Raw genomic sequence first — 70,886 nt, forward strand, 5'->3', positions numbered from 1 at the left:
CGCTTCCCAACAGCAATGTGGAGCGAGGCTGAGAGACGCAAGGATGATGTAGGCCTAGGAACAGGAACACTGCATTCAAAATTGATCTTTAAATAACAATATGTTGGTGACTGTCACTCGCGCTGTAGTTGGAGGCAGATGTGGTATTTTTGCTTGCAGCTGCTAAGAAAGGGGTTTGGAGGGCTGGGGGATGGGACCTTCCTCTCTCTCTCTCTCTCTCTCTTTTTTCCTGAAGCCTTGAGCTGTTACCTTGGGAGCAAAGGGTGGGGGTGGGGAGAGCCGTCATATTGGAAATCAAATCTAGGTAAACGAGTGCTTTCAGATTGCGCAGCACATCCCAAGGCAGGCCAGGATGTGCTGGTGAGCGAGCTATGGGGAGGCAGAAAATGGAGGACCATATCCTGAGGGGGGGAGTGTGTCCCATTTTAGAGAGTTGAGGAGAAGCCGAATCCTCAATAAACGCACTCCAGTTCTCCAATGTCTGAGGGAGCAGACAAAAGACACCTTTTCAGCTCTTCTGTTTCTGGGGTAAACTAAAGGCTGTGTCCCTTTCATGCCCAGAGAAGGCTAAGCCTCCATGCCTGAACGGGAGGCATGGTGCCGGTGGCCCATGCAGTGCATCCCCAGGCCTCAGTGGAGGTAACTCAACCTGGCATGGCTCGCTTTCTCTAGAGCTTTTCATCCATCTCTGCCTTGTAGCATGGTTGTCATTTCTGTGTGTGTGTTAAGGAACGGGGAGGCGTATTTAGCTTTGGCATTTTCCCCTCTTCTTCCTTCTAATTCTTGATTAATGAAGAGGTAGGAAAGAGTGTAATCTCTGAGGGATTTGCTAGGGGGTGTCTTCCCCCCTCGCCATCGATAGGAGTGTAAGAGTGACCAGAGTGGGAGCACGAAGGGCCCTTTGCTGGCCCTGGCCAGGGAGGATGGGAAGGAGGGTGGACCAGCAAGGAGCTGGAAGCCACCCTGGAGAAGGGCAACACTTTGTTTTCTGTGTGTGTGTGCTCGTGCGAGTCCATCAGTGAGTGGAAATAAGTGCTAGTGAAAGCCTTGGTGGTTTTGATGCTGGGCTGTAAGATGGCCTCTCAGACTTGTGAGCCTGCCTCGTTTGGAGGTGGAGAAATCACAGGGAGGAGTAGATGCGTAGTTATTTCCCTGTATGAAGTTATGTCTTCAAAAATAATATGGTCACTACACTTCAAAACCTCCCCTGGGCGTGGGAGGAATTTGAGGCCTGTGATACAGGGAAAGGCCTGTGTGATGACAAGGACCACGTCCCATTGGGAGAGGGACAGCCTTCCGAGGGCTCCTGGCTCTGCCTGGGGCAATGGAGCCCACAACCGCCCTTTGCTGAGCGCCAGCTCTGTGGAAGGCAGGCCCCAGGGCTGTGAGGGGAGAGGACGGGGTTCCCTGCAGATTTGGGCCTGGGATGGAGGTTACACATTCCAAACCCTCCCTTCCCCACTTTTTCTTCTTCTTTTTTTTTTTTTTTTCCTTAACCCTGCCTGCCTGAGGAATGTAACGAAAAAAAAAAAAAGCACTGGAGGAAAGAAAAAAAAAAAAAAAAAAAAGAAAAAGAGAGGGGGGATTCGGAAGCAAAGGCCCCTTCAGGAGTCTGTATTTGTGCAAGGGAAACCATTTGCATGTGTGTGGAGATGCCAGAGTTTGTCTCCAGTTGGGTCGGAGGGGGAGGGCGCGGGAGGAATGCGGGGAATCAGGTCGGGCTGCGGGGGGAAGGGCTCCGGCAGAGCCTCCATCCTGTTGTTGCATAAACTTGTTAAAAGAACCCCTCCTCTGTGGAGGCAGCACACATAGGGTATTAGTGTGGTGGAGGAGGCCAGACCTGCGCCCCGGCTACACAACCAATTGGAGCGGAAAGTGAAATCAGATGGTTTAAGTTTTCAGAGAGTTTTTTTTTTTTTTCTGGGGGACTTTTTGAGTCATTGCATTGAGTGCTAGATCTGTGTTAAGGTCGCTCCTGCTCTGGCCGCTCTTGGGTGGTTTGGGGAAGGGAGGCGGGTGGTTTGGGGCAGGAGGTGCCGCTTCCCCTGGTGCCGTGGCACTGGCCCCGGCTGTGGAGACTGGGGCTTGGGCGCCGTGCAGAGACCGCAGCCCTGCCCCTGCGGGCATGGGCGGGCTGGGGGCAGCGGGCTGTGCCATGGGGGGAGCCTGGCCCTTGCCGTGGGGGACAGTTCTTTGGGGAGCCTCAGGATCAGCCCCACACCTTCTCTTCTCCAGCCAAGGCAACTACAAGGCCTTTCACTTGCCCTGTACAGGCAGGGCCAACAGTGGGATCGGCACTTGCAGGGTGATAGCATTTAGCCCTATTTTCCTCTTGCATTTAGTACCATAAGTCGTCTTTCCCCCCCCCACCCCCCCACCGTCAGACAGCAGAGCGCTGGTAAACACCATGCAGAAAAGCCGTATTGTGGGGTTACAAAGTCTGGGCTGTTTAAGGAGCTCTGTCATTCCTTTTAATGGAGCTTACTGACGCAGATCTGGGTTCTGCCAGCCGAGGAAATATTGCTGCTGAGAAAAGGGTTATTGAAACCCACAAACTAAATATTATGAACAAGAATCAAATGGCAGGACATTCTGGAGTGTAATCCCTCCTGATTTCAGGAGAAGGGGAATGTATTGGTAAGTGGCTGTGGGTGACAGAATGCCTGAGCTCGGTGGGTGAAACACACTTGGGAAGGTGATGTTTTCAGAGATGATTACCAACCCTTACTCTCTGGAGTCTCACACCTGGACAAGTTGACTCTTGCGTGGAAGCAAGAATCCCCTTTTTCTCTGGACAGATTTGTACAAACTTGCTAGATAGACTTAAGGAGCCAGGACTGGAATGCTAAGAATTTTCTAAAAAAAAAAAAAAAAAAAAAAAAAAAAGCCAACACTTCCCAGTTTTAAAACAATGATAAAATTATTAAATAGGATGGAAAACTCTAAATCAACTTTCAGCCTACAGCTGTTTAAAGTGTTTGCTTTGACCTTTGGTGATAGTGTCAATTCCGCTGCAGAAAATATATTGTAAACTATATAATATATTTAATTGCAAGATGTCGTTTAAATGGTCTCCTTTCCTCAGGCTAAAGAACTGGCTGTGACCAGGGAAACAAGGCTGGACTGTGTCCTTCTATGTTTTGTGAGATTGTAACTGAGATGAAAATTTTAAAAAGCCGCTTACCCCAGTGGCATCTTTAACCACAAGAGAAATAAACAAACAAAACAGCAACAAAGGGAAGGAAAAATGGCTCCCTAAGCCAAACCAGGGAAGGCAAAGTCTGATCTCATGAAGAGCAGAGGCCTCTCAGCTCCAGAGACTCAGCTCACTATTTTATTTATCCCAAGGCTTCATCATAAGGACACTTCAGTCTATTTGTCTCCTAACATCAGAAAAAGGGGACTTAAACACATAGCAAAGGCTCCACTACAGTAAGATTCCCCCACACGCACTGCCAAAAAAAGACCTTCCATTATTGAGCAACATATAAAGTGTTATTTCCATACTAGTCTGGGTGACATTTCCATTTAGTTTCTATAACTGTGATTAAAGGCAAGAGAGGTTTCTAAACATATCTAGAGATGCTGAGCCTCACAGTGTATAAATAGCATGCATTTCATAATCTCGTGTTTAAACGTTTATTTTAAAATAACCCCCATATACATTCCAGAGAGTCTCCCTGCTATAGAACACAGTGCAACCCAGGCTTTGCATATCATTTGCAAACTAGGTAGGACACTATTGGAATACTATAGAAGGCAAATTCAGTCTTTATTTTTCCTGTTTTGTTAAAAAAAAAAAAAAGCAAGCAGCGTGTGGGGAGGCTTGTGCCACTTGGAGATAAGGACATTTTTGAGACACAGCTAGGCTCTGGACACAGATCCAGAAACATAAAGTAACTTAATTGCCTTTGCTTGAAACTTGTGGCTGACCTTTCTAATTACATCCCTTACCCTCCCCTGTCAGTTGTAGCTTCTCCAGCTACTGAAGTATTTAAGTTGTGAGGAAGTCGTCAAATCGTGCTTTCCCCCACACTATCCATGCATCAGTAACATCACTTCTTGTGCAGATTGTGTGTTTCCACTGTAAGCTTGCCAGTAGGTTTGTCTCTTGGGCCCCTGGAAAAGTTAAATTGTGTGCATTATGTCCTAAGTCTTGTTTGAGATAACATCGAGGCTGAAGAGTGGAAAAGACATGGTAAACAATAAACAAAATAGACTGGACGGGAATAGATGGAAAGGTAAGGCTGAGCCTAGTTGCATCTTTTTTTTTGTTCTCAGTTCAACTGCATATCTAGGTTGCAGGGATTGTTGAGAAGCAATGGCAGGATTAAACCTGAGGTTTTGTCAAGGTAACAAGAATACAGAAGTTTGATAAAACTCAATTCTGATATTTCAGTAATCTCTGTGAATGTGGCCTTTTAATTAGTGTGACCAAAGATTTAATATAAATAATGTGGAAAAAAGATCCCTGTTTTCTTCCACAGGCATCACAAAGGATGGGGAGAAGGAGGGGTTGGGACAGATTGGAGATTTTGATTTTTGGGTATTAGAAGAAACCAAGCACTGAATGGAGCTAGTTCCATTTTCTTTGGCAAGTGAGGCAGCATCAAAGACGATGCAAGGCTGCCTCACACCAGCATGCCAAAAGCCAGGCGCCTCTAATGGCAAAGACCAGATCAATATGGCATGGACAAATTAGCCAGGAATCCATGAATTAGGGGATTGTCCCTTCATTACACTCTTATTTAATCCACTGGAAAGCAGACTGAGGAAAGAGAAGCTTAATGTGTCAAAACCATGACCTGGTTTGGGATGGCCTGGGAATGAAATTTTCTTCCCCTTCCTCTGGACTCTCAAGTGTTCCTACGTGACAAATGCACTGGGGCAGGTTAATTGGGAGCCAGAGTGCAGAGGAAGAGTCTAGTTGGCAAAGCACCCCTGAAGCTGGAGGTGTCTCAGCCCTTCCCTGGGAGTAATTTCTGTGGCTGTTAGTGTGTTCAACACTAAGCCAGCCCCAGCTGAAGATTGTGCCTTCCAGCCTTGGACAGAAAAGGTGCAGGGGAAGGGGAAGAGAAGAAAAAGCCAAACAAAACAAGCTAGGGCAAAACACGCGTGCGTCTCCAAACACTGTTTAACCTGTGTGCATAAATGTGAAGTCGGTGCTGGAGAGCCAGCCCTGGAGATCCTGTTTTGCTTTCTAATTTTTGGTGTGTACTTAATCCCGTGATTTCCAATGAAGGGAGGGATATTTAAAACACTGGGCTCCAAGTAGGACAGCCCTAGAAAGGAAGTTCTCTGAGGGCTTGATGCCTGTTACTAAGAGGCTCAAAATACAACTATCAGTTAATCAAATAAATAGCACTTCCCAGCCTCTGACAGCTAGGCAGCTAATTGACTGAGGCTATTAATAAGGAAGAGAAATTTACACAAAAGAAAGTGAGAACCGGGAATGGAGATACAGAAACATGGATAAAATCCATAGTGGAGTTAAATGTGTCCTGGGAGAAAGGGGTAGTGCCAATGCATGGATTCTGTGGGTCAGAGATTTACTCCATTCCTGCTTCCCCACTCTCCCAGGAGCACATGGTGCTGTGATCCATAGGGGCAGTGCACTGCTTTCTAACTTTTTACCCCTTCCCCATTTGCAGGCATGGAATGAAGCTCCCTCCAGTCACCTGCTGCAAGACACATTGTCCAGCTTCCTAACCTTAAGGATGAGACCCTATCAATATTGCCTCTGCTTTTGTGATCAGGGTAGTAGTGCAATATTGCTTATAGGGTCTTTTCTTTTGAGGGTTATTCTACATGGAGAGAAGAAAGCCACAGCAGGAAAAATAATCCCATGTGCCCACCGAGTTAAGGGAAAAGTTGTGAAATGCTGAGTTGTTAGATAGGCGGGTGATTGTACAGAGATGTTATTTGTGACAAATAATCGTGCTATTCTGGTGACTCAGGTTGTGAGTAATGGGCATATTTTTGATGCTATCACACAGGATTCAAAACGGCCTCACTTTTAAAACACCAGCAGTGATTGAAACCGGAGAAACCCATCATGTCTCCTTTTTAAAATAGTACAAGTTCTGAGATGTTTGAAGGGTGTCTATATTACATACCGGTGTAAACACCCACCAAAGGATGGGAGGAGATATATAGCCATACATGCCGTTTCTGTGCCTGATCCCAGCCCAAAAACCAATGTGGTGCAGAGCACAGCACAAAGAGACCGAAGCTTTAGTCCCAATAACCTCTGCGAAACAAAGCTCATGCTTCTGTCCGGCGAGTGCGGCCCGCCGGGCTCCCCCACCGTGCCCCGCACCCGGGGCTATTCCAGGGTCGGGCGGCGCAGCGGGGCCGGGCACTGCCTCCGGCCCTTCCCGAGAGCTGCTCTCTGAGGTACGTGGGAACGGAGCAGGGATGGGGGTGTTAAATCTCCTCTCCGCTTTGTGAGGATCAGCTGGGGGCTGACAGCAGCCGGGATGGCCGAGTGGGTGGCCCTGCCTTCCATTTCAGGTGGTCCCCGCGGTCCCTTTCGGGACCTCAGGGGCCCAGGGAAAGGGGTGGTGGGAGGGGACTGAGGGCCGGATCAGGGCGCGGCGGAGCAGCCGCTGCCGCGCGTCTCCCCGGGGCTGCCGGGCTCGCCTCGCCGGCCCGGCGGGGCCCGGGACACGGCCCGCTGCCTCCCCGTTGTACGGCTGCCGCTGCCCTCGGTTTAAGTCCCCCCCCCACCACCCCGGAGCTGACCCCCAGCATCATTCCAATAGGAGGAGGCAGTTCGGGCACAAAGCCAGGATCTTCCCACCCCACGCGGGTTCTCCCTCCGTACCCCCAGCCCGGCAGCCGCCGCAGCGGCTGTGCCAGCGCTGGGACCACCGGCCGGGCTGCCCCTCTTTCCCTGTTGCACTACTGTCACGGTCGCAGCGAGCAGTGCAATAATGAAAGGGCGTCAGTGCGCCGGGGAGCGGCGAGAGCCGGGGACGACCCGGTGACAGCGCGCAGGGACGGGACGTCCCGCCGCCCCCCGAGAGCCACCTTAACGGGGCGGGGGGGACACACACGACACTGACGGACGGACTTTAGTTGTGCAACTTTCTTTGTTTAAACACGCAGCGGCGGAGAGCGTGCGCGCAGGGGCAGGGCAAGGTGAGCGGCTCCGCGCACCGCCGGCCACGGCCGCGGAGCCTGGGGCAGCCCCTCTGCTGTACCCGGCCAACACCAAATAAATAAAGTGACCCCCGAGTCCCCTGGCCCTGCTTTTTCTTCCTGGGGGGTTTCTTGCAGGACAGCAGCCCCTGGCAGGTAAAAATCCCCTCGACGAGTTTTTGCCCTGCGGTCTGGTGTGCTGCTCACCCATTTGGTCTTGCGGGGAGAAGCCGAAAACGCGAATAGGAAACGAGCATCTTCCTTCGCTGTGGAGCCTGAAAAACTCGACTCGTGCCCTAGTGCTGGGTTCAGCCATAGGGGAACACGGGTAGGGAAGTGAGTGTAGGGTGGGAGGGGAAGGGTTTGCAATAATAATGGAGATGAGAAAACTGCTTTGCATCTGGGAAGTCCAGGAAATAGCCCTTTGATTATTAGTGGCCACGGTGAAATGGATACTTGTATAAAAGAGGGCTGAGGACGGGTATTTCCTTAGCAAAGGACCTTTCTGCTCTAGCCTTTTGAACCTGTGCTTCTCCCTGGCACTATTTCTGCTTCATCATGACTTTTTGCAGAGGAAGGTGAGTACAGAAAGCAGGCTGGCTGTCGGAGAGGGATGCAATCTAATTCTGATGAAAAGGCTTTTACAGTCTATGCTTCATTTCCTATTTCTTTTGGGTTCTCTCTATCTTCCATCCCTCACATGCACAGGCAGATACAAAAGCTGAATCCTTCCCTGCAGTCTTTCTCCCAGAGAAAAGTCAGCCCCCTCCCCAGCTTCACCTTCAGGCTTTGCACACACAAAATGGCTGCAGCAGCCTGTGGGTGGGCATGGAGAGCTCAGGAAGCTGCTTTTCTTTTTCCCACCCTGCCTGCCCAGGAAGCCCTTCTGCTTTTATTTTCTGTGGCATTTTGCTCTTGCATAGCTCTGTGCAAATCCAAGGGGGTCTCCAATGTGTAATCTATGCATGGAATGGGAGCTGGGGAGGGAAATGGCCAGTTTGCATGAGAAGGGGACCTGTCGGGCCCCAGTGTTTATTTTTTTGCTGACCTTCTGGGGATATGGTCAGTGAGAGCTGTGACAGCTGCTGGAAGCGGCAGGGGCTTTGAAGATTGTGAAGGTTGTGACCTCGAGGCCCCTTTCCTCTCTCTGTCCCAGGAGCTGCTGAGTCAATCAGGGAAAAGGGGAGGTGAAATGGGGGCTGCTCTTTAGCCATTTTTCAATCGGTGAATGAAACAGGAAAGGACAAATGCAAGAAGAAAAAAGAGCGATTACTTCCACTTTGGTGCATTACTGAGAAGGGGGAATCTCTCTTTGGCAAAAGATTATAACAATAATGGGAAACCACTGTGCTCCTAAGATCCAGCACCTTGAATAAAGGATTTAACTGGGCAAGGAGCTGATGGCAGATCAATAACAGTAAATTAGGGGGAAAGCCTACAAACTCCTCTTGGTTGAAAGCAAGAGGAAATCCACCTCTTGTTTCCACTAGATATCAGCTCTAGATACAGCAGCAGCAATGTTCCCTGTTGGCCCACTAGCTCCCACCATCTCCTTGACCCTACACTAACACATCTTCATCTTTGCTGAGCTCAGCTGAACCGTGTGGCTGAGATTGCAGAGGCCGCTGACAACGGCTGCGCCACACATGCCAAAATAAAGAGACAAAGTACATTGTACAGGGCTGTATCCTTGATGTGCGTGTGCTTTCAAACTGCACAAGTCCCCTGGCAATAGACACCCCGGGCAGCCCACGAGAGGGCTCTCACTCAGCCCCAGATCCCTCTCTTAAGCCCAGTGAGAGGGGTTTAAGTCTTTTTCAATTTCTGGATAACATGATCCTATGGATCTTTCCTTTTAAAATAGTAATCAGAACAGCAAACAGAGCACCCGGCTTCGGCTGACCAATACACAACAGAGGCAAAGAAAGCAAACAGCAGGCTTTTCACTTAGTTTACACAGGGGGCACTTAAATACTATATTGGTTACATAATACCATTTGGGGGTTGGGGTTTTACACATTCTTCTACTAAATATATCTGTGAGATTTGTTTTAAAGTGATCAACATAAATCCAGCCACAGCTTTGAGGCTATGATTAGATCTAATACCACTAGGTAGCTCATAGCATATTGACTGAAATCTAAGGCAAAATAGAGGTTTCTTTTTTCCCCCTAAACCTGCTGATCTGCACTGTGCTCACTCCACTGCAGCAGAGGGGGTACATTGCCTCTGGAAGGGCTGCCATAGACAGCCACTTCCCAGCATGAAGCACAAATTGCTGGACTTTAGGGCCATATCCTGCCACTGCTCCACATTCAGTCCTCAGAATTAATTTCAGCACAGACTGGACAGGACATGTTCTGGCAGTTACAACAAACTAAGTGCTAAGAAAGAGGATGAAGCATATATATATATATAAAATCTAAATCCTAGCCATAACTGATCACTAAAAATGTATATGCTGTTAACTCCTCCAGAGAAACCCATTCAGATGGGGTACCTGAAAGTACATTCCCTTCCTGAAAAACCCTCCAGTAAATATCCTGTTTCCGTCCAAAGGGAGTAGCAGGTGGCCAAACTGCTCCACTGGAGGTTTGACAATGGCATTATCTATCCAGCTTTTCAGCTGAAGCCTGGCTAAATCTGTACACAACTTCTGAGACTCCAGCTAAACCCTTCCTGGGAATGGAAAGCTTCCCCAGGCAAAGCTTGGATCTAGCAGCCCTGCATTCTTGCAAAGGACGCATCCCTCTGCTCAGAAGTGAACAGATGGGGAGAAAAGTCTCAAAGCATCAGAGCCTTAAAACAGTGCTCTTCTCTTTAGTGTATTGTCACCAGAAGCTCCATGGGCAGGGATCTCTGCCATAAGGAACTAGCAGAACAGCGGGTGGATGGCTAATTAAGAATGGAAGTTCCTTGGGGCAAACCAAAATAGTCTTTGTGGCAGTGCATGAAACTAGGTACAGTTCCTGGGCTCAGCATCAGACACCGACTCTGTAAAATTCCTGCTTACTCACTCACCTAGGAGGAAGTTGAGCCTTTTAAATATCTTGAGACACACAGAGTAATCACATGACAGGGATAAGCCATTGTCACAGCACAAACTCGAATGCATAAATGTAACAAGTCAAATATTTTCAAGTCACCCTGCTACTACTACAACAAATAGCAGAGCCCTGCCTTCCTCAAACACTGATATACTAAGAAGTAACACCTTTGTCAGGAGTTGCTAATCTTTGTAAGCAGTTTGCCCGATTAAAATCTATGGGGAGTTACACTGAGTACAAAAGCCACCATCACACGGTGCTAAAAACAAACTGGTTTGTACCGCGGTGGAGTCTTGTCATATTTTACAACAAGGCTGGAGTGATGACCTCCTGGGTTTACACAGCCCTCCAGCACAAGTGTCTATTACTTGGTTTTCTTTTCACAGCAGATATACCTTTTACACATCTCTATATTATTTTGAAAAGTTCAAACAAAAGGGAGGCTGTGTTCTAAGAGAAGGAGAAAATCAAAACCTTCCCATTCTGAAGGAAAAGGGGATCTCTCATCAACCCTAGAAAAGCATGGAGGTCACCTTCACATGCAAACTGTTGCAGACACCAAGAAGGAGCAAAGCTAAGGATGTCTCGCTGCCTTCCTATCCCCCCAAAAAACAAGTTACTAACTCAGGACACTTATAGCAGTGTTTGGAGAAAATGAAGTAGTAGTTTTGGTTGAATGTCTATCTGACTTCTCTGATCAGATCCCTTCTCCCTCTCATTTCCCTGTTCATGCACAGACACTCTTACTGAAAGGTAAACTTTCACAGGAAGAAAACTTAGACAAAAACCAGCCAATATCCTCCCCATCCCCTGAAATCTCTCGTGCACACACACACACAAAAAGCCCAAAACAACAACAGCAAAAAGCAGGAGATAATTTAATTAGGGGTGGAAGAATCAGGATAATACTTAAATCGGGAAAAGCGGAGCCAAACTGTTTTCCCACTTGCACCCTGTATTACGGAAGCCAGATGGGTAAAGGGTCTTAAAAGCCTGGACTCTGTGTATGAACGGGTCTTGGCACTACAGCGGGTGGGATAAAGCCCCAGCCTGCCTTCCCCCGCCGGCGGCGGAGCTGCTCCCCGGGCCGCGGGGAGGCTCGCCCGGGCTCCCCTCCGCGCCAGCTGCCCCGACGGCTCGGCGAGCACCCGTGCGGCCGGCGAGCGGCACGGCAGCCCCAGCCGCGCCGCCGCCGGCAGGAAGAAAGGGTTTCAGTGCCGGGGACTCATTTTCGGTGCTCGGCAAAGGCCAGCGCACCGCAGCCGGCTGAGTCCGACAGCTGCTGCCGGGTGAAATCGGCCCCGCAAACGGAGCGTTTGGGGGGTACGAGGGCCTCTGGCTCGCAGCTCATGAGAGGATCGCGCTGACCGTCGATCCCACCGCTTTGATCGCAGGCTCTGACCAAAAGGAAGGCTCCAAGCCTGAGGATCTTTCCCCACCGTGACACACGGAGGCAGAGGGTGGCCCCTCTTCCGTGGGGAAGGTGTGCTTGAAGCCACTGCCTTCCCTCCAGTGAAAGGCTGACGCAAAAAGTCACATCCGCCAGTCCCAGCAGAGACGGGGAAGACAGGCTTAGAGTGGGAGCAAAGGGGACACTGGCTAAAGCCACTTCTCGACATAGACGTCTTGAAATTTTTATTAACTTGGGGACACACTAAACATAAACTGGGGGGGGGGGGGGGGGGAACGGGGACACACAGCAGGAGTAAGTATTGCTCAGGCTATTCAGTCACACATTTTCGACTACCTCTGCCCAAGACACCTCTGCCCGAAATCCAAGAACATCCTTCCCCGGCTCTTCTCTATTCAATTTAAATCCACTGCTGCACATAAATGCCTCGGAGACCAGCCTGGAGGAAGCCTGCTACAGCTCTGACCGTGCCGTCGGGAAAGCCCCTCCCGGGCCCTCCGGGGGGGTCAGGGGGTAAACCCCCACACTGTGTTTCGCCGCATTTCCCTCAAAAAAAGTGAGTGAGAGTCTCCCACCTGCAGCCGGTCAGTCCTGGTGGCAAAAGCACCGGGGGTAGAAGGGCTGCAAGGTGTGGGGAGCCCCGGAGTTTCCAACAGGGGCCACAGCACCCCGGGCCAAAGAGGCGCTGGCTCCCGGTGGAGCACCCAGCCTCCCTCAGCCCGGCGGCAGAGGCCGTACCCAGTCACTCCGCAGCCGTGGACAGGCGGACAGGGACAGGCAGAAGTGCCTGCCTTCGAGGTACAGGGTGGCCGTCGCCATTTTAACCTGCTCCGAGCAGGCCCACAGCAGAGAGGCAGCGGGAGAAGGATATTGGGGAGGGCAGGGATGAACCTGGGCAGTCCTAGCCATGTCACCCAGACTTCCTGCTGGCTTCTGGGACACCTGCTCCAGAACCAAAGCACTGCTCACACACAAGACAAAGAAAACCTATAATTTTCTCTTCCAGATGGGATGAAGAAGCACCGACACGTTTTTGGGACCACACAGTTCTGCAGCTACAAGCTGAGTGCTGCTCATCAATCCCAGTTCAGTGCGTTAAGCATAACTTCACCTATTAATTCCAAAAGATCCCCGGACTTTATGAGGATGAAATTTTATTTTACATTAAGTATTGAGGAATTCTTTCAGTATAAACCATAGTGTCTCAGTCTGAACAACAATCATTTTTCCTTCAGTTTCCTAAGGCACCAGATATAAGAAAATATGATCTAGTGTCAAAGTGGTTTTCTGACAAGAACAATCTAGACTGGGCAACTTTCCTAAGCAGGAGAGCACAGAAAGCAGGCTGGAAAGAAAAGCGACATTCAACATTTATCATTATTATTATTTTCCCTTCAAAGCCTTTTTTAATGTAGCATCCCACCCAGCACTAGCCTTTCCAGCGCCGCCCCGCGCAGCATCTCCTCCCCGCTGGGGCCAGTGCCCTGGGAAGCAGCCGGCACAACCTCCGCTGCCGGAGCTCCACCGCGGGGTCCCGGCCAGGAGCGTGCTGTGGGCAGAGCAGGAGCCGCCCCGGCGGCAGGTCAGTGCCGAGGATGCTGAGCCACGCCACCCTCCCCTGGCCAGCTCCCATCGTACGCCCGCTCCACGCCTGCGCCCTGCCGGGCACCGCCGGGCTCGGAAACCCTCATTCCTCGTCCCCGACACGCATATTCACTTGGTTCTGGTGTTCCCCGCATTCGGGACACCACCTCCCCGTCCCGGCAGAGCAAGAGTTGCGGGGCTTACTCGCTCCCCGGCTCGGCTTTCTGGTGTCGCTGTGGAGGAAGCCGAAAAAAGCTGCTATGTCAAATGTCCAGTCTTGGGAGGGTTCTCAGGCTTTTCTCTGCCACCCACCCCTGCTCTCCGAGGGCGCTGTCCCTTCAACTCCAGCTGCCGCTTCCAAAAAAAACCAAAACAAAAAAAAACAAAACAAAACAAAACAAAAAAAAAAAAAAAAACCCAAAAAAACAAAAAAAAAACCACAAGTCCCCCCACCTTTTTGAATAGGGAGGAGGGAAGTTGTGCCCTCCAACTGCGAATTTACCCCTTAAAGAGAAAATCTGTTCCCGCCGGTCAGATCGCCCCTCCCCGCCCCGTGCCGAGCTACATCCCACATGTCCTCAGCTTTAGTTTTCCTAAAGGGCATCACGAAGCACTTTTCCCCCCAGAGCCGAGACCGAGGGGCTCAGAGGCTGCTGAGACTTAAGCAAGATCTCAATTAATTTTTCACAGTAAACAGCCGCCCATATCATGACGGGAAACAGCGCACATAGAGAGACAAATATTTTAACATTTTAAACTATTTTGCCCTTGAGACTGAAGTCTCCAAGCTCGACTGAGACCCAGTCTCACGTGGGTTTCTATTGCTGAGAAAATAAACGTTTTGCTGTGCAGCTTTATAGAAAACTGCCTGCAGCTCGACAATAATCATCTACATATCCGCACCCAGCGAAGGCAGAGGTAATACGTTCAAAAGTATAATATTTGCAAGAGAGAGCAGATGGCGCTCCCTTGGGTGCAATTTCAGGAGCAGCCTCGCATTCTGCACTTCTCGAGGTCTCTTTTACCCGCACAGGTTTAATGCTATAAGAGCTCTATATTTTTTTTTTTCCTGTGGCGATGGAGTCACAAGCACGCTCAACGCTAGCACGCATTCATGACCCTTGCCGTTTCGAACAAGCAGGAAGGATGCAAGCGGAGTAGACAGATAATTAAACGATGCCTATGCGATTATTTCACCGCATCACCTCCCGTGTGCCCCCTGAAGCCGGTTACCGAGCTAGATGGGTTTGTACTAGGATGGGAACTGCTGAGACTGCATTAAGGCGTGTTTCTCTCACAGTGTCAGCAGCCGGACAGGGCCGGAAGCCCTCTCACGAGCCGTCTAAAAGCACGGTTACAACACTCTTAAGCACGAAGGCCTCCGGGCGTCCTTTATGCAGGATAAGCACTCAGGGCCCCTGCGAGCCCCTCGGCTCCCTCTCCCGCGCAGGTACTGACTCACGCGCCGCTGTGTTTTCTCGGCACAAGGAAGCACAAGGATTCGGTTTTGCAGCCTTTCGGGCTCTTGAGCTACTGGGCTTTAAATTTGCCGCCTGGCCAGAGGAAGTCGGGTGAAGGCAGCGGAGGAATCTGGCTCTCCGCCGGCCCATCGGACACAAGCGCTGCCCAGCGCAGCCCCGTCCACGGGCGTCGGCCCAGCGGGCAAGCCTCGGGGCGCCGAGCAGCTCTCCCATGGGAGACGCGCCGCGCTCAGGCTCTGCCGGGGCCCGGGCTCTGCCCGGAGCCCGCGCACACCGTGGGACCTCCCCGCTTCCTCCACGCCCCGCTGCGGCGGACGAGGCTGAATACAGAGACGCCGATCGTGCCCGGAAGGGAGGAGAGGGATGAGGGCAGAGTGAGCCGTGAAAACAATTTCGCTATGACAATGAGGGTCTCCTGCCAGCACTCAAGGATCGCCGTCAGCAGCGGCTGGCACGAAAATACTGGTACCCAGGATCGCGGAAGGCTCCCGTACAAGAGCATCTCTCTGCTAGACATGAAAGAATAGCGGCAGGCGGCGGATGCTGAGAAAACCAAATTGCACTACCGGGCACGCATGCAGAAAAAAAAAAAAACAAAACTACTTTCTTTTGGCACGTGAACAAAGCCCTCGGCAATAACTGCGCTGGCAGGAAGGGGAGCTGGACCCGCTGCTTGCTGCCCCCACTGAGGACGGCTGGTGGGGCGCGACGTGGGTGACCCACGAAACCAACAGGAGCTGCATCCCCGCAGGATGGCTGGGAGAAGTCTCGCAGCGGCTCGCACACCGGCACCGTGGCGTTAAGAGATGGCAGCTCGGCTTCCATCCTCATGCTAAAGGGAAGCCTCCGCGGATGGCACAGCATCTACTCCAGGGGAAGAGGTCCAGCAAGAGCCGAGGAGAGCCAGGTGAGCTACGTTAGGGATAAGAAACGTTCCTGTAACCACGACTGACGTGCAGTCTATTCCAGTTAAGAACAGACCGTTTCGTTTTAGCTTTTACTGTCGAGACCTTGCGAAATGCAATGAGGTTTTTTTGTACATGACAGGACAAGGACGCTCCCTTTTTAAAGATCCTTTTGTGCATTTTCTTCCCTCACCGAGCAGAAACCGGTATTTAATTTTACAATATAGATAATTGCCTTAAATGTATACTGTAAGCAAACAGATTTCATCCTTGGCCGCACTTCAACGATCCTAAAGAAAACTAGTAAACAGAGCTTACGCTAATGTTTTAAACTTCCCTTTCGAATAACCGAGCAGCACATGACTTGGCAGAGCGCACCTAAGGAGGTAGGGCCGCACGGGCGGTCTTGCAGCAGCTGATCGCCTTAGCAGTGTAACGCGGGGGAAGCGGATGTTATTTGTTTCCCCCCGAAGAGTATAAATCTGCGGCGATCAAAGCTACGCTGCAGAAAGCCCGCCGGGCTGCTAAGGCGCAGGGCTCGCAGGCAGGCAGCGCTGGGGAGCGGTGCGGAAGGCGGAGGAGCAGCGCTGACTAGCGGCCGCGGCTCCCGGCTCCAGCGCAAGGAGAACGAGACGCACCCGCCCCTTTCTCCTCAGAACGGCCTTGCTCGCATCCACCCCACGCAAGTTTTGTAGAGCTCACCCACAGGGCTGTTCCCTAGGCAGCACAGAGTAGCCACCAGCGGACGGAAGCGGAAACTCTCGTGTAGGGGCTGTCTGCGGGCACCGGCCAAGCCAGGCAGCCGCGGGAAGGCGGCTGAAGTCAGCCCTACCCTTCCAGGCTGCGGCGGGCAGGCAGAGACGGGGCTGTGGGGGCATCAGCAAAAGAAAAATAACATCGGGCACCTACTGCGTCTTATGTTCCCTGTGGTTTGAGCTGCACTTAGATTTACCCCACCTACTTCGATTTTCAGTACAGCACACACGTGTACGAATAATGAGCACTCTCGTTAAACGAAGCTGAGGTGGATAAAAAAGCCGTAGCCATCGCGAAGATCAAGCAAAGAGCCATAGATCCGAGTCAAAGCTCGACAGTCCTCCAGCCAGCCAAAGCTAGCATCCACACATTATTTTTATAATTTAAAAAAGCACATAGGAAGTAATCACGCAGCTTTTCATCTTGTACACATTCTGATTAATTTGTAATCTGTTTCGTAAGGGTTTAGGACCCTTGAGATGTCATACAGCTTCTAACACTTCTTACCCTAATGAAGCAGGACACCATTTTCCCAAAGGACAGGAGACAGATGAATCCCTCACAGAACAGCAGTTTGAATCAGTATCAGAGCTATCAAAGGATTTCACTGTGAACTTTATGATAATTTAGAATTAGCACATAAAATAGTAAATATAACAAATATAGTAAAAACGTTTTTATAATCAGTTCAATTTGATGCAATTGAAATAAAAAAACCCCACTGAACAGTGCAGCTGCTGAAGCTGACTTTTCAAGGTGCTCACTATATTCCCTCCTTGCTCATACAACCCAAAATAAACCAGTACTGTCCTCAGAGGAATTGGCTAACCATGTCTCAATCAATTCCCACGCATTACTGCAATTACAGCAAGTTTGAGTCAGGAAACAGATGAGAAGGAGCTAATGCTGGGTTTCCATCTTTTGCATAGAAAGTAAAAATAAATTATTAGGTGTAAATACTGCATGCCCTACCAAAAAAATATACCCCTGGAAGGAAAAGGAAGAGCTATGAAATATTAATTCCTTTAGAGCCCTCAGGTTTTTTTTTAAATGTTTAAAGTTTATTAGTGTTTGTGACCTGCATGCATAATAAACCTTAAGGTAATATTCAAATTGCCTTGTGTTTCCTGTGTAACTCCAGGTTGGTAAGGTTGAATGTTTTATTCTTCCTTGAAGAAGAAAACCATCCCCTGTGGTTCCTACCCCAAAGGATAGAACCAAGCACAGTGAAGAGGAAACCACTTCCTTAGCCTCAAGTATTCCTGTTTAGCTTCTTTTTTGTTTGTTTCCTTAGAAAGCTAAATGACACAACCACAAGTATTGGCTTGTAACCCCAAACACATGGGTTCCTGAAAGGCAGCTGATGAAACAGCCATGTTATAAAGCAATTAATTATCAAAGATAATTGATTGGTGGCCCAGGGCTGGATTACAGGAAACATTTTTAAAGAGAAAATTGCAAAACCAAAACTAGGAAAGAGGGGCATTAGCATCAGACACCCTACATACACAGATCTCTGATAAGCTCTCAGCCAGTTCTCAGCTCCATCAGGGAGTTTAACAAAGAGGCAGCAGGGATGCCAAGCAGGGAGTCGGGCACCAGCAGGATGCTGCTGCTGGAAGAAGACACTGCTACAGTTCAGTCTCTGTCTAGGCCAGGTGTGAAAGCTGGTGCATCTACAGCACCAGCTATTGCTTCAGTGCTGGGGAAGGCACCAAAGAGAAGATTCAGCAAAACTAACAGGCTTAAAAATACTGCTGACTAAGAGTCATTGTTACAGGCTTGTTTCAACTGTATTCTCTTTAAAAAGATATGCCAATTTAACCTAATAACAGATATAACCAATTAGTATTCCTAGACACAATAAATTGTTATACCATTTAAATACAAACACTGGTTTATATTTTAGCCTCAACATTCAGAATGAAGAATCAATGAGTACCACATCCCTTCCAGCACATCGAAAGAACCATGTCTCATTCATCCTGACTGAAAAGTCAAAATGTGTGGCAAGTGTTCATATGCTGAGCAGTTGTACAGAGCTTCAAAGAGCTTCCAGAAATAGAGTAAAAATATCTGTAGGCACACATTTGCCTCCAAAATTAACATATCTAAGGAACTCTGTCATTTCATATTGAACTAGATAATATACATATGTGTAAAATGCACTATTCCACAGATTGCCTTCAAGACTGACTAGTCTTTAGCAACTACTCCTGCTGAGAACAATTAGAAATATAGATCGTTCTAATTCCTTCCCCAAAAACCTTTCTGGTTTCTTAAAGGAAGAGTATAAAGCACATTGGTGTACCTTTTCAGAGTTCTTGATGTAGAAAAGCACCTGTCAATTATTTCAAATAATTATTTCTTGCTAGCATCGAGAAGCCAAACAGGTTTCATTTAACCTTGAAACATACAGAGAATTTTGACAGGAGGTATAAAATTTATCACATCAAAATAAAGGAGAATAAAGAAACAAGACACCATTCCCAACTTTTATATCTACATCTCTAGTATTTAACGTTTTACCCTAGAGCTCCAACAGCTTTAGGCAGATGATAAAATCATATGGAAAACAAACACCACCACACAGTAATAGAAAAACAGATTTTCCAATCTCTAGGCATCGCCCATGGGGACAGGATTGAAAAGGTAAATTATGAGCAGAAAAAGCAAAAAAAACCACCTGAATAACACTCTGAAACCTCAGTACTTGCACAGGAGCACAAGCTACCAATTTTCAGAACTATAATTTTTGCACTTCCTTCACTAACATGACTTGTGTAGCCAGAATCCAGCAGTCTAGGAGTACCAATAGTTCTTGAAGTACTATATTAGACCTTTCCAAAGTAAGATGTATTTCAACTGGCCTTATTTGAGAGTCCTTCAGAACAACTTTTACAGTGATAAAAATCGGGGGGGGGGGGGGGGAGGGGACAACCCAGCCAAACAAAACCCCCCTGACTACTGTGACACATGCCCAAGTGAAATTTTTAAGGCTAAGTAACTTTTATACTTTGGTCAGTCAGAAGTGGAGGAAACTCAGTCCACAGAAATATTGGTGAACATGTCTTTAAATAAGCTTTCATGGATATATTTGTGTGGGGCAGCTTGGTTCTTCAGGAACAAAAGGTACAAATATTTTTCAAAACAGAACATATTAGACAGTAAGCAATAAGGACTAAAAATCAGTTTTTTAACAGTCTCACCAAACCAATTTGGCTCAAATCCAGAACAGAAAGCCAAAGGTCCAGTGAGATCCCATTCAAGTGTAATAAATAAGACTGAAAACCACCTTTGCTAGGGACAGAAACATCCAAACACAGACAATCATTGGGTGGGGATAATACCTGGCACACAGACTGAGATGAGCCCACAGTTCTACCCTTTCTCAGCCAGTTTACAATTCCACAGGTGCACAAACACTAAGCCCAAATGGTGTAGGCAACAATGCATTTTAGCTCTTAATGACAAAGAGCTCATTGCCAAGACTATTTCTTCCTCCCATCAAATGCTATCACATTTTTTGTGTTTATGCATATACTACCTTCAAAAGAAAAGCTCTCCTTAATAAAGGAAAAGCTTGTTTATCCAGGTTTGGTTTGTTTTTAAATAGTTATTCTTTTATAGCTATCACCTCAATACCAATTAGTCAGGAGTATCAGTAAACCTGAGATATTAACCACACAGAACTTTACTTCTAATGCAAAACAGCAAAAGCCAGTCTACTTAATCTCCAAAACACCTGCAACCCTTAAATATACACACGTGACTAAAATTACTAGAAAAACATTCTTACCTTTTTCTTTGTAGAAAAATAGTGAGACACACAGAAATGCTGTTACAGAGGCTCCACGTTCCACAGGCTTTGGACAGAGTTTCCTTAGCAGGAAATCCTTAAATAAAACCTGGAGCCAGCCAGGGCAGCACCCCTACATATGAGGTGCACAGAGCAGCTGCTGGATTTGTAAAGCTGAAGTCAACTGCCTGCTGCACCCTCTCAACACAACACCTCCACTACAGCTCCTGACTGGAGCTGTAAGAGCAGCAAATCAATTCCCTGCTTCTTTAACTGACTAATGAGCACCGTAATCAGTCAACAATTTACACATGGAAACAAGAACACCTGAATGTTCTGACTTTTCTCACTCATTTGGTGAACTTTTCAATTTGAAACAAAATCGCATACATATGGTGTTTTGAATTTTAATCAATATGTCCAGTAACACTGTGTAAAAAACCCACTGAAGAAGTAATTTCTCTTTTCACAGAGGAACACAGAAATTCTTCACTTGTTCAGGGACGATTCCTTGCTAGCACTCCAGTGCATACCACTCTGTCCAAACTCCATGACCAAACTATTGTCTCAGATGTTCTTTGTTCTTCTGGATTCACACATAAAAACCCCCACATAGGTGTATGCCCCACTATTTATTCACCTGGATTGTCACATTGATCTTGCAGAGTGACACAGAAGTAAGCCAAATTCAACTGTTCCTTTACACCACATGAAACTTCATAAAATTCTAATATTAATTAAGCAAGCAGCAGTTTTCTGCACCTGTTCATAGAGCAGAGCAGCCTTACAAATGGACAATCAGCTGTACCACCACTACTAGAACATCTGAATTTCTTGGATGAAGTGAAAATATTAAAATTTTGTCTTCTTACTCCAACATACACAATATTTTCAAGTCTTCCAATATAATACAGAGTGAAACTCTCATAAGACATTGAATGCAATTTTCAAATAGATACTTTTTTTTTTTAAACTCAAAGACTGACTAGGTGACTGCAAGTCATCCAAAAAACAATATATTTCAGAACCATTTTTCCATGTCTAGACTCAATCCATCTCCTTAACATTCTTTTACTAGGACATAGAAATCAGTTTCCAAATATTTAATTATAGCTGGGAAAAGATTACAAAATACAAAGTTTTATTGTTCTTGAGACTAGAGAAAAGTATTAGTTTCATTTTTTCATTTCCTTTGAAATCAAGAAAAAGAAACAAGCAAACAAATGACAACAAAACCTAACAGATGTATGGAACTAGTTTCACCAACAAAGCTCGCAAGTTCAGAAAGGATTTCACCAAATAAATGTCAGCGGCTGAACCTGGCAGAAGCCATTCCCCACAGAAGTGCTGCATTCCTAGAATGAACTAATGCCTTTCAGTAATACAGAAAGTCAGTCACTCAGACAAGGCAGGACTTAGAAGAGACCAAGGATTAGAATCTCCACACACTGGAGTCACACGAAGCATTTTGAATCCCGTGTCAATTCAGAGCTCATCATGTTTGGCAGGGTCCAGACTGGGTTTGATGAAGACTCCCTCCATGGCTTTCCAATAGTTGTGGTGGTTGGCAGCAGGCATGCCATGAACTTCCCGCTGGCCTCTAATGGGGTGGCCGTACTGCTCCCCCGTGATGGACAGGAACACCTCAGTCCCCACGTGCTTGAAGCGCACGGCATCCTCCCGCTCCCAGTAAGTCCCACTGCACTGCACAATCCAGAAATCCAGGTCATCTCCTTCGCCATCATCCCCAAAGGCACTTACTTCCTGTTAGAGACACAAGCTTCCTGAAGTGAAAGTGTAAGCAAACACCTCCAGGACACACAGATATCAACCACACACTCAGCAGAGTTCAAAGACAAGCATGGAGAAAGAAGTGGTGTTGTTTTGTTTTGTCAACAGTTACCAAAGCTGGAAGCAGTAAGATTCTACCACTACAGTCTGAACACAAAGTGCCAACAAACTTCAACCTGCAATCTGAGCAAAAAGTACTTTAAAAACCCCAAACAAAACAAAACAAAACCCCACAATGACAGCTGAACGTTCTTACCTTAATGACAATATATGAAGTGTCTACATCAAAAAATTAAACCTGGGGGAAGCTTTTAAAGTCAATCTTTCCCTTAAACAATTCTTTTGAAATGCTATTTTTCCATCACTTCTTTTAATGATCAGGTTATCCAGACATCCTACATAGAACTGGACCTTATTGTTTCAGCCACTTTACTCATGGTGAAAGGAAAACTTTTCCACAAAGAGTCAGATCTTCCAAGCTTGAAAGTAACAACCTATCTACATAGTCTGATGGAAGACTGACATGACTAACAACAGAAACCTTCCAACAACTACACTACTTAAGAGAGATTTTCAATCTTGGAGAAGTACTTGTTCAAGGACAAGACTGGGGCTGAATTACAGTTAGAAATTACGCTCTTCTAGATATGTACAAAATTATAAATAAATACGATTGCAAGAGCAGATTCAGTTTTCCTGTGGAAGGAGGACAGATAAATAAGAACAGTGAATGAAACAGGGATAGCAAGAAGACAACTGACACTAACAGACTAGATCACCAAGGAACATGGATATAGAAATGCCTAATGTTATAACACATGATTAGTTGCCTGGCTCTAGAGCAATCTTCACAATGTTGAGGGAGATACACAATCTCCTGCATCTTGAAAACACCAAACATTTCAGAACAGTCTTCCCAGTAGCAATGGTGCAGACAGAAAAAAAAAAAAAAAAAAAGCATATTTGTTAAAAGTACTGTGAAATACCAATACTGGCACATACTAAATATTACCTCTGTCAAGAACTGAAATATGCAATTTCAAGATGCAGAAAAGCCTATACTTGAATCTGGATATGCACAGACATACTGCAGCTGGTACTCAAGCCTGATTCTCCAAAAACCCAAGTAACTGGAGAGACTATCATCAAGAGCATGCACTACTTATACAAAAGCTAAAGATTTAAACCAACTCACTTGGTTATTGGAGAGTGGTGATGGGAAGTGATGAGTGTGCAGATTTTTCCCAGTGTTAACGTGGGTAAGTCGTATGGCTTGCCCACACTTCACTGGTGTCCCACGCTGGCAACTGCTGTCACTCTTCCCACGGATCCGCCAGTAGCTGTTGGCATCATCTGAAGCTTCAACTCCTGTCACTGACTGCTGCCCACTTCCTGTTTGAATAGAATTAAATGACACAAGACTTATTCTGCTTCCCAGTTCAAAGAGACACTACAGAGGAAACTACAGAAATTTGCTTTAATGTTGTCATGCCCTCATGTTTATGAGATGCTTAATTCTCATAGTCCATTTACTGACTGCAAAAGGAATGCAGGTACCAAATAATCCTTCAGATGGAAGTAGTGAAACACAGCATGTGTTAGCAGATGCAAACTGCCACAGTTCATGGCAAACGCACCAGAAAAAACCCTGATCCATGACAGTGCTATTCACACCATCCCACCTTTATCAAAAATACTATCAAGGTCTTTGTGTTCCCGAACAGAGCAACACCCTCGTTGCCAGAAGAAACACTGGGAAGGCACTGCTGAGGCCCTTGACACTGAGCAGGGACGTGCCCTCAGGGACGAGGGCAAAGCACTGCTGTCACATCCCGACTGCAGGGCCCACAGAGCAGCTGACACATCTTCTTGTCCCACAGGCCTTAGCATCCCTCTGTCCCTGCTCTATCTCCAGCCCACTCCTACACCACATCCCTGGCCTGCTTCCCTCTGCAGTGACACGAACCTTGGGAAGCTTCAACTTCTTCCACCTTCCCCACCACCCTCACTGCCTGCCCAACCCGCCATTTCCCTGCCAGGCACCGCCTGTCCTCCCCCCTCCCCCCCCGCTTCCTCGCTCCCCTCACAGCCCGTGCCCCGCCATTTTCCAGCTCCCCGGCCGGGCCCTGCTCACCGGAGCCGTACTTGACTTCGTGCGAGTGCAGCCGCACGCTGTGGCGGGTGTTGAGCAGTTTCAGCACCGAGCCACAAGTCACGGCGCCCGGCGCCGACTCCCTGCCGTGGCACAGCCCGGGCAGCAGCGCCAGGAGCAGCAGCGGGAAGAGGCGGCGGCCGCCCCGCATCGCGCCGCACCCGGCCGGCCCCGCCGCCCCTCAGCCCAGCCGCCACTGCCGCCCTCAGCGCGACGCTTCCGCTCCCCCGCGCGGGCCCTGCGACCGCCCCGCCCACCGCCGCGCTCAGCCAATCCCCGCCCGCACTCCGCCCCGCCGCGCGCTCTCATTGGACTATGGCGAACCGGCGAGGAGGGGAGTGGCCAATCAAGGCCCGCGGCGTGGCGGTCCCCACGGGAGGACGCGAAGGAGAACTGCGGGTGCCGCTTCCCTCACGGGGCCGGGTCGGGGCTCTGCCGCCGCTCCCGGGCACCTTCGCCTCCGGGCCCGGGGCGGTGTCACCTCCGGCTGCTGGGCACCCTCAGGGCAGCGCTGACACCACTCTGCAGTTTGCCTTTGCTGAGAACGTAGGAGAAGAGGCCAGGTCTGTCACTGCTGCCCTCTTGTCTAACGTGATCTGGGCTGTATGAAAAATTACAGCCAGGTCAGGCTGAGGGGTTGTTAAAAGGCCTTGGCGGAAAACGTGCTGTGGGTTGGAGCGCTCAGTTGTCATCAGAGCCAGGGAATGTCCCCACAGCGAGAGCAGTGTCCGAGACGGAGCGGCCTGAGGTCACAGCCGGGTACGGGCAGTGTTTGGATCCAGCCTCGGGAGCCGCGGTTGGCGCTGTCAGGTCAATCAGCCCCTGCTGCTCCATTCACTTCAGCTCGGAGCTGGCAGGAGGCACGTTTAAGTCTGCTCCTTCCTGCAGTTCTGGCTCTTAGAATGGAGTAAATATCGACCCATTTGGGGGATTTACAGAGAAAAGTAACAATGTTGAAAAACAAGGGGAATTCATGTTTGTGAAGTGACTTGGATGATAATACATCACAGCTCCAGTAATTTCTGGATTATATTAGAGCTTCTAATTATAGGGCATAAACACTACACAAGGAAGAACTAACAATGGTTGCTGTAATATTGAGCTGTAGCAATAATATAACATCTTTGCTTTTGGATCTCAAAATTTACCCATGCTTCAGTCTCTTGCAAAGTTCTCATAACAAAGAGATTATTAAGCTCTATTCTGTAGAAAAAAACTGCATAAATTAACATACATACTCTCCTTTATTGCATAGTTTTGCAAACCGAAGAAATACCCCCCTCAAAAAAAAAAAAAATCTCAGTAAGAGGCAGCCATTGACAAAGGACATTTGAACCCCTACATAGTTCTTTTGCCTCTGAAACTGCTCAGTGGATTGACCCATGTACCACATCACAGTCTTGTGTGAGTCCCACATAAAACTGTGAAAAATTTAAAGTAATTCAAAAGAGCAAAATATTTTGATCTTAGTGCCAAGGAAACAGGTAGAAGGGCTCCTGTCTTGGGACTTAAGTTTTTGTAATAATGGTATTTTGTCCTTCCAACAGCAAAGAACTGAAACACTGCACTTGATATAGGATGATTTAGAAAGCACATTAGTGTTGCTGGGTAGTGCAAACATCATAAGATGCTCAGCTGACTCTCTCTTCCACCAGTCCTGAAGCTGCAAGGTTTTTTTCCTGCCCATGTGATACCACTCAATTGAATGATTAGGGGTTTTTTGTGCTGGCTTTGGCCTGTTTTCCATAGCTATACCTACATTTAAGAAGAATTTCTGACTTAGATGCCAGGCCAGCATTAAAACAAGCCCAAGTACTAAACTCAGTCACATACACGTGTATACACACACACACACACACACACACAGAGTGTGCTTTTCTCAGGGCTAAAAACTCATTTCCTACTGCTGGAGGTATAAATCTTTACTCACAGAAAAGCAAAAGATCCCCTACTGATAGTCAAATGCCATATTTTTATGTCATTCTAAGCAGCCTTGCTGTTCGAACTAAGACAACAGCTCACATTTGCTTCTGTTGTTATAAGTGGGGCAAAACCAGATGTCTGTGGTTGCCATTTTAGCCGTGGAAAATCAATCATATGGGGTTTTAGCTGGCACCTGTCTATCTTTCTGGGAGGTCGCCCAGTCTCAGTGCATTTAGTGCCGTTTACATGGTGCTCCCTACAATGCTTTTCACTCTCACTTTAGAAACATAATTGGGTTAGAACGGTTGCCAACAAAGAGCCCATCAACGCCAAACACCCACGGCAATTAACAACCACCTCATTGCGACAGGGCCCTCTATTGTTTCTGGTAGATTGCTGTAAGCTCCAGGTAAAATTGCCTCAGAAATTATGTGGCTTCATCTTGGTCATGGGAACATCAGCTTTTTGCTTTTTTTATAGGAATCTCTTTACAATTCTTGTTTATGCATAGAAACAAAATAATTCAATCGTGCTGTAAAAGAGGAGAATGTAAAATGTTACTACAAAGCCGAAATCATTTACACTACCCCCACATTCCCCCAATCCTTGTGCACAAAGGATTTTCAATCATTTTGGAGACTCCTACCATTTCCACTCAGGTGCAGCTGCAGGGATAGCCTGTCCCTCCCTGGAAAAATGTTTGAGCAGTGCCAAATGCTTTTAACATGCAGGAATGAAATATCTGTGGCAGAAGAAAATTTCAGAGGGTGAATGCTTCCCCAAAGCAACAGATTATAGAAAAAAATTATAACATTTTTTATGTTGGCCTTTGTTTAAGATGCTTTAAACTTTCTGTTTGCTTTGCATGACTGGAGCAGTTACTGACAACTAAGGTAGCAGAACTGGCAACTCCTGGGCGTGATCTACACCCCAAAAAGCATTAGTGCATCTTTTGGTATAGACTGCCCTTGATTTATGGAGAGCACTGCGGCAACACTTGGGTTCTTTCTCAGACCAACACAAGCCTTAGGCAAAACAGACAGGGACAGTTTGAAGCCGTTAGTACCTGATACAGAAATAAGCCCAGGTGAGCTCTTCCATTGGCTTTTCTCTGCATCTGGTCCCTTCTCTGATGTCAATAAAGATGAACTGTACTGAACTCAGAGTAACTGTAGACAATCAGATCTGCAAAGATTCTGTGCTTTTTTTCTGTCTCCTCCTTTCACTCCACACTGAAGAACAGCTGGTTATAAACCTTATTTCAGATGAAACATTTGTCTTCACTGGCATGCCTTACAACAGAGCTCTTCCAACTGTGACCCCGAAGCCTCATAATAACAGTGAACAGGAGTAATTATGATAAAATGCTGTCACCCGGGGAGAAATCTAAGTGACAAAAAATGGCTTGCCAAAAATTTGTAGAATTCCAGTTTCTTATCACTCAGCCTAAATTGTTTAAGGACTAGATAACCAAAATAACTTGCTTAGATTTTTGCATTCAGTAGATGTAAACATAATGTAAGAAAAATCATAGTAAGGAAATAAGCTGAAGACATTTGACAAAAAAAGTATTAACATATACATCTTTATGTATTTCAATTGAAGATTTTTTTCATCTGGGGTAAAGATTTGATGTTTTTTAATTGCTGTCTTCTTTTTCTAGTCTTAGAGGTAGAGAGGATTTCCTGGGAAGTTCTGCAGGGTCCTGGCAATGTGTGTCCATCACTGTCGCCATCTCTCAGCCACTCTGCTGCCTGATGCTTGTCCTTCAAGAGCAGGGGATCTCCCCTCACAACCCCAAAGGAATTAATCTGCATTTCCATTCAATCAACTGAGATTTTTCCTATGTTATCCTAGTGATGCTGGGAGGCGACAACAATCACTGTAAGTGATTTGCCAGATTAACTTCCATGTGTAGTAACATTGCTGAGGTGTTCCCAATGTTTACATTAATTCCTTCCCCCGCCCCCCCCCCCTTAACAAAAGGACCTGCCTCTAGTATTTTTAATTCATTTTAATGACTCCTGATCAACATTTGTAAAAATCAGATTCAGGCTTAACTCTGCTTTTGTTTAGATAGTGTAAATTGAAGTTGAGGAAGTTATTTAAAATTTCCAGGCATGGACTGGAATTGTTTTGCTGATTAGCTTCTCTTTTAGAATAAGAATGTAAAAATGCTATGTATGTTACATTCAGTTCAGGCAGCTTTTAAAATAACTTAGTTCTTCATAGGATTTGAAAAACCTCTAGACATCTGTTTCAGTGGTAGGTAAATATTAATGTAATTCTGAAAATTCCACAGAACATCTATGCATCTTTTATATAACCTGCTCCTTTCTGACCTCAATAGACATAATTTCCTCTAGGAACCTTTATTATAAATACCAAGAAATGAGCTCCAGACAGTATAATAACTTTCAGAGAGGTCAAACTGAATTCCTGATGCAATCAAACAGTTAATGGAATCAGATAGTCTAGGCTTAGCTATTAATGTGCACAGTTAAACAGCACTTATTTTGGACCCATCATATAATTATCTAGGAGAAATATTCCCCATTTCAACTCTTTTTTGACCAGGTGTCTTTGTAAATTTAATAGACCTCAACATCAGGCAAACAGGCATCTGGAAAAGGAATGTGCAGCCTTTACATCATCTCAACCCAGTTAGAAGTCACAAGTGCTGTAGCTTAGTTCACAGTCAAATATTAATTTTTACCACACATTAGACACTGAAGCAAATGCAGCAGATAGAAAATAACTCTCTGAAAAAAGGGAGAGTGGATTAAAATTCACCATCCATGAGCCACAGTATCAGCAAGGACCAGAGACCTGCTAGGTGCATCAGGAGGGATTTAAATTTGGTGCTTTTAGCAGTCCTCCATAATTTAATGCCGAGTGTCAAATTAATAAGAAGGTCACAATTGCAAATTCTGCCTTTCAGCCACCTTGCTAGCACCACACATCTTGCCAGGTACTGGCATTATTTTGTGCTGGTATAAATTCAGGTATTTCAGACATGGGGAAGGGAAGGTGACAGGCACTGCCTGGCTGTGTCACACGGTAAGCAGGGAAGCCTTTCACTCTTAGCAGATGTACCCCAGAATTTGGGGATTTCAACCCTTTTTAATGGAGGATAGAGGAAGTTGTTCTATGGATGAAAAACAGTTTGGTTTAAGCATTTCTACAGAAGCCACTGAACTTCAAAGATTTACAAAATCTTGGAGGCTGAGGCAGAAAAGAAAATGTTTACATCCTTTAATTTAAAAAATGGATTCTACTTTGGCTTATTTCAATGCCTTTTACAGTTCACACTTTCAACAAAATTTCATGCAAGGAAAAGACAAACAAAGTCCTACTGTGCTACCATTGTAATCCCAAATGAACTGACTAGCTGCAGCCAAGGGAACAAGAAAAAGAAAACACATTTTTTATGTCAACATGTAAACAGACGCCTTGTTGGAAGCGGTAATTGTTGGAAAACGCTTTTGTGAAATACAGGAAACCTCAAAATTTGCTACTGATTAACTCAAAATTTAAGGAAAGAAATTCAAGCTCAAAAGCAGTGAAGCACTTGAGGATGGTGAAAGATCCTGCTGGCTTTTGCAGCTAAGATGAGGTAGGGCTGTGGTTGGTTGTAGTTAAGCTGGAAGATGCAGCCTCTCCTTAGTCCATGCCCTGGCTTATGCAGCTCCATACTGGCCAATGTGCCTGTCTTCACTGCAGAGGAAGGGCTGTCCAGAGGAAGCCTGCCTTGCCTTTCAGCTCCAGGCTGAATTTGTAAGGGCCTTTCACCTCTGGGCTCTGTGGGAGTCAGCTGCAAGGGCTATCCTGGCAGCCAGCTGTGAGTGCAGGCTGCAGAGGGAGCACTGCTGCTATCTAAGGGGATATAGCACAGGGGCAAGGTTTGTTTGCTGGGGAATGTTTGCTTCCAGTGGCAGGAACGAGAGCTGGATAAACAGATATGAAATCAGAAAATAAAAGCCTCCAGGAAGTGCATTAAATATTTAAGAAGGATGTTACCGTTAATAGCATTAAATGCATACTAAGGTTAAGAAGGCTGAGAAGCCAAGCTTTGACTAAGATTCTTATGTCGTGCCTCTCACCTGTGCAGAGTCAGGGAGCACTGGCAATTCTAGAAAGAGGCAGAAAACCCCAGAGTTTGCATTGGCAAAGAGAGGAGGTATTTATTTTATGATTCATGACATTACTTCAGAGTTGTGCTGACTTCAGCTGTTACAGTAACAGCACTCATCAGTAAGTGAAGCCTCTTGGGGAATGTGGGCAGGCTGTGACATTCATCTCCTAGAATGGGAAGCAAGTAGCAGTTGCACAAATATCCCCTCTGAAATACCAAGTGCACTGGAAACCTTTACAGAACATCAGAAACTTTTCTGTAACAGATCCATACAACTATCAAATGACAGAAATGATCACAGGAATTGTCTGAATGAAGATTTAGCAAGTTGTCTACAGCGTTCTAGCATGATCTGTTCTGAATTTTGTTTCATATAATTTTTTTTTCTAAGAGAAAATGTCACTGACAAGGCAGAAGGCTGTCTCCAGCTCTCACCATCATTTACAGCAGTCATTGCTCATTTACATGAGCAAGGAGAAGTAAGAAAGCAACAAACAGCTGATGTCCCCTCTTGATGCAGCAGAAGTCTCCCAGTCTCCCAGTGCTGCCCATTTCTGGGTCTATAGGGAGAGCACAGCCTAGGAACCAAATTCTCCCATGAATAATATTGCTACAATTCATTCTGCTTTTATTTTTCTCCTTCAAAGTATCAAAATAAACTTACAAATTGTCATTCAAAACTTAGCTGCCCCTCAAAGTGCCCTCAGGCTAGTGGAAATAAAGTTCTGTAGCTACGTGGACTGCAATTGATGAGAGCCTAAGGAGCATCAGGGCTGCAACCTACCTCAACTCAGTGATTCCAAATGCCTTGTTAGGAGACAGACCTACCAAACAACTACTCCCACTGGTATTCATGCCCCCCCCCCCAGATGTTTCAAACTTCAGGTCTGAAAAGGGTGCAATTCCCTCTACTGAAGTGTGCTTCTGTGTCTCCAAACTGATGGTTCTTCCTTTGCTGAAGACAGTCTCTGGCTGTGCCTACAAGTCATCTCCTTGACTTTTGGGCATGGGCATGCTGCCTGTCTTTTAGGAATTGAACTCTGCTGGAAAAGCAGACACCTGGAGGCTTTGGTTTCTTTATACATTCTTTATACATTAATTAAGCAGCAGGATTATCAGTCCATTCCCACAGAAATAACCCTTAAAGCATCTTCCAACCCATTTCACTCCAGCTGATCTTCCAAGAATCTGGTGCTTGTCTTGTCAGCTGTTTCTGCACTTACCTCCATGCTGGCACAGTTTCAGAAGTAGAAATCACCATCATCCACGTAAGAGTCACAGTCCCATTGTGATCCCTGCTTCCTAGAACAAGTTACAAACGCCAGCTACCCTGGATCCATGGACATGTTACCGTGGCACTTTCTGAGCTGCCATTCTCCCTACCCCAAACATGAGTTTGCTGTTTCTCCTGTAATATCAGAAGTTGGTGAATGTTTTGGGACAACACTACAGACCAAGAAAGAGTTTTCTGCCTTGACAGAACTTCATCTTCTTCCACAGGTGAAAAATACAGGCTAACAGTATCTTCCACTCTCCATTTCAAGCTGAGTATTTGGCACTTTGTCTTTCATTCTGGTAGATCCAGAATAGTTTTTCTGCAGCAAGTAAAAGCAGTTCAATGCCAGGACAAACAAGATTTTACATGCAGCCTGATGGAGAACTGGCTGACCTCCAGCACTGAATGACAGCATGTTAGAAGCTGCCCTTCGTGAAACTCTCATCTGTTCTCCCTGCCCTTCTATAGCCCAGCACCAAGAGTCATGGGACCTCCTGGCCAGGCTTTGCTGCCCTGTGGCTCTGAAGTCAGACTGAGTGCACACTGCCAGCAAACCAAGATGGGGGAAAACAAGCAAGTTCTACTGTGACGGTCACCGATTGCAGGATTAGATATGCAGGGCATCGTTGGGATCATCAGTTTTGCGCTGAAGCCAGCACAGAGCACGAACTTAATTTCTTGTCCCACCCTAATCCACGGGCGAGTCTCACCTCGGGAGTCTGGAGCAGAGACCGCCGCAGGGAGCGGCACGGGTGCCCCCGGGCGGGTGCCGGGCCCGGGCCGTACCGAGCCGTGCGGCGCTGCGGGCCGCCGCCGCCAGGGGCCGCCGGCGGGGCCGCCCCGGTGCTCGCCGCGCTCGGAGGCGCCGGCGCTGCCGGCCCGTGCTCGCCTCGCCGCGGGAGCTCCCGCCTGGGGCCGCTCGGAGCGCGGGCAGGGGGGATGCGCGGCCGGGCGGCGCGGGCACAGCTCCGCCGCCGGGGCCAGCGTCCCCCCGGGGCAGCGGCGGCCGCAGCCGCCCGCTCCTGGAGGCGGCCCGGGGACGCGGATCGGGCCGGAGCGGAGGTACGCAGCGCCCCGGGCGCGGGAGGGGTGCTGGCGGGCCCCCCGCGCCCCCGCCGCAGCGGGAAGGCAGGGCCGGGCAGCCGGAGGCCGCTCCGTCCCGCTTCTCCCCGGGCACACGGCCCGCACCCCCTCTGGCCGCGCCCGATGGAGCCGGGGTCGGTGGCCGGTAAGGCGTCACGGCTGCGGGGTTACCTCAGGTGATTCGCACCGTGCCATTTCACTGGGCACCGCGGGCGAGGGTGTGCCCGGTAATGGAATTTGACCCTCTGACGCACCCTCGATCGATTAAAACATTCCGCCAAGTCCCTGAGCTTTCGCACGCTCCTCATCGCCTGAGATAGAAAGTGCACGCGAGGGTTTGCCCCCGCAGGGGAGGGCACTGCTGGTGCTCTCGGGCAGGAGCAGGCAAGGATGGTGTGAGCCCGGCGGCCACACGCAAATCCGACCGCTGTGCGAGCTGCGAGACAGCGGCGGGCTGAGGTGGAGCAGGAGGAGTTAGTCAGGGGCTGAGTCACGATTGGGTTCCCCCCCCAAGCCTGTCTTTTCCTGTTTGCCTGTGGTCTGCAGACTGCCCCGTGTTCCGATTTAACCTCCTTTTTTTTTTTTTTTTTTTTTTTTTTTTTGCTAGGGATGACATCTAAGGATGCTTCAGGTGAAGCTAATAGTAACTGGAGATGACTTCGGCTATTGTCCTCGGAGAAACCAAGGCATTGTGGATTGTTTCCTGGCTGGTGCGATATCTAACGTGTCCCTTCTAGTCAACGGAAGTGCTGCAGCAGATGCAGCCAAGCTGGCAAGGAGGTAAGTTACTTTCTTTAGCTCCTTTGTGGACAGCCTCCACGAAAACCCAAGCCTGGAAAAATTAGTATCTTGTAGCCCCAGAATAAACTGTATCATAGCTCAGGCTGGTAGAAGAAAACTATTCAGACACATTTACTAAGACTCTTCATAGCAACACCAGTGATCTGCTAATACCAGTAATGGTTTTTCTCTAATATTAGGCACTGCACCTCTCCTTCCCCCCCTCAGGATAGGAAGCCACATCCACTATTTGACTAGTAGAATTTGGGTTTGGCACTTTCTCCTTCCATACTTCTAAAAGATGCATCATCAGAAGGAAAGTGCACATTATGTACTCAGACCAATCTGCTACCCCTAAAACTATAAGAACATAAAAGCACAAGTCTTTAAATCTCATTTAATTGATCCATTTCACCCAGGCTGAACACAAGGTCAGCCAGGCTCATTGCAGAATCAGGGAGAGGTGTGATTCTGCAAAGGCTTATTTATAAATCTGGGCAGTGGAACACTTAACTATTTCCCCAGCCCATAAACCTTTTTTTAAAAGCACATCAATATTTCTATTAATTCTAGGCTTGATAAACACCTCTGTAAAAAATACGTACATAAAGAAAGGGACAATACCTTGTACCTACTGCTTTTACTTCTTCACCAACTTAAGAGGCTGCTGGCACAGTTAGCTCTGCAGCAGATCAAATGTTGTGTGGCAGTCTCATGGTGTAGTCCAGCAAATCCTTTAATAGGGAGCATTATTTGTATTTAGGAGGTAAAACCCAGCTAATGCTTCAGCTCTGGTGTGGTTAGGTACTTGGAAGCAGGAGTATGTCCTGAAAAAGAGAACATCAGGATTGAGAAACAATTTAGGAAAGCAGAAGAGGAAAGGAGCTGTACTGCTACTAAATAAACTAACCTTATGCTTCAAATTCAACTGCTGTGAGAGAGAGCTTTGTGGGTGTTCTGCTGTCCTTTTTCCCATTGAGCATCTCTCCTCAATTTGCTGTGGTTTTAAGGGTACTTGGAAATTGCTTGTAGCTCCTTTGGAGTAGGGTTGTGGAAGAAATCCAGAGTGTGGTGTTAGTGGCAAACTGGTCAGTAAAAAGGCTAAGGACTCCCTGCAAACATTGAGGGGAGAACTGCTTGGGAATGAGAAGGGGAGTAGCATGACACCTGTAAGATTCCTAAAATACTATTAGTAAATGAAACATAAAACACACAGATAAAGCCAGCACATCTCTCAGACCCAGAGGCACTGTGAAACCCTTTAAGCCCTAGTGGTCTGGTAATGTTGTCAGCTATTTTAGCCACAGTCTTTAACAGGCTTTTAAAATAGAATTCACCTGGCCTCATTTCCATGGCCAGGAAGTAGGCCATGTAGTGGGGTTTAAAAAGCATCTTTGAATGCAGGTCATGACACTGGTTCTGGCAGCTGATATGGGTGTGAAGAGCCAGGTTGGAGGGCAGGGGAACAGCAGAGGCTGCAGCCTGCTGCAGTTTGATTATTTTTTTTTTTTTTTTTTTTGGACGGGGAGGTGGGCATGAGAGGAATGTAATTTTGAATTGTCAATGTAGATGAAATGCATGTAAATCTATTTCTGAGCATATAGGCAGGGTGACTTTTGGAATATCTGCTAGCTCTGAAGATCAACAGCCCAGGTTCTACAGTTCGTCATGTGTGTAACTCTGCAGGTATATTCAGCCCTATCCAGGCACATGGGGGGAGCATTAGCAGGTGTGGAGAAGAGCTTTCCTCATGTTGTAATGGGAGCCCAGCTTCAGCAGCTGCTGCTAATTGGTACCTGTGTGTTTGTGTAAACAAACCCCTGTGTCACCCCGGAGATATTTGTTCATGGTACAAAGGCTGACTCAAACTCTTTCTACGCAGATAACAAATAGGTCAGACTTGCTAGAAATGTCACTGAATCCTCCTCATCTGGTGGTGCAGAAATGGCAAAGTATCACTTGCTTGACTGCCTTGCCAATATTATTCAGTCTTCCCCGTGCCTGGTGTCATCTCCCATCCCACTGTAAATATTGAAGCTTTTTGTTTTATGGGATGAAAGTGTGCCTGGCTTTTCTTTATTTTTCTCCCCATGTTTATCTTCCCCTGTTCAGCCTTGACCAGTGGCATAAGCAGGAAGAATGGATCTATCCCCAGCTGAGAGAGGAGGCTTGAAGCAAGTAGCTTGTCCTTTCCTGAGGCACATTCCAGTGCTGTGGAATTTTGTCTTTCATTCACATGGTGCCAGGATTGTTAGAGTGATGGACTGCTTTTATGGCTTCTTGGTAAACTGTCTATGACATGATTACTTGTCACTGCAAGTCTTAAGCTCTCACTCCTCACCTGGTTTCCAGTTAATTGGACATAGGCAGAGATAATTAATAAGTAGACAACTTTGCCTTCTTAAGTACTTCATGCTGCTCTACAATGTTAGGACTCAGAAATTTCAGAGGAACTATGTTCCTTTCTGAAGAATGCTTTCTTTCACTTTCACAATAATTCTGTAGTTTCTGGGTATACTGTCTGTTGCCCTCAGTCTTCATTAAAAGCCTTGGCAGACACGTGATGATAGTCAGCAGATCTTTGTATCAGCTCTAGCACAAGCTGTGGATCAGCAGAACCAAGCAGTAAAAATAAACCTTCCTTAAAAAATACACCTTCAGGCTCAGTACCTTGGGCTTTCTTCATCCGCTGTCACAACTGGGCACGCTCATTTCTGGCAACAGAGAAGTTTCAGCAGAAGCCTGATCCATCACCAAATGACAAACCTATTGATAGCATCTGCCAGAGCAGAACATAACCAGAGCAGCAGGTGGGAGAACAGGCTGCCATTGTGGGTTGAGGATTTTTTTCAGTAACTCAAAACTTTTCTCTTTATGGGGCCTCGACTGACTGTGATTTCCTGCTTATCCATACAGTATAATCTCAATTTTCTACTTAACAGGCCCTGCCTTGAAGTCAGCCAGACTTCCTGGTGATTATTCCAGAGCCTTTCCCAGAAAGTGGAAGGGCTATTTTGTAACCCGAAATGAAGAGATGCCTTAATTTTTCCACAGAAATAGAGAGGCCTAAGACAGTTTGCTGCCATATCCCCCCCACCCCTCCCCTTTACATCAAACAGCTCAGGTGTCACTGAGCCTTAGGACCTTTTTCCATTTGATTGTTTATGAAGAGTTTATGAAGAGTGACATATTTTAGAACACCTCAGTCTTCCTGGTTGGGGTTTTTTTTTTTTTTTCAGTTTAAATACTGAACATCAGCTGAAGCCCTCTCAACATCTGGGTACATTTAACAGAAGAATCCAACAAAGCCACATTTAATTGCTGTCTATGTTTTCACTTCTTTCCTCATCAACACTAATTGCAAAATGTGTGTGTAAATTGTGACTTAATTCTGACCCTGCCATTCAACATCTGACTATTTTAGAAATCTCTCATGCTTTCTCATCACCCTTTTATGTGACTGTTAATCACACAACAGACAGTTTCTCTGCTGAACTGTTTGGATAGGGGTGGGACCCAATCTGAAGCTTTACACTAGAATCCCAGATCATACTGACTTTGCTGGCAATGGCCCATTTTACTGATGTAAGGCTTCAGCCACAGGAGCTGCACTTGATACAAAGGTGTAATTACAACAGAACATGGGTCCCTAAGATATGTTACAGCACCTGCTCTTAACACTGCAGAGGGTTTGAGCATTTCTGGTAGAAGAAATAGGTTTTTAGCAGTAGTAGAGCAAGAAAATATGCTATTTGTTGAAAGACAGGTATTACTGAATGGTGAAAGTGTGTGTGAGGAAGTGTGCAAATGCCAGCATGAGGAAACTAAGAAGTGCACATTTCTGCTCAAAGCCTTGCTTTGTCTGGCTTTAGACACTTGGGTGTTCAGTGAAGCGAGGTGTTTAGATACAGATATTTACACAAGGCTCTGACTTGGGTCACACTTGGGCTGAAACCTGATGATCAGCAATTTCCTGGATGATACAAATAGGATGTCGAAGGTGGGATCTGTTTACCCATCAAGGGAAAGGGTAAAGTGCCATGCTTATGCCAGAGCATGCATCCTTCAGTAGGCAATTGGAACAGTGCTTGGCAAATCTCATAATTCCCACAGCCATTGCAACTGCTCCCAGGAACACACAGAGTCCCATGGCATGGCCAGGCAAGTCCCAGGGCACTGTTACTCATCCACTAACCTCACAGGCACTCAGTGCAGTCCTGTCTCCAGGGTCCAAGGGTCCAAAGGGTCTCTTTTGCTGCCAAGGATGTCAATGAACAGGGATTGCAGCTGCACATTGCTTTAGCAGAGACATTTTCAGAGCACTTGTGTGGCAAAACAAGCAACTACTTGAAAAGGAAGCAGTTTAAGCAGTTTAATTGATTGTATTTCCTCTCTCTTTGATGACTGTACTGGGTCTGCTGACTCAGAAATCTTTTCAGGGTGAATTCCTTCTTGCTCCTTCTAACACCTGCTGTAAGGAGATTTCCTCCTGCACAAGCCTCTCCTTTTTTCTCCCCACTTCTATAGGGAATGCTGAGAAGAGAGCCACAGAGGTAACAGGCAACTTTCAGTGCAAACAGCTCACTAGTGCATGAGCCTCAGAGGCTTGAACCTCTTCTCAATAAGTTCCCAGGCAGCTCAGTCTAACACTGCTCCTGCTGTAGGAGCACACACCTGTAGCCAGTATCCTGGGTCTTTATCAGGAATGAAGGGTACCCCTGTGTTAAATCCTGCTCACATCTCTGCATTCCCTGGGGCACCGGGACAGACTTGTAAACACAGAGGGGCCTCTCCAAACAGATTGTAAGGGTCATTGCAGCTTAAAAGAGTCACCAAAAAGGATTTAGAGACACTAGGTAGGTTCTTCACATCATTTTGTTTGGCAGTCGTAGCTATATGCAGAAACTAAACTGTTGCCTGAAGCCCAATGCCAGTCCTTTTATTTTGCATCTCGTGTGAGCAGTTAATGACCAGGAGTGACCAGCAGGGCTCACCCTGTCCCATCTAGAAAGCACTTGGGTAGGGGAGTGGGTATGAGGTCAAACCCACAACAGCTGAGCTCTGGTTGCAGGGTAGCATCACATGCTATGTAAGCTTCTTGAGCTGCTTGTCTGCCTCAGTATTTCAGCCAACAAATTAGGAGATGTTTTACAGTCTTTTCAAAGATGTGGGCAACTACAAAGTGTATTTCTGTAGCAGAAACAATCATATGTACTATGAAAAGTGGGCCCTTTCAGGATATTCCTGCACCTTGACTTTTCTCCCTGTGAGCTTGCAGTAGAACTCTGCTGTACCCACTGAACTGTCCTGCTCTCCATACCCTTACAACCTTGCCAGCATGCCTTCTCCTGTGCACCTCCCACAGGTGAATATTTCTGAACGAGTTTCTCATGTGGGGCATTTTGAATTTTGCTTTCAGTGCCTGTATCCCAGAGCCATTAAACACAGGAAATTCCTCTCCAGACGCCTCAGCATGCACAGTCTGTCATACCAGGACTTGGACTCCACAGGAAAACTATTAAGATATTCTGCTGGTGTTAGGCAAAGCTCTGAAACATGCTCTCATGTTACAGTCAGGGTCTCCTCTTACCCGAGGACAAGGCCAGCTCTCTCTGCACTTCCACATTCTGCACATTCCCCAGCTCTGGGGCTGGGTTTGGCTCTGGCCAGGAGCTGCTCTCATGTTCCCCAGTGCAGCCCTTGGCTCCTTGGTGTCCCACACCTGTCAGAGGGACTTGCCTTCTCCTGGAAATAGCCTCCCTCACAGCATTTGAGGCATTGCACAATTGGAGGCAGTTCATTTGATGCTCCTGGGAGACAACACTGAGAGGCTCAGCTGTTCATTTCTTGCCCTCCCACAACACATGAGAAAGAGAGTACTCAACAGAAAAAGTCCATCTGCTGATTCATGGTAACACAGGAATCCTTCATTTCTTGCAAACAGCGCTGGCTGTGGTACAAATAATACTCCAACTGATGCAGTCAAGAGCTTCCCAGAGACACAAAAACCAATCTGGGGTGGACTTCTAAAAGAAAACCAAAACAAAACCACAGGCTTCCTGCTTGCCTCTGGGCTCATGCAGGGTTCCCAGCAGGTCACAGGATGGAGGGGAAGCCCTCCTGCCACAGCACTGCTTTGGCACTGTAGCTGCCTTCTGTGCTGCCCTGCAGCCTTCCACCCCCAGTGACACACCATCCACTTCTTGCATTAGCCAGGAGTTGGTGTGCACATGTGCTCAGGCCCCTGCTATGATGAACATCTATCATCAAACAATCAGGCCTGGCTGCACAGAAATCACCAGATCAGAAAAGCCAGAGAGGACTGTTTTCTCCACAAGCTGTTTTGCTCTGTTAAACAAACATTAAAGCTCCTTAATCATGCAACGGACTCATTTTGTTCCACAGAGCTATGCATACAACTTAACTTTTGACATTTATGTCTGAGAAGTAGTATCTACCAACTGACTGCACCATCTACCTGGAACACAGGACATGGAAGAGCTAGGAAGAAGGCTTTCAGTCCTGCAAGGACCAAAGCCTTAGGACCTGAAGGAGCTAAATGAATCTGACTTGGTCCAATCCATTCCCAGTCTCCAGTGAGCTGGTGCTTCACCAGTCAGCTTCAGATGTCAGACAGAAGGGGGAGATCTTGGCTTTGCACCCTCTGCCTAAATGGAGATTGGTTTTGTTTTCTCCTTGTGGTACAAGGGATGTACCAGGGACAGACCACACACACTTTTAACAGCTCCATGCAGAAGTTCCAAGAAGGATTTAAAGCACCACAGACTTGTTGCCTTGAAATTCACTCTGCACCATGAGTCAGACTGGGCAGCACAGACGGAACATTGCAGTTGTCATCCACTCACTGGGTCAGCCAGAGGCCATGGGTTGCCTTGGAAAAAGTTTCAAAGCATCATTTTGGCTACTGATTCTGAGGATTTCCAGAAACACTAATGAGGCCCAGCACAAATCCAAGCACGCACAAGTCCTGTTCTCATTGTGGGGGAATCCACAGCGCAGACCAAGAAGGAAACACCAGCACTCTGCTAAGCCCTGTGCCTGAGGGGAGCTCTGCAGCCACACCAGCTCCATAGTTCCTATTTTTTTTTTTTCCAGAATGTTACAGGGTACAGCTGGGTAATCAATCATACCCCTGTGACTCTTTAGCAAGGCTCTACACTTCATTGAGAGCCTTCTTGCTCTAATCCTTCTTTGGCTGTTCCAGGGAGATGCTGCTCTGTACAGGTCAGCCTGTCACTGAGTGATTGCTCCAGTAGACAGAAACCTGGCCACTGGAGGCAATTCCAGCTGCAGTCCCTTGTATTTACACCTGTAGCCTGTACTGTTGCCATAACAGCTTCCTTGGGCACAGCTTATATATAAATGACTGGATTCTACTTAAGGGCAGCTTTAGGAGTCATCAAGTAATACTCAAATGTCTCATAAATGTACCATCTTTAACAGGGTCAACAACTCAAGGGGATACCTAGCAAAGGCTAGTGAAGTGCTTTAGAAAAAGGTGCAAGATCTGGATTTTTCAGTTGTTTACCAGTGACTGCAGTTACTGGAGTGCAGTTACAGCATTTAGCCCAAGACACGTCGTGCTGTGGGCTGGGGTGGGGGAAGGGTTTGGGGGCACTCACAGGCTGGCCCTGGGCAGAGTGCTCAGGGTGGTTACCTGGAGATGTCCTGCTCTGGTTGGGGTCACTCTGCCACCCTTTCTGGCAGAGCAGAGATACAAAGATGTACTCCAGTGAGTACTGCAACACCTCTAAGATCAGTCTGGTTCTTACACTTAAAGCTCCCCCTCTTTGACCACAGTGAGAGATGTGCAGAGCTTAGCAGGTATTTCACTCTCTTACAGACACAACATCCCAATAGGCCTGCATGCCAACCTCTCCGAGGGCTCCCCTGTATGTGAGGGGCTCAAGACAAACTCTTCTCTGCTCAACCAAGATGGATTCTTCCACGGAAAAATGGGATTCAGAACAGCTCTATCAAAAGGTCTCCTGAATATGTCAGAGGTAGGAGAAAGCCACATACAGCTGCACAACTTAGCTTCCTGATACAAATCAGCCTGCATTTATCCCAGCACATAACAGCTGAGGACCTTTTCCAGATCCCAGATGTGACTAGGCTTAGAGATGAACCCTGCCTGTGCAGCTTGAGCTGGCTTTTACATGCTGGGCCTCATTCTGCCAAAGGCTCTGCAGTCTTTGAGAGCCCATTCCTCCCTGATTCAGTGCCTGTATACACTGTTAAGTATTTATCTGAGGAGGTAGAAGGGGCATCGGAACACATATTTACAGAGAACCTAGAGATCAGTAAAGAGTAAATGACAGAAAAGTCCTAAGTAGGCATCAGGCTTTTCATCAGCTTGTGAGAGGCTTTGGTTCTCTAGAGAGATGGCTGGTTTTGCACCATGAGCAAGGATAAACATGCTCAGGTGATCAAAACTTCATCCATTTTAAACAGAAATGGATGTTCAAGTATCCTATGTATTTAGAACAGCCCCCTCAGCACCATGCCTATAAGCAGTACCACAAAGAGCCCTGTGCCCAGGGGAGGCTCTGGGCAGCCCAGCAGTGCTGCACATCCCTGTACAAACACAGCATCTGCTGCTTCCCAGAGTCGGGTCCTGCCCCCTGCCCAGTGAGGTGCCACCAACCCCATCACTCACCTGCTCTCAGCCTCTGCCAGGTCTTGCTCTCTGACCCTTTTCTGCTGCACAGGTGAAGCAGGAGCTGAAGGCCCAGGTGGAGCTGTTCCATGAGCTGACAGGTCACCTACCTCCTCACATGGATGGGCACCAGCACGTCCATGTTCTCCCAGGTAAGAAGGAAATCTTCCTCCCAGCACCAAGCAGGTGAGAGAGCTCAGAAGGGACTGCCCCTGTCACAGCTCCCTGTATGGGCAATACTCCCCACCATGAGACACCTGCTGGCAGCTGCAGTTTGAGTGTTCCCACCTGACACCACAGTCCTGTCCAGACCCAAACTTTGCTTGGAGCCCTGGGTTTTCCCATAGCAGCATCAGAACATTAATGGCACAAATGGCCCAGGTTACACCTCTCCCTCCAAGCACCAGTAATTCTCCTCAGTATCCTAATTCCATGTTCTCACTCACTGAAGGAGGCAGACCAAAGCCAGCAGCAGACTGGGCAGTTTAAACTGGAATGCTGGAGCTTGCAGTAGCTGGTGGCTCCTTCAGATGTTACAAGAACTCCATCCTGTCCCTTGTGTTCCCACCCCAGTCCCTGACCTGCAGGTCTCAGCTTTAGGGATGAACAAGGGCTTTTAGTCCTTGTTTTGCAAATAAAGTCATTGTGGTAGACTGATGGAAAATGGAGTGAGGAAAGAATCCAGGTTTTCCACTCGAGCACTAACTGCCTCCAGATAACATTGCTCTGGCTGTACAAGGACTTGATGAAGAATTTGTTCCTGGCAGTGCAGTCACCTCTGGTGCACTCCAAGAACAGAGTCTTACCTACTTAGAAAGGGGGCTGGACTAAAGACTCACTGCTGAAAAGAAGAATGACAAGATACCTACAGCAGAAGTTCAGGGAGAAATGTTTCCAGTATAGAAGGTGACTCCCATACAGATGGATTTCAGCAAACAAAGCAAATGGAACTTGATTTTCTTAAACGCAGAAAGGAAAGAAGCCTCTGTGCTAACAGAGGAGGACACAAGAAGTTGGTTGTCCAACTCCTGACAGTCTCTGGTTTTACTTACAGAGGTCAGACACGTATTTGCAGAGGTGTTAGAGGAATATGGGATTAAGTACACACGTGTCCCAATAGAGCCAGGCCTTCATAACTGTGACTGGATTCCACCATCCCTGATGGACTTTTACCTGGGAATAGAAGAAGATTCTTTTAACACAGTGGATGTGTTTACAAAGCATGGAATAAGGTAAGACAAGTATTACCCATCCTTTCTTGCAGTAAAACATTAGGATTTTATCAGTTCCTTATAGTATCTTTCAAAAATGGAACACCACCTTTCTCTTTCCTCTTAGGACTTAGAGAGGGGTTCCAGGTGGAGCACAATAGTGCCAGGAGCACAAGGGCTTAGGAAGTTTTGTTTGAACAGAGATGAGTCACTTTCCACTTGAAAAGGAATGTTCTTTTCAGGGTATGCCTCTCAGCCTTTCTAGTGAAGCTGCATCAGTCTGGCATTTGGAATATCAGGAGAAATGCTGCATCAATGCTGGAATTTAAAAAGTATTATTTTAGGAAAGTATTGAAGAACTAAATTTTCATCTTCCTGTTGTAGTAGAGAAAGGGTTTTAAGTAGCAGGAAAGAGACTGACTAGAAGCAGGTATTTGTTAAGGGGAAGCAATAAGCTCTGAGAGCTGGCAGCACCACAGCAGGTGATCACTACTGTAAGCAAACAGCCCTGTCAGTGTCCTGCATCTCAGGGGCCAAACCCTGAAAACTCAGCCCTTTCACCAATAAAATCCTTCTCTTAAAAGCTTAGACAGTGTTTTATGGATTAAAGGCCTTTCTCTAGACACCCTTGCAGTCCCCTGTCCTACCTGTCCTTTGGAGCAGATGTTATTACTTCCTCAGGCCACTGGAAGCATTCTTTTCTGGATTTTATTTTTTATCAGTGGCTGGTATTTTTCCCTTCTCAACAAGTGCTGGGGTCTTCTGTGATCATTCAGGTAAAGACTCCAGCCCTGGTTTCTTCCAAAAACATCGCATACAGTGATTCAGCTCTCTTGGCCTCAGCCAGGCTACACTTAGAACTGACACTTGCAGCCAGACTTGGACAAAGAATTGTGTGAAGCTAGGAAACAGCACATAGGTGATGTCCTCTAGGAGTGGCATTTTGTCCAGTTATTATGGCTCTTTGATATATCCTGGCAGACGGCTTCTTTAGCTGTGTGGTTGCTATTTTATTTCAGTCACTTTTGTTTCTACTTAGCTGAGGGTTATTATTCAGGCTTAAGTTATTTTGACAGTGTGGCATTTCTCAGTTTAGTGCTGCTCTTCCCTTTTGGGACAATGAAATACCTGTAAGATCACAGATGCCGAACACCCCATGTGCCATCACACAGTGCTGGGGCTCTGCTGGGCCTTGCTGTCCCTGCAGAACTGCTGCTTGGCATAGGATCCTGGTTTCAATCAGGAAAAGTTCTGGTTTTACTTTTGTTTATAGTTAAAAGTTTTTGAAAACTTCTCCTCCTTTCCTATCTTAAATTTTAGGTAGATTTTAATTCTTAATCCCTGGACGTTAACACAATTGTCTGCCTACCTCTTTAGCATTAACAGCAGTGTTCCCTCCTCTGGCTGCAGGTGGCCAGACATTTACATAGGCTTGAGCACCATGGGCAGGAACATGTCTGTCAGCAGCATCCGGAGTGCCATCGACAGCGCCGTCCTGCAGCTCACGGCCAGGGCACTGCAGAGCAGCACAGGGACAATCGAACTGATGGTGCACCCAGGCTACCCCAGTGTCCCACCTGTCGGCGGCTGTGGGGAAGGACCAGATGATTTCTCACAGTCCTGGGAACGCCTCCATGAACTCCAGACATTAATTAAACCGGAGCTGCAGAGCCATTACAAAAGCAGGAACATTCAACTGTGTTCATTCAAAGATCTTTAAATAAATGAGCAGGCAGACATCCATCCATCCATCCATCCATCCATCCATCCATCCATCCATCCATCCATCCATCCATCCTCTGAAGACAGGCAGTTGCTAACATCCAGAGAAACCAGATCACTGTTACCAGTGTCACAGGCCTTGGTACAGCTCACAGGAGCTGTGAACAGCCTGGGAATGGACACCACCACCCTGTGAGCAGCTCCAGGCAGTGTCCCAGAGCCCCAGCTGCCAGTTTTAAGGCCACAACGTCTGCTCAAAATGTGCCAAGTTCCTTCTGTGACAGCCTGTCCACAGCACACCAGTGCAGCACACGCTCCCAGGGCTCAGCTCCTGCAAGCAAAGGAGCAGCACGGGGACAGACTTGGCTGTGAGACCCTGCAGCACAGCACCCTGAGGGACGTGGTAATTTTCAGACTTGATGGCAAAACAAGAACCATGCTGGGGAGCAGGTGCTGCTTTGGAGCAGCCGCTCAGCGTAGGTCACCCACAGGAGGCCTGGACCCCTTCAGCATTTGGGTCTCTGAAAGCAGCCAGTCCCTGCCCCTCACTCGTACCTGCTCACGGTGAGGGGTGCAGGGACCCGTCACCCTCAGAGCCTTCCCCTGGTTGGAGCAGTTGGGTCACAGGTGGCTCAGTGGGGTCTGCAGCCACCTCCCAGGAGCCACCTCAACCAGCAGGAATTGTGTTGCTGCCTCTTGGCATTAAGCCTCCACCCCGGAAAGTAACATCAGCTGCAGCCCTTTTGAAGAGGCTTCTTGTTTTTTGGATGACTTTGCAGGAGCAGCAACTGTTGACCCATCTGCTATTTCAGTGACTGCTGTGTGTGAGAGCAGCAGCAACTGGTCCTGCACCACCCACTGCCCCTCAGGACACCCATGAGCTGCACCAGCCACGAGCTTGGCTACGAGAGGTGAAGGTGCCTGCATTTGTCCCTTTTATTCTTGTCACCAGAGCAAACTCCAACAAGCCCTAGAAGTGCTGATATGTTCTTAATTGCAGCCCTATCATTCCTGTAAGGACTGTCACATGGGGGAAAAATTATTTTAGATTGTTTATGCTCATTTTCTGCACAAGAGTTATCTATTTAACATAATTGTTTTTGTTAACCATGTTTTCTAATACAAAAAATATCAGTATGATCATCATTCTTTTAAATGAAAAATAAACTCAGGCCTTTTCTGTTACAAAGCTTCAGGAGGCTTTCGGGTCTAGTTACATCTGCTGAGCGAACCAAACCCACTCACCTGTCTGCTCCCCACACCGTTGGTAGGGCTTCCCTTTCTATCCTTATTGGGAATTATCTGACCTTTCCTATAACACATCTGAGGAAGTTTTTGTCCTGTACAAATATGAAAAGCATCAAGGATGCTGTGGAAAATATTTGTCCCGATTCTATGCTATATTATAGAAAATGCCTTAGACGTCTGAGGCAGGGCCGGGTGAGAGCAGGGCGGTGTCACCCTGGGTCTGCCCCGGCCCCGAAGCCGCGCCCGGAGCGCTCGCACCCGCCAGCGCCACGCCGTGCCCGCCGGGCCGCACTGCTCCGCTGCGGAACGCACAGCTCCATCGGGTACGGAATTGTCACCGCCTTCTCATGCAGACTTTAAGCCTTATCGTAAACGTTTAACATGTTAGAACATGTCACGTGTAGAACATTCTCCGTGTTCCAAGTGCTGGATTGGCTCTGATCGCACCCAGCAGGACGTTACGCACCTGTGCGATTCTGAATGCATTTCCTGACAGCTGAGCACTGAAGACCTGAGGGCAGCCTTTAGCAGAGTGTTGTACTGTGAAAAAATGGATTTTGTAAATTCCTTCTTCTTAAATGAAGAACATTAAACCCCAAATTTCCGTTTAATTAGAGAAATGAATAATGAGCTACTAAATGACTACTCAATAGGGAACCTTTCAATTGCATAAAATATAGGGAGATAAGGAAATTTCTCAGGGGGTCTGTGAAAGCTTTAAAGGCAACCCAAGTTCAAATAAAAACACTAACAATCCCTGCTAACTCCCAGACCTCTGTGAAAATAAAACCATGCCACAAAGCCTTTGAGAGCAATTTTTATTAGGGTAGCAGAATGGACTTGCAGAAAGCCTATACCAGTACTCCTGGGTGTAGTTTCACCAGTGCGCTGCTTTCATTGTGGATGTTCAACTGCACATTTAGAATTCAGCATGGCTTAGGGAACCAGAGAGAACAAGAGCTTGATTTCCTGAGTTATCATAGGACTTCGCACTTGGATTTCTTCTCCTCAGCCTTCAGCCACACAGGTGCCGGATCCCTTTGTTCAGAGGCTGCCCCAGCACTTTGTTTACACGTCTCACAGTTTAGCAATTGGACTATGAAGAACACACCAAGAGAACTGATAGCGAGGTCTGTCTTCGTGTGACCTCTGCAGCTGGAGGGGAGGGGCTGGTGCAGCCCGGCCGGAGTTCCTGCAGGCACTCAGCCCTTCCGTCCCTTCCCGCGGCCTCCGATCACAGCCAGGCAGGCAGACGCAGTCTTTGACCTGAGAGGCTTTACAACCACAGAGTAACTACTGAGTAGCAACGAGGGCAGCAAACTAGTGCTACGGTTTTGTTCCAAATAAAATTTAGAGAATGGTAAGTTTCCATGCCAACAGACATGATCAAAGGTACAGTGACTCAGGTGATGCAGAAGTTACACACTTCGGTTTGACAGATAATTTGGCATTATTTTATTATGAATCTGAGTGAGCGTGAACGAAACAAAATCGGTACCAACTTTCTGCAAATGAAGACACAAAGATGTGAAAATTTGGTAATAGTGCTCTCACAAGCCTGAAAACACTTAGGTAATGCAAGTTTCCGTAAATAAGGTGAATGTGGTTTAACTTTATTTACCTGCCAAAGAATCTGTCTAAGAACACTTAAACATAAAATTTCTTAGCTCCCTAACTTATAAAAAAATTTACTTTCAACAGAGGTGAGGTACTGGGCTGTCATTGTTTACACTAAATTGGAAATGAAAGCCAGAGGAGAGGAACAAATGAGGAAATAGCAAATACACAAGACATTAAAACCAAGAGAGATCTACTGCTTGACACACTAGTTCTGAAAGGTTGCAAAGACAGAGGCTGTATTAAAACTGAATTTAGGAGTACAGGCAACCACCTAGGTGTCAGGGTTTTTTAAACTCAGCTTCCTGCACATGGAAATGATATGTGCTCCCAGATACAGAAGGATTGCTGGAAAGAATCCATTCCCTCAGTAGCAGACCCCAGCTGCAGAAGGGGAGACAGCAGGTTGACTGTGTGGCAGTTTGACTGGAGCTAGGATCACACTCTGGGCTGGGGAGGAGAAGCAGCAGAAGCAGCAGAGGATGCTCAGCTCTGAAGGGAAAGGGCTCCCTTTCCTTCAGCATGCACAGGAGTGCCCTGCCCCACGAAGCTCGACTGACACTGAACACTCCCAATCCCCTGCCCCGTGTGTTGAACACAGCAGCAGCAGCAGCCAAGCACACTCTGTCACACCCTACTGCTCAGGCCTGGCCTCGCAGCGGTGCTGGCAACACCTCGAGGGCCATCCCACAAATACTGACACATTCTGAGGGAAAACGTTCAGAGACGACAGCAGTGCTGTCAGATTTAGTTCTTGAATTCAAAATTAATGTTTCCAAAATGATTTTAAGCTCAAAAGACAGTTTGTCACTTTGGTACCTCTTGGTCCCCAATTTCTGGAACTCTCCTGGATTGGTTGCAATGTTGTTCTGTGCACATTTCCCAGTACTCTGCATAAGTATTAAAGATAGAAGTGGGGAAAGTTTTCAATCACATTCCGCTACTTGTTTGCTACAATTTTTTTTCCCAAAGTTTTTCAAGAGCAGAACATAAGCCATATTCTAATTCAATGACGCACACAAAAACTTAGGTTTCCCCGTTTAATAGACATTGGCCAGATTTACATCAGACCCAGACATTATTTCTGATTGGTTTTGTGGGCTTGGATTTTGTTTATTATGTTACAAACTGAGGTTCAGGGGAACTTGCAACAAGTCCCACAAAGCACAGTGCAACATTTAGAAAGAAAAAGTAAATGAAACTGCCAAACACTCAATCATTTTCTGCCAGAACTGGGATATTTTTCCTAAGACATCACTTTGAGGAGGGGGTTAAAACTCAATGAATGAACTCAAGATAGTGGGAACTGTAAGGAAAAATAAGAAATGACAGCCACAACCTTTTCAATTTAAGGGCAGAATATAAGTCTAAGATATTTTTGATAAATTCTGACAAGAAAAAGAAAACAGCATACTTTAAAGTATATTGAAGCAGTGATTTTTAAACAAAGAAAGCAGAACTAGAACATCTTAAATTTTAATCCTTTCTTTACAGGTTACCTAGCCCACTTTTGATTAAGAAAACTGTAGAAAGTTAGTAACAGCCACAAGTTCACACCGAAAGGTGGCACTTGTCAATTTTCCATAGAGTCCTGCTTTACGGGGTGTCTCAAATGCACTGCTCCGATCTTCTATCATAGTTGCTGACAGCACTTGTGTCAGATTTTAGTCCACTGGTCGCTTTTCACCATATTTCTTTGTAAACTCTTCAGCATTCTTACAGAATTTTTTACGGTCCTTAGAGTATTCTTCAGCTAGGTCAGCCCGGAGGGGGTGCTCGGGCTGTGGATCATTCACCAGTGCTATGAGGGACTGGATTACTGTCAAAAGAAGTATAAATACCGTCAGAGACTCAGATGGTTAATTTTTCAAAATCAAAATGTAAGCAAAATTCCCCTGTAAGAAGAGAGCTTTAACTGCATTTAAATACATCCCCATAAATCTCGGGCCTTTTCAAGCGCAGGGCGTGAGTAAGCTGCACTGATATGCCAAGATTTAGTTCAATGACCATGAATGAACAGCAGAAAATCGTATTTGTAAACAAAATCAACATGAATAGAGACGAAAGTGCACCACAGATGATTTCCCATGTAACTGGCATCCCATCTAAAATCCTCTCCTATGGCTGAGAACAAATCTAACTTCTCAGACAGGCTCACTGAAAGGACTGGGCAAAGATGGAATTTGCACCATGAAGCATTTCCCAACACCTGTCACAGTGACGCAGCTGTGACTGAGCCTTTTCTGGAAACCCTTTTTTCCAGATTTCCCTATGATTCTTATTTCTCCTATGAACAGCAGGCAAGTCTTCCCTTGCCCAAGGCAGCCACCAGTAGAGATGCACTCTCTAGAGGGTAGACAATGGGGTGAGAGTGGCAGGGCACTCACAGCAATGTCACCAATGTCCCTGTCACTTTCCGAAGAAAAGTCATTCTCCAGAAAATGGAAATGCACCTGACATTTACTCAGTGAACCTCACACCCCACAGTGCCATTTGCTGCTACATTTTCTCACACACATCCTCACAGCCATTGGAAGCTACAAGGATCAGGGTTCCCACTGCCCAGCCACCCAAAGGTGTCAGTGTTCCTGGGCAGGAATGCAAGGTCATACAATGATGATCACTCCAGCAGATGCTGGAACACCAGAGTGGCTTCGTTTGGGGCACTGATCTCAGTCTTTTCGACCCATGAACAAACCTCAAAACAAATACTTGAAAGCCACACTCAAATCTGATGTTTATCGCTGAACTGCTAAACAGGAATATTTCTTACCACAAATCCAAGTTTAAACTGCAACAAACTATCTAAGGAATGCAAAATTCATACCAGCTTCCTTCACAGTAACTCACCAGTCCTGGCCTTGCAACAACTGCCATCACATTGCTGAAACCAGCAGAAACACTGAGTGGCAATCCCTTCTCACTGAGCAAAGCATGCAAAAACACTACAGAGAAAATGTGTGTTCAATAACCCTAATAACAGCATTAAGCCAGAAAAAACATGCCTGGCAGAACAGGAGCATCCACAGCGTTTGAAAACTATCCTGCCGTAACAATTGTTTTTAATATTAAGTATAAATTAACAAAAAGTACAGCAGCAAGATGCACATTTAGTATGTGAAAGGTTAAGTTAATGATTTATGATGAGCTTAATCTCTTCACTTTTTTGACACCTGTGTGAACAAAACCAATCATTTTGATGCTGTACTAATGATGTCATTATTTCCTTGAGAAAAGCTGAGAGTCATATTTCAGTGCAGAAGAAATCTGAAGAAAAAGGAATGAACATTTAAGCAGGGTTTTAGTAACACTGTCACAGGTTCATACAACCATGCAGTAACAACAGATGTTGACACTAAAACTTCCTGAAGCAAGAGTTGAGACAAACAAAAAAACACAATAGAGCAGACCAGGAGAGATTTGCAATATTTTGATACCCAGGATCGGTTCCAAATTCTGCTTTTAGCACAGCTTTTATTCACTCTCTCAGATAAAAAGGGAATTGCTACTTCTCAGGGAGACACTATTTTCTGCATGCAAACAATTGTTTCAGCAGTTGAGCTAATGACAGACTGTTTTTCAAGCTGGGTAGAGACATGTAAGTCCTTTAGTTAACTAGCAAAGGCTGATAGCACCAAGACAGCTGCTCAGGTGTGGAACACAACAGAAACCTTCCAAATGTTCCTTCCATCTCCTCTTTGCTGAGGATCTTTGTCCTGTATAATCAGGGATAAATCTACAATAAATCTAAGACCTTGCCTGTCCTATTTCACATGTTCTTTCTGCTGCCACCTCCATTTTCACCAACATTCAGCTGCTTCATCTCTTCTAAAACAACTACAGGAATTTTCCTGTTTTGTCTTTGGACAAGATCACACAACTGGGAGTACTTTCTTTAGCATGCAGGGGTACACAAAAAGAAATCATAAGTAGAGCTTTGGTTCCTATCAGGAACATAGATCATGTGAAAATGTCTCTTCCAGGCTCTCCTTTAAGGTTAAGTATTTTCTCCTAAGGAACAAGATACTTCTGTTTCACTGAAGTATTTGAATTAATACTCCTAAAAAACCATTTTTTTTTGCAAGGATGTTTGCTTCCTATATGTATGACAATAAAAGCTTAATACCCAACTAATCATTCCCTGCCAGACAACACAAAATTCTCACCCCAACAACTCCTGTAAGCAACATATTTCAAGACATGTTCAAATCACTGAACCACATGGCAGATTATAAAATACATAAAGCCTTGAGGTTTTAGACCCTTTCTTTCACATATCCAAACCTTTGGATTCTAAAGTCACTTAAAAAGAAACACAGAATAACCCCCACACAAATCACCAGCAAAATTTTGAAGTATGCTGAGGACACTTCCTTAATAAACTCCTTAGTCATGAAGAGCTTTGTGGTTTCCTGGAGGTGGAAATGCCACTTCAGTGCCAGTACCTCCCATTCCAGTAACAAAATGAGATTCCACAAGAGTTGAACTCTGTGCTCACCACATGTGATTCATAACACAAACCTTACAATGAATATACCCTCAGAGCACTGCGAAGCTGACAAGTGAAACATTATTAGCTTTAAATTCAAACACTCCACAAAGTTTCTCAATACCCAGTTCCTTCTCCTCACGGAGTCCTACCTTGGTCAGTTTTGGTTGCTGGCTTCCAGTTTTCAGCACTAATTACTGGCAGACAAACCTGCCCCTTTTCATCGATGTTAGGGTGATAGATCTTTGTTTTAAATGTAATTTTAGGAGGTTTGAATGGATATTCTGCTGGGAAATTGATTTCAATTCTGAAGGCTCCTTTATCATATGGAGGATTGTCCTGCAACAAGAAGGCAGAATGTCAAAAATGTGGCACATGCCAACGGACACAAGTGAAAAGCAGCATGGTGCAGACTTGGATTCCTTTGATCTCTTGCATGACCTCTCTGAAAGGCATTTTCTACCAACACTACTGCCAGGTTTATGTGTCGGGAAACATCAAGACCTATGTGACAGGCAATGCAACCTGCACATTTGCATTCACCCTGGAAAAAGCAGGTTGCCATTGTCCTACAGCTGGCTGGCATTTCTATGGGTAAGAAAGCATCCAGCTCCATTTACTTCCAACCCAAGGCCTTCTCTAGTAAGTAGTTTTATTCCCAGCTTTATGTTTCACAAAACATAGTAAACCCTTTCCAAGACAGAAACAGCAAGCCTGACAAGGGAAATGGGTTTTGGAACAGTTATTTTGTGTGTCTCACAACAGGGTGGCATGAACAGCAAAGCAATTTGGTTTGTCAGATCTCCCTACATGTTTCGAGAACATTTTTGTGCTGACTACACAAAAATCTGCTGAGCATTCATTGGTACTAAAGATAGATATTCACTGTGTTTGCTGATGACAACATTCTGAATTTGTATGCAGTTTTAGCACCCACTCTTATCAGATCAGTTTTGAAGGAGCAGGATGAGAGAACTGTGAAGTGAGCAAAGCAGTTCTTCATGCTGAAATAGAAAAAACAATGCCCAGAATTTCACTTAGGAAAACCTGTTAGACTATTGACAGTGATGCTTCAGATACTGCACAAGAGAGACAGAATAAAAATAAACCATTGCTACATATAAAGCCTATAAAAATACTGTTCTGCACTGAAAACAGTAACTATGAAATGAAGCCCTTCCAAACACTCTGGGAACAAGAATCAATGGATGAGTTTCCAACTGGTGTAAAGTATAATCACACACATTCTTCACTAGCAACCAGACCCTTCCCTGCTATCAATTTCACTCCAGAATTTACCAATACTTGGGAGTGGGAAGTGTTCTATTAAAATATTTGTCAACAGAAAACATTTAATTTCAGGGTCATTTACGTGGAGAATATGGTTGTGTGTTTGTAAGAAATACAGCACAGTTTCTGCCAGGGGGAGAGGCAACTACAGCAGCTTTAAAACCACTTTTTACCCAAGCAATCCTAAAAGCTTTGGAAGTTGAACTAATAACTTGTGGTGGTGGTGACAACTTTGGCAGTCACTGCCCTCTTCCCCCACAGCTCAACTGTTCTTGCCTCCACCATGTGCTGTAGTTTGTGAGGATGTTCAGTGGAGCTGACAAGAGGCGTGACCTGCCTTAAAAACATCCATTTTCTTCACTGTACCTCTTACATGGACAAGGAGCCTGGGCTACACAGCCTTGCTTTGATGTTGAAATCAAACAAATAGTTTACCTTGGCCACCCACAGGACACAAACTACTTCATTCTACAATTTGGAAAAGGAAAAGAAGTTGACTGAGCATCTTCAATTTGCTTCTCAATTGAGTGAACACCCTTAAAAACTAACATTTGCTCTGAAGAACAAAATGTTACAAACAAGAACATTTAAAGCTTTACAGTTCATCTGTACATTATCTTTCCCAGTAATTCTGTATGAACACTACTAAAAATAATAAGCATCATCTTTCACACCTTCATTAAGCAGCTGACAAAGAAATGCCCAGTTACACCATTTAATAATCAGTAACTGGTTAGTCCTACTGAAGTATATGTCTTTAAATCCTAAGTAAGAACATTTGCTAAAATGGAAACAACACGTGAAGCAAAAACACAGAGAAAAAAGTTGTAACTTTCAATGAGCTCATGCGTTGCATTTTTGTGTCATCAACTCTGGTACCAAAAATAGCCAAAGAGACAGTAACACTAAAACATCTATAGCATAACCTCAGAATAAAAACGTATATTACTCTTTGAACACAAACAACACATTTTCAATTACTACAGGAAGTGTAATTTCATAACAAAATTCTCCCTTAACTATACCAGCAGTGAATTTGAGGCTATTTCCCCTGTAACTGGGCATATTACAAACCAAAAGGCAGGTCTGGAGCACAGTTCACTGCACCACCATTTAAACACTTGTGATGCTGCAAAGCTTTGCATAACAAACACTATGCTCATCCTCCGTTGAGCAGAAACTGTTAAAAACAGCTGCTGTACACCACACATTCCTAATCTTAACAGGAATAAACAAGTATTTTTGTGTTTTGCTTTATTAGTCGTATTTACCAACCTTATACTGCTTCAAAGTGTTATCAAAGCACTGAACTGTTACACAAAGTGGCTGATTAAAGCAAGTTGCTCCTCAGCTCTGTCAAATTCCCGTGTCAGATCCCACTTGCTTTGTTTGCAGGAGCAGTGGCAACCACTCCACAGAATCACTTCCAGGCACAGAAATAAACAACAAACTTAATATATATTCCACAGCATTTAAAGTGTAAAGGCCCAGCCATCAGCTCAGCCTGTGCCACGTGAGCTCCAGAGCAGCCTCTGACTAAGGAGGCAGAGGCACTGCTACAGAGATATCTCAAAGTCTTACTCATATAATTAAGACAGACTTACACTGGTTAGGGAGGCTTTTTGGCAGCACCCGCAGCAAACCACAACTGCTGCCCCCATGGGCCATCCCCTACTGCTGCAGACTAAAAATAGCTCATAGAGCCAAGCCAGCCATTTCCCACTGCCATGGGCCACAGCACTGGGAAATACAAGAGGTGAAAATCCAAGTGATTTTCAGCCGAGAAACCAACACATCACATTTCCTGCTTTCCCCTTAGTAACAAATCCCTCTCTATTTGACTAATAAAATGGTTATCTACTTTGATTAAACAGTCCCTAAGAAGACTGCAGTGCTTTTAAAGAAATTAAGTGAAATGGGTTTATTTTGGCACTAACTAATACCTAAATAAAGATACTACTTTCATTTAAATAGCTCACTTTGGAAAATCCAAACCTTTTCCTTGCATCAAATTTTTTACCAACACTCAGTATTTTCCTAGTAAATTAAAAAAAAACCACACATGAAGGAGTAAAAGTATTTCCTATTTTCTTTATTTTTCCTATGATCATGTAGATTTTGTACTTTAGGCTTAATGTAAAACCAAACATCACTTGCTTCCCCCTTCCAACACCTCTCCTAGGATCCCAGTGCCACTATGGAGCTCCAGCCATGTGTCAGCCCAGGCCTACAATAACAGATAATTTCATGGTCACCAGCAGCACTACTGAGCTGTGGATTTATGAGATACAAATGATCCTCATTTTATTTTAAAGCTCATAAGGAGTAGTCAATACTCACAGGAACAATAAGCCCTTGCCAGGTCAATAAATTAGCTTCATCAACCTGGATATTACGGAAGTTTTTCATTCCACATTTGCGGATTTCTTCAAGCTCCTGAAAAGCAAAGCAAAATGTTAAGTGTAAGTTAATAAGTGTATTAAGCAAGATGTTCACGTTTATTTTTCAAAATGCTTGAAGGCCAATGTTTCTTTAATTAGTGGTGGCAACCCACACAAATAAGAAATAAAATTTTGCACCTGTAAAAACTAAAATTCTCTGAGACGAGATATTAAAATCCTTATTTTCTGATATGTGAGGAAAACACAAAAAAATTGTTATTATGATTGTTATTAACATCATTATAGACACAAAATTCAGAAGAATCAAAAAACTACATTTTAAAGTATTTTTCTATCTCAAATGTAAATCAGTGCCTTTGGGCACAGACTATTGATAATACTGTGAGGGGCAGAAATAAAATGCATCTTAGGACTTGTGTGAAGGAGAACAGTGATTTGGAAGAACTGTTTCATAATAGTTTTAAACAAGGATAAAACCACTGAACAGGCCAATTATTTCAACTGAAAATGAACAAATTCCTGCATGAACAGCTTAAATTGATCCAAACCCAGAAAAATACCAATCTAAGCCAAACAAGCCTTGTTTAGAGCAGGAACTTGAAAAGATTCAGCTTTCTCTCTGTTCAGCACCTCAAAGCTCACAGTATACATTAGGATTCTTCTCTTTAAAGCTGTGTCAGTCTTGAGCAAGGTTATCTTTCTGCACCAGTCAAACTACTTTCAATCAGTTGGCAAACTAAGTATTTCAGCATTGTTATATTTAAAATGATGTATAAGCCCTACTGTAGGAACTGTTTCCTGGAGTATTTCAAAAGACCTAGAAAGAAACACCTCAAGGTTCCACTTTTACTTCCCCCACAAGAATTACAGTCCTTTGTGGTTGAACCCTGCCATTTTATCTTTAAAGAGAATTTAACCAAATATTAATTCAGAAGTCATCCACAGCGAGACATAAAAGTTTCCCAGTGCTTTCCAAACTGCAGCACATGCCTGGTGGCTGCATAGGTTAGAAAAAATGTTGCTTATACAGCAGCACTGGGGTGCTCTGACAGCACTCAGCTCTGCACTGGGTGCAGGCATCTTATAAAATTAAGCTAGATATAATTATGATAAACCCACCAAGTACAAGCAAAGGCACTACACAATGAAAAACAAAAAGATCAGCTTTCCTGCTATAAGTGCTGTACTGTCCGTATTTTTTTTTCTGAAATAGCTCTATGTTCATCACAGATCAAACCTTTCTGCAGCTGACTGGCAGATTTAATACTTGCAGTAGCCTCCTGCATAAATTCAGCATCATGATAAAACTCAAACCCAAAGGGAAAACGAGAATTCCAAATGCGTGCAAAACACAAGTCATGACAGCCAACGTCAGAAAATTAACATTTATATTCCTACCCACTGCACCTACTAAAGCAAGGGCATACTCTGAACACAGAAGTTTAACCTTGGAGGCTTGGATATTGAATTGATGCCTAACACTATCTTTGTGACACCAACACTGACTACTTGGTTTAGACCCATGAATTAATCCCCAAATTCCACTGCTGCTCGATTCATGCAATGTTACAGACAGTTTGGGTGTTTTTTTTTAAAGAGCTAAGAGGATTATCCTATTTCCTTAAAACAGGAAAACATAAACCCTCCCCCCCAATAATCCCATGAAGCATATTTATAGGGACAGAGAGCAAACCAAAATATTCAAAAGAAAATAACCTTTATGCTACAGCTCTAAGAGGTGCTTTACCATCCCTCAGAGTGCAAATCCCCACAGTGCCTTACTCGGAATGCTCCTGCACAGAGCAGCTGCTCAGGGAGAGCCAGGCAGATCCCAGGCTGACTTTGCCCTGACAGGGTCAGGAGAGGAGCTTGCTCTGAGCTGACTTTTGCTGCTCACTCCCATCACATAAACTGTGAAGTCCTGGCAAACCACTGCTCCACAACATGTACAAGGAATAGATTCCATTCCACACTAGATGCAACATCGAACGCTGGGAACAAAAGAAGCTAATTAAGCAGTAAGTATTTAAACACAAATTAACGTGCATCATCACAAGTGCCTTCACTCTAAAACAAGGCAAGGAAAATAGGTTTAGACTATTTTCTAGATACTCTAGTCAAAACAATGTGCATTTGACAAATCTCCCCCATTATGGCCAGTGGGACTGCAGCTTCCATGCAGGAGCTTTTGTCCCAGGTTCAGACAATACCATTGTACTGATGCTGGCCCAGAGAACAATTGTCCAGATGCAAAAAAAAGGAAGGACTATGACTATAATTCAGGTATGTTATTAAGCTAATAAAACAAATTAGAAAAGCGTGGCTTCACATGGCTGGAAAAATCACACACCTACATTTTATAGTTAGATTCAGGTTAAAAAATTGGATTATGAATTAAGAAATGTAAGAATCCCATAACAGAGATCATTATAAAATTTTGTATGCCATCAATGAAAAGTTAAAATAAACATGCAAATTGTTTCCCATTTTTATTTAAGTCCACCATATGAGAGAAGGAATTAAGCAATACAGAGGCACTGAAGAACTAGACAAAAATTATTCAGGCAATTATTCAGGCCATTTTGTTCTTCAAACTGACATGCAAGGCCTTTGCAGGAAAATGACAGGAGTGTGTCCAGCCCCTCCCGACAGCTGCACGAGGGACAGCCAGGGATAAACGCGGCCCGGGAGGACTGCAGGGGTCAGGGACAATGCAGCCACCTTAGCAGGGCAGGCACCTGAACTACGGGCTTACACAGATTGCAATTCACACTAGGAATTACTTTGCTTATCCTAGGAGTGTTTCAGACTTTGTACGTCGCTCCAAATGAATGGACTCCCTGGTGGAGTTCTCCACAAACACCTTTTTCCCCACCACTGTCCCCACAACGGCAGGACAACACCACACAAGCCGAGCTTTCCGGAGTGGTCAGAGCTCCACCATTCACAATTTCTGGGTGTCAGGGGAGGTTGCTTTGGTTTTTTTCTTCTGGCAACTGCCAAAACCCATAATAAAGATCTAACTGCCTCAGGGCTAGGGAAGCAGACAACTGCAGTATAAAAGTACTGTTAAAAAAGTGAATGAGCTACTAAATACTTCCAAGCAGCACAGATTAAAAGCTAACAATACCTTTAACGTGGGCTTGAGCAACTCCAAAGGGACAAAAACTACTTTATGAGGCAAAAGGATACAGTCCAGATATTTATTTCAAAGTAATACTAACTAGTCTAGGCAGACAGTAAATAGATTAATTCCTTTTCTTGTCCTCCACCCCTTAATTTTGTCAAGTAACATAATTAAAGGAGCACAGGAGGAGTGTAACTAAAGGTTAGATGACTGAAGTAAGAATTTAAATCAGTCTTCATTCCCCACTCCTTTATCAACCTTGCATGTGACCTGGCTGCATTGGTTTATTCACTTGAAAAACTGAAATGTCTTAGTTCATGGGGCTCTCTTGAGAGATGATGTTTGTAATTTGGAAAAGTGTTATACACAGTGCATGAAAAGGAGAAAACACTGTATCAGAGGTGATACCTGATCTTCAAGCACATACTGCTGAAGGTAGTCGCAGTTGTACATACTGGTTCTCATACATAACCATTAAAGGTTTAAAATCATCATTTTTCAATACTGTGCAATCATTTGTGTGTAGAAAGAAAAGCACCATCAGCTTAAAATGTAGCTAAGCCTTTTTTTAAAACCTGAAACTGTTTTGTTCATGCATCTTTCAAGTTTTGGGACTTCTCTAAAAACCCAAGCCAGACAGGAAAATGCAGTGAAGGCAAATACTTGTAAGAGTGCAATCCCAGAATATGGGAATAAGTGTAGGAACTTTAGTAGATTCTGTATCAAGCCCAGAATGCTATTAAATTCACAAATAAAACCAAAAGTCTCCTGAAATAACTTTAAACCATTATTACAACTTTTATTTACCTGTTTATTACTACATTCTCTAAAAAAGTCTGTAAGTCAAACAGGCTCCAAAACTGATCAGGAACTGGCCACTTTAATTTACAGTGAACTGGCAGGTTATACTTCCATTTCAGTTTGGATTTACACTACAGAGAAGTCTTAATAAAACACCTTAAAATGTGATTCTACCAAACCAAAAAATCCATCACAAATCCAACCAAAAACAGAAATAGAATCTTTTCAAGAATCAGTAGTAAGTTTCCTCTGCAACATGACAACCCTGTATACTCATGTCTTACTGACTGAGCAATTCTACTTTTTTGGCAAAGTATTATCATTTGATGAGTCATTTTGTCAATTCTCAGTTTCAAAATGGGAAAATACATCAATATTCTCACTTCTGCCTAAGGACAATCATGTTGCCCTAAACTGTATTTCCCTTGTTACTATGAACTGAAGTTTGGATCAATTCAGAATTATTTTTCAAGTATCAGAGTTAAAATCCCTTTATTTGGGAGCACTACAGTGTTTACAGGACCACAGCATCCTGGAGATTGCAGGTTACCTACCTGGGTGTGGTCCCATGATCGTGTTTTATCATTGAGTTCCACTGTTGCATAAATGTTTGACTATCAGCTATGGAAGCAGAATAAAAACAGTAAAATTAAAATAACTGTCTACATATCTCACTTCCTATGTGAAGTGTTATTTACTCCTTAAATCCATTTTCAATTTCCATCACTAAAGATAGTTTTGAACATCTGAAAACCAGGAAACCAAAGCATGGATCTTACAGACAGCTGAAGTCCATCCCAGGCAGTCACCCTGGAAGGGCCCAGCTGCACAGCTGGGGCAGCACAGCTTCTCCAAGAGCACCCACACACCCCGTGAGAGATGCAGCTCAGCACCACATGCTGCTACCCCTGCAAGTACTGAGTGTCCAGCCCAGAACAGCCTTCCCTCTGCACCTCCACAGCACTTCACACCTGATCCAGCACGGAGATCGCCTTCTTTTACCTTAGTGGGTGGCAGCTGTGCAAAGCCTTTCCTTCCAGTCTCTGGCACATCTCTGGGAGATCCGTGTTCCCCATCACACAGCCAGGAGACGATTTCCTTTCCATGAGAAAGGGCCATGAAGCCCAGTACCCCCTTCAAAGAGAAGCCTTAGATCCTCTCCTAAATAGAATCACTCCATATCTGCCTGTTCTAACCCTGAGAGACATCCACAGCACCACATCCTTGATAAAGACTGCTTCATTCCCACCGTTCACATTTCACAAGGAGTCAGGGCTCAACAACTGGGGCTCTTTGAAGAGGTGTAATGGTGGCTCACAGATCAAGCCTCCACCTCAGATGTCACTGGAATGAGTCATTAGCTATGTTTATTTCACGTTTTTGCTAAGCTCAGTGCCTGCTGGAAGGGCACACCTTCACAGAGCTGCTGTGAATCAGGGGAGAAGACTTCAGTTAGATGGCATTATTTGGTGGGATAAAGATTGGCAAAAAGAGGCCACAAAAAAATGTCTTTGGCCCAGAGAAGGTGATTTGTTCAAACAGATAACAAGCCAATCTTGTTGTCTTTATAACTTGAATTCATGTTTAAAATGGAACGGTGCAAGTACAATAGCAAAATTTGTAATGCTTGTTTCACACAGAGGTTTGTGAACTGAAGAAGCAAATGGCTTCTCCACCTGGACAGTGGACACAACTCCAAGTTCTCTACAAGCAGACAGTGAGTTATGGATGCATTGCATCCAGTCTCTTTGAGCCACGGTGATTAATATGAATAACTATGATGCATGACTTGAGTCCAGAAAAAAATGCAGTACTTCAAAATGTTGGCAAGACCTTAAGGAAACAGGAATTGCTTAATTTCATATAACTATAAAAGGTTTAAGGTTTAGTCTCATTAATCAAAGACAAGCTTGATTATTTAGCTCAAAGAAACATCCTAAATTATTTTAAAGATAATTGACTGACACAGTGAAAAACCCTATTTCCTTTAGTTATAATCACTCATCATTCCAAGACCCTGACAAAGACACCCCAAAGACTCTTCCCAATTGCAAAACTTCAACAGTGAAAGACTTCAAATCAAAGTGGACCTGTGAATCTGGGACTTAAACAGTGATATTAGGTTGATACACATGTGAGTCTGGACCTTCACATCATGCTGCAGCAATCCCGATGACATCACCCTTACAAGAGCCCTACTTTGTGAGGAACTGCAAAACCAGAGCCTTTTGGGCTGCCTTGACTGCCCAGGAGCAGGAAGGGAACTGCTGATTTAACAGCCTCTGCCAGCCATGGGACAGAGCATGCCACAGCTCCTGAGCTGTGTAAAACCCACACACAACACCAACAACCCACAGATATTAGGCAACAAAAACAAAAGTGAAAATATAAGAGGTAAGTTATCGATGTCTCCTTCATTCTCACACCACTCCCCCCGAGAAACAACTGCCACATTAATTTTCTAGAAAACAAGGTCACATTATCACTTGTTTTTAGTGTATTTTAGTGAAAGACTGAAGTACTAACTAATGTTTCAGAAGTACAGTGAAAATGAGGAGGGGGGCTGAAAAGCAAGAGGCACTAAAAATACTAAGAACAAGTTTTCCTGCCTTTTAGATTTTTATTTTCCATTTTAAACTAACAACAAAATACATATATATATATTATTCCTACCTGAGTTGTAGTGATGTACTTTTGAACAATTAATGTATTTTTTCAGAACAGGCAGAAAAGCTGCCTTACAAAAATAGTAAACAACCATTTAATTTTACATCTGAAACGAAGGGAAACCTTATTTCAGTATAAAGCAACAGACACAGTGATTATGATAGTAAAGCCCTGAGCAAATACAGAGCTTTCAAAAATGAAACAAAAAATGAATTTCATCCCACCAGGATCCTTAATGACAATTAAAAGTTTATGCCTACTAATTTTTAATATATATGAACGACACCGCACACAATCTACTATTTAATTTTTAAATGTTCCATAGAATATTTAAACCAACAAAACGAGTTTTATAAAAGCACTGCTGAGCTATTGGTTTCTTCCAAAACACCCAAGTTATAATAGTTATTTATATATCTGCACCATTAAGGACATGTAACTTCAGGACATGCCATGAACATGCCCTGGTGAAATCCCAGCCCTACTGGGGGTCCAAGTCCTTGGAGCCAGCTGTAAAACTGGTATTAAAGGATTAAGTTTAACAGAATCACCCAAATATCTGCCCAATCCCAGTGCAGGGTTACTCTGCACCCCACCCCAGGGACAGGTTTTTTAATAAGGCTGAAACATTGCTCAACAGTTACAGGGTCTTTTCCCTCCATTTCCCAGGACTGGCCTGTAAAATTCATTGATTTCCCCACAAGCACTTTGCATGCAAATTTGGGTTCTGTCATAGCATTTTACAGATGAATAAATTTTATGCCATTATGTACGTGTGTCCTAGGCAGACCTCACCGCTTACAGTTTGTGATGTTAATCGGCAATTATATACAGCACATAAAACAAACCTGTGTGCTTTGGGGGCAATGGTTACCGTTTTCCTTCCAAGAAGTACGTTCTTCCGCAAGGAAAATAACGAGAAACATAACCCCGAGTGGTATTTATCCATAAACTATACGTGCTCTTGGTTAAAGCCCAACTGGGGCCGAGTTTCCATTTCCAAGTATCATCCACGGTTCAGAACAAATAAGAATGAAAACAAAAACACTACCACATCCGCAACGAATGAAGAAACTTCTCAACCCAGGTCCATGTTTCTGTGCGATAAACCTCTTACTCATACAAGGAAGAGGTTACTCTCCGAAACAACGAAAACGAAATTATTTCATCCCTGGGCGTCTGGGGACAGTTTCTCACCGGGGAGAGCGCGGGGGAGCGGCGAATCTCTCCCCGCAGGGAGGGAGGGAGGAGAGGGCGCTTCCCCGCCGAGCCCTCCCCCGGCAGGGCGGCCGAGCCGTCCCGTCGCCCCGGTGATGCCCCGGCCCCGGGCGGCGGCGTTTCCTTCCCCCCGTCCCTTCCTCTTTGCTTAGTCACCCTGGAGCCCCCCGAGCGAGGGGGTCGGGGCGGCCCGCGGCGCCCGCCCAGCGTCCCCGCCCAGCCCCGGGCGGCAGCCGGGCCCGCGGGGCGCTGCGGGACCCCGGGGCGGCGGCGGCGGCGGGAGGGCGGCGGCGGCGGGAGGGCGGCGCGGCCCCACACGGCCTCGGCCCAAGTGCCGGCGGCTCCCGCTCCGGCCGCTCGGGCGCGGGGCGCCGCCGAGAGACGCGGAGGGGGCCGCCCCGCCGGGACGCGGCGGGGAAGGCGGCCCCGCGCTGCCGGAGGGGGCCGGGGCGGAGGGGCAGCCGCGGGAGCCGGGGCCGCCCGCCCGGCGGCCCTGCCCGGCGCTATTACCTTCATCAGCCTCCTGCTGGCCGCCATCTTGGCTCTGCTGCTGCGCCCCACAATGCATCGCGGCGCGGGCCGGCCGCTAAACCCTGCGCTTCCTGGGGCGGTGCGCGGGCGGGGCGGGGCGCACGCTCGGCTCGGCTCGGCTCGGCTCGGCTCGGCTCGGCTCGGCTCGGCTCGGCTCGGCTCGGCTCGGCTCGGCCCCCGCCGCCCTGAGGTGTCGGTGGTGCCTTTTCAGTCACTGATTTAAAAGTGGTGCTGTGCGTTTTTCTGTTTACTGTGCATCACCCAAATTCGGTACCATCTTCCTCGGCGGGGAAGACACAACCACCTGTAGTTACAGGCTTTCTCAAACCATCCCATGTCCTCTTCAGAGCCCTTCATAAGCTTGCTTTCTTGGTTCCTTCAAGTACTCCGAATGGAGAGGGAAGGGCGGCTTCAGAAGAGGCCCCTGGCCGCAGAGCCATCCTCAGATCTGCTGGTGTCTGACGAAACCACCCTTGGCCTTACCTGACCTTGAGCAGCCCAGTCCAGCCTCACCCCCTGCTTCCAGCGCCGTGCCGTGATCTCGGAGGGAAAAGTGCTGTGGAAGAGGAGAAAATTCCCTGTCAGTACTGCTCAAGCCTGTCATTTACCGTGTGCTTTTGAGCCCTTTAGTGGAGCTCTTACTGAACTGCTCCCCAGCTCTGGTCCACAGCATCCAGCATTAGTGCAGGTGTCCTCAGGTGTCTAAGACACAGGGCTGGCAGATAGAAGTTACTACATGGGCATGGGACCTAAGTTAATACATCACATCTAAAATGACACCAGACATCTGTGTTCAGGTACCTGACTTGCTCCCTAAAGCCTTCTCCATTGTCCCAATGTACTCAGGAATTACTCCAGGACTGGATGTGTGGCCTCAATTCCCCCTTCCCCCACCTTGTGTCAGTTCCTGTCCTCACTTGATCGAGCACTTGTTCTAAAGAACAAGTCACCAACAAAGTTCTAAGCTCTAAAATAAACTTCACAGACTCATATCACCTGAAAAAGGAAATGTTGTGGTTATTACAACAGGCTTTCAAAAACTTGTAAAAACACAACAGAAGGTTTTAATTATGAAGCACAGGATTATAATCTTAAAATGAAACCTTGAATAAGATATTTGCTAATCAATGTTTACATTAATATAGTGTTTATTGCCACAAAACTCAATCAACATTTGTTAATGAAATAAGCTATGCAGCACCTACAGGAATCACCTTAATCCTCACCTACTTCATATGTGTATTATTAAATAGTTTGAAAATAGCTATTAAATACATTTGATGATCATGATAACTTTATTTTATTAGCTATGTAAAGATTTTTGCATTCATTTTACTGCAGGAAAATGGAGTCAGAGGAAGCTGAAAGAGGCAGCCCCTCGTGGGGAAGTAGTGGAGAGAAGCAAAGCGAGCCTGTGCTGACTGGGTGGAGAAATTATACACGTGCCAGGCAGGCACGGGCTGTGAGAAACCAGAATGTGCAGAGACTCTCTGAGGATTCTTGATGTGCTGCTGAAGTGGGATGTTGGTGATGAAGACTTAAAAATGCTGACATCTCGTAAAAGAGCTAGTTCAGATTCTGTGACTGTGAAATGTAGAAATACCTAAATCTGATACCATGGTAACTTGGAAGAAGAGTTCTTACAACTGATTATCCAGATGTCTACAAATATGAAAAACAAGCTGTTTAGATACTATCTTGATTTCTTTATTTGCCAAAACTTTTTATATCTTCAGCTCATCTTTATTTGACTGCACAATATTCCAAGACTACCATATGTCTTTGCATATTCTCTAAATATTTGTTTTCCCCCCAAATACAATTATTCTGTCCCTCATCTATACTTGCATTAAGACACAGAGCCACCAAACACCAGAAAGTACTAGAAGCACCACAGGGAATTCTAAAATTACTATCTGTAGTTTTAATCCACGAATTTACAGCTTGTAAGAGAGTGTCAGAAGTAGCTGGGATCATTGTAAGATAATCCACATTTCCTTTAACAAGACAAAAATGCTACTCACTCTATAGCTAACAACAGACCAGCCAGCTCTTAAGAAATAGGTGTTGAGTGTAGCTGTCCTCACAAATTGATGTTGAAATCATTTATTACAGCAGTGTTTGAGAAGTTTACATAGAACTGGGCACATCTCACTCACCTGCTGCCAGTACCCTGGATCCTTCCAGTGCCCAGGCCAGGCTGGGTGCAGAGCAGATCTGATGCTACCAACACTCACGTGCATCTTGTGGATGCCCATGGACTGCAGTCGTACTCCCAGTGCTGGATCTCACCTGGGTGCCAGTTACTAAGTCAGGACACGCTGTTGTACAATCCTGGAGAAGCAGCAGGAAATTCTTTTCAGAAAGAATTTCATCATTTGTACCTCCTACTCTTCTGTCACCAGCAAAATCCAGGCCATTTGTTACATAGCTTGGAAGACGGTTCTGCATTTTTAAACTTGCCTTTTGGTGTGATTTCTAGGTTGTATCCATTATTTTACTTGACACTTAAGAGTGCCCAGAATGCAGGTTTTAGTGTTTATCCTATAATATCTTCAGAAGATTGGACACTACTTATGCCTGCCCTCTGCCAAAGACAACTTTCTATCACATTTCCACTTTTTAAAGCAACATAACTGTTCAACTTCTATAAAAGAAGTTGTGCAAACAGACTTTGTGAGCCACAAGAGTCCAACCACTGAAAACTTTAGAAAAAATTCTCCTGACTACTTTACTGTTACGAAATGGCCATCTGAAAGAAAACAAAAAACCTCATGAAAACTGAAGGGAACAGGAAAAAATAAGAACAATTTGACTGCTGTATGAAACCTTGGTACCCCCACATTGTGCTTAGGTGAGAGAAACATCACTACACCTCAAGAACAACACAACAGAACCAGGGAAGGTAGAGAAGGGCAGAGGTGGTGATCAAGAGAGTGCAACAGTGATGTACTAAGAGAGATTAAAGTGGCTGGGGCTCTTCCACCTGCAGGGGAGGAGGCTGAGAAAATATGATCAAGGTTCATGAAATCATAAAGGCAGGGGCTGAGATGAATATGAAGCTGTTATTTGTCAGACTGGAATGAAGGTACACACACAGATACTGATCAGGCATTACAAACTGCCCAAAGACAGGGCCTTTTTCCACAGCAGGTAATTAATGTTTGGAACTCCCTACCACAGACTGTAGTAAAGGCAACAGTCAGCAGGTTCAAAAGGAAGCTAGTCAAACTGGGTAACAGGTCTATATGTGGACTAAAAAAGAGAATAGGCATGGAATAATCATCTAACATCTCCAGCTGATGCCTGGTCATAACTATGGATACTCAGAAGTGTGAGGTGACAGACTGTTGGCTTGCATGGTGGTCCCTAAATAAATCATCCTCTCCTGCCATGGACAGTGAGAGAGGGGTGGGATAGGTGGGCCTCTGTTCTGGTCCAACTCGACACTTCAGACATTCAGGATTCCTTGGATATGATGGTTTCCAGAATATAGACAGAATTCAGATTTCAAATGGGTTCCAATGCCTTGAAAATACATCAAAGAGACCTGTAATCCACAAGGGCAAAATTAATCTCTAGGAGCAAGGCCAGAGGTAAAAAGATAAGATTAAAGAATAGCTATTGTCTTAAATAATTATATGCCCCTCCACTGGAATTGTTAAATCTAAAACGGTTTAAAAAAAAAGAGACATAATTTATTATCCTGTTGACAATCCCCCGTCCTTTATTCCTGGCCAACAATTTAGAGTTTGTATGTAGTTTTCTTGTCTCTTCAGTTTCTTAGATCTCTAATGACAAGCATTTTAAATCAATTAATTATGTATGATGATTGTCATCTGACATTTATTCTGTCTAGTAAGTATCCATTATAAAATGATAAACTCATTGTCTTCCTCCTGCATTTTGTGTGTCATAAATGTTATTAAAGTGATTCTGTCCTATGCAGATACCTTTCCCCTTGAATGCAATATTTCTTAACTTAAAAAAATGCATTAGTCCCCTCTGATGGTGGAAACTGGTCTAGAGATGGAGAGGGGAATTTACAAAGTATTATAACAATAATACCATGAACTTTATGCTCCTTTCTTTTCATGATTCACTAGAGTCTATCGTCCTGAATCAGAGACAGGGTCCCTTGGTGCTAGAAACTCTGAATATCACAGTGAAAAAGACCTGAGCAACTGTGACAGTTGGTGACAGTCGCCCCCCAGAGAGACCTAAAGGGCCTGGGGGGACTATGGTGTGTTCTTCAAAATAAGAACTGCCTTGGAGGGCAGGAAGCTCTATGGAAGTGTGGCAGGAGGCAAAACAGCACAAAGACACTGAACTGCTTCTACTGCCCAGCAACTGGAAGAGACAGGTAGTGACACAAGACCACTTTCAAGGAAATTAGGTCTCTGCTTCTTTCAGATGAGGCTGCTGAGACACTCGAATCAGTAACAGACAAGTGTTCCTTAACCCTAGAGTCTCCAAGACAATAGGCTGCAAAATTTGGAGTATTCTTAGCTCAACATGGCTATGACCCTTTTCATGGACCTAAGGAGCACCCTGAAGTAGAGCTTCCTGTAATTACTTTAGAAGTCTCTTACAGCTTTTGAGACTTGGATGAAGATGGTTGATTTGAGGGGGAGCTGACAGATGACAGAGGAGAACAGGCCCCCTCTGAAGTGATAGAAGTTTCAAAGGATAACATGGTGAGCATTGGCCCTCCATGGCCAAGTGGACTCTTGCAGAATGCAGCTCATAAAGTGAGATTTTGCAGCAGAAGCATGAGCAATGGAGGAAAAAGAGGTGGCCTTGACAAAGAAATCTGTGTCATTGTGTTGGCTGATAGACCAGGAGATACAGAGATTCCCCTTAATCACGTGTCAGTACCTTATCCAAGAAATCTCTCTCTAGTCAAACAATTTGGAAGAAGTATTGTTGTTGGCTGGGAACCTCCACTTGTGCTGGCTGTGTAGATATTAAATGTGGTTTCTATAGCCAGACAGTCAGCTCAGAGACTCAAGCAGTGATTGAAGACTTGGATTTTGAAAAGTCAGACCTACCAAATTCTACTTCAAAGTGTAATATAAAAAGGAATTTCCTGTTAGAGGCAACACAGCATCCTAGTAGGGACAGATTTCCAAATAGCTCCAAAATGTTTAACACTTAGGAGCATCATCCTGTTTCAACAGAGATCACTTGGATGCCAAAGAGCAGTTACTTACATGCTGTGTACCCTAATGAAAGGTACATGCCATGAGGCAGAGGTCTGCAGGTCCGTGATCCAAAGCTTGCAACCCCGCCCTCAGCAAAGAGCAAAAGTGGAAGTGTGACCTCAGGATGTGAAATGACACATTAACCAGGAGCAGCAGGAGCAAAACTCAGCACCAATGGGATTTGTTACTCCATGCATCATCAGTGAACGTTTTGTATATAAGGTGGTAACAATGCCAGAAGATCTTCCAAATGAGTGGTATAAAGGGTGGCTCACAGCTGAAGTATATATGGCATATTTTGAAACAAATGAACATTCAAATATTTAAATTTAAATAAAATTATTTAATATTATTATTTGTTTATATCAGTGCAAGATTTACTGGTTTTTAAAGCATTGTTGGTTTTTGTATCTATCTCAATATTTGTTTTGAGATACAAATGTGTTTTGTGTTTGGTTTTTGCAAACATGGATGTTGGAGATGGCTTTCTTGTGATACAGGCTTACTTAAAGCAACATATTCCTTGTAGTTTTTTATAATTTGATTTTAAACCCACTATTTAGTGAAGGATAAACTTGTAAAACCTTATGAGAGTAATCTTTCCCTTGCACTGTGTTTAGTTCCACAGTTAGCTCATGAATGCATCTCTTTGATGAGAAGGGGATTTTGCAGATATAAAGGGACAAAGTCTAGTGTGGGTTCTACTCATTTGTATGGAGAAGCCAATCTGTCCCTCCCAGAGGTGGGGACACTTGTGTGCCAGTGACATCCTGCACAGTCACACTGCCCAGGAGCTGGTCTGGCTTCTGGCCTGCCTAAAAGGTACCTAAATCTCTGTCAGTAATTCAGAAGGTGAGTTTAAAATCTTTTCAATTTGTGAGCCTTAGGTATTTTTACAGCGAGGTACAGAATACAGGAAACTTCACCTTACTACTGGCATTAACCTGCCCCTTGTTCCCTACTGCTAGGGGTGTCAGAGACAGTCCCTAAGCCTCTATTTATCAAACAAAAAGGGGGAAAGGGAACAGTTGGTCGCCGAACCCAGGCAGAGCTGTTTCCAAGGCAGACTCGGGGCTGAGGGAACACCATCAGATGGCAGCAGAGCCCGGGGAACGAGCCCTCCGCATTCCCCAAATGTTCCTTCTCTCCTCCGCCGCTCCAGTGTTGTCTTCAGGGGATTTTTTAAAAGGAGCTTTTAAAGCAAAACACTTGCTCTTCATCAGTGTGATACACTGCAGCTCTTCTTAACAGCATATAAACTCTAGAGAGCTTCCAGTCCCTAAAATAGTTTGATACTTTCCCCTGCTACCAATATGTCCAGCCCACTGAGAACATAGATCTGCGAAATGACCAGGGCTGAGTGGCTCTGCCAGCCACCACGCACGACAATCCACAGGGTGGTCCCCAGGCAAT

At 45.5% G+C, this 70,886-nt stretch overlaps 3 protein-coding genes across 4 annotated transcripts; 1 reads left to right on the forward strand and 2 right to left on the reverse strand.

The window, feature by feature from the left end:
- Window positions 1-20,755: 20,755 nt before the first annotated feature.
- On the reverse strand, window positions 20,756-24,250 carry SDF2L1 (stromal cell derived factor 2 like 1). Its single transcript, XM_062504340.1, has 3 exons — window positions 24,052-24,250; window positions 23,113-23,309; window positions 20,756-21,890 (listed from the first exon to the last, which is right to left on the reverse strand). Exons 1-3 carry the CDS (start codon window positions 24,218-24,220, stop codon window positions 21,612-21,614), a joined length of 645 nt encoding a protein of 214 aa, XP_062360324.1. The 5' UTR covers window positions 24,221-24,250; the 3' UTR covers window positions 20,756-21,611.
- An 8,279-nt stretch (window positions 24,251-32,529) lies between these two features.
- Window positions 32,530-44,877, forward strand: YDJC (YdjC chitooligosaccharide deacetylase homolog). Its single transcript, XM_062504551.1, has 5 exons — window positions 32,530-33,266; window positions 41,131-41,290; window positions 41,999-42,098; window positions 43,001-43,178; window positions 44,535-44,877. The coding sequence occupies exons 1-5, from the start codon at window positions 33,109-33,111 to the stop codon at window positions 44,875-44,877; spliced, it is 939 nt and encodes a 312-aa protein (XP_062360535.1). The 5' UTR covers window positions 32,530-33,108.
- A 3,893-nt stretch (window positions 44,878-48,770) lies between these two features.
- Window positions 48,771-64,285, reverse strand: UBE2L3 (ubiquitin conjugating enzyme E2 L3). Of its 2 annotated transcripts, none has more exons than XM_062504530.1 (4): window positions 64,249-64,285; window positions 55,864-55,959; window positions 52,386-52,572; window positions 48,771-49,563 (listed from the first exon to the last, which is right to left on the reverse strand). In XM_062504530.1, the coding sequence occupies exons 1-4, from the start codon at window positions 64,273-64,275 to the stop codon at window positions 49,409-49,411; spliced, it is 465 nt and encodes a 154-aa protein (XP_062360514.1). In that variant the 5' UTR covers window positions 64,276-64,285; the 3' UTR covers window positions 48,771-49,408. The 2 variants fall into 2 exon arrangements, with proteins under 2 accessions (XP_062360514.1, XP_062360513.1); XM_062504529.1 differs by lacking the exon at window positions 64,249-64,285 and adding an exon at window positions 57,193-57,350.
- Between the last annotated feature and the right edge of the window lie 6,601 nt (window positions 64,286-70,886).

This window comes from Cinclus cinclus, chromosome 17 (assembly GCF_963662255.1).
Source record: "Cinclus cinclus chromosome 17, bCinCin1.1, whole genome shotgun sequence".
Lineage (NCBI taxonomy): Eukaryota > Metazoa > Chordata > Aves > Passeriformes > Cinclidae > Cinclus > Cinclus cinclus.

Excerpts from the sequence above, each read along its gene's own strand:
- SDF2L1 (XM_062504340.1), bottom strand. The coding sequence starts at position 24,220 with ATGCGGGGCGGCCGCCGCCTCTTCCCGCTGCTGCTCCTGGCGCTGCTG. Across the intron at positions 23,310-24,051 it reads CGAAGTCAAGTACGGCTCCG|GAAGTGGGCAGCAGTCAGTG; the intron begins GTGAGCAGGGCC and ends CTATTCAAACAG. Across the intron at positions 21,891-23,112 it reads CACCACTCTCCAATAACCAA|GAAGTAAGTGCCTTTGGGGA; the intron begins GTGAGTTGGTTT and ends TGTCTCTAACAG.
- YDJC (XM_062504551.1), top strand. The coding sequence starts at position 33,109 with ATGCTTCAGGTGAAGCTAATAGTAACTGGAGATGACTTCGGCTATTGT. Across the intron at positions 33,267-41,130 it reads GCAGCCAAGCTGGCAAGGAG|ACACAACATCCCAATAGGCC; the intron begins GTAAGTTACTTT and ends ACTCTCTTACAG. Across the intron at positions 43,179-44,534 it reads TTTACAAAGCATGGAATAAG|CATTAACAGCAGTGTTCCCT; the intron begins GTAAGACAAGTA and ends CTACCTCTTTAG.
- UBE2L3 (XM_062504529.1), bottom strand. The coding sequence starts at position 57,285 with ATGACTTGTGTTTTGCACGCATTTGGAATTCTCGTTTTCCCTTTGGGT. Across the intron at positions 55,960-57,192 it reads TATGCAGGAGGCTACTGCAA|GAGCTTGAAGAAATCCGCAA; the intron begins GTATTAAATCTG and ends TTTGCTTTTCAG. Across the intron at positions 49,564-52,385 it reads AGCAACCAAAACTGACCAAG|TAATCCAGTCCCTCATAGCA; the intron begins GTAGGACTCCGT and ends TTCTTTTGACAG.